General features: G+C 43.2%; 2 protein-coding genes, 2 long non-coding RNA genes and 1 pseudogene across 5 annotated transcripts in view; 3 read left to right on the forward strand and 2 right to left on the reverse strand.

Annotated features, from left to right (window-relative positions):
• Fak (protein tyrosine kinase 2 Fak) overlaps positions 1–11,103 on the forward strand; it is an 81,060-nt gene extending 69,957 nt beyond the window's left edge. For both annotated transcript variants that reach the window (XM_070105400.1, XM_070105401.1), the window contains 4 exons: positions 1,470–1,655; positions 2,392–2,616; positions 8,227–8,333; positions 10,207–11,103. In XM_070105400.1, the coding sequence (XP_069961501.1) occupies positions 1,470–1,655; positions 2,392–2,616; positions 8,227–8,333; positions 10,207–10,330 (642 nt within the window). In that variant the 3' untranslated portion in view covers positions 10,331–11,103. The remainder of the gene's footprint in view (positions 1–1,469; positions 1,656–2,391; positions 2,617–8,226; positions 8,334–10,206) is intronic.
• A 2,785-nt stretch (positions 11,104–13,888) lies between these two features.
• Positions 13,889–14,998, reverse strand: LOC138855533 (uncharacterized). The gene is made up of 2 exons (XR_011394773.1): positions 14,917–14,998; positions 13,889–14,842 (listed from the first exon to the last, which is right to left on the reverse strand). It is a non-coding gene; the product is annotated as an uncharacterized lncRNA (long non-coding RNA).
• A 15,638-nt stretch (positions 14,999–30,636) lies between these two features.
• Positions 30,637–47,989, reverse strand: LOC128702556 (uncharacterized). The gene is made up of 3 exons (XM_053796833.2): positions 45,774–47,989; positions 45,357–45,535; positions 30,637–36,069 (listed from the first exon to the last, which is right to left on the reverse strand). Exons 1-3 carry the CDS (start codon positions 45,809–45,811, stop codon positions 31,352–31,354), a joined length of 4,935 nt encoding a protein of 1,644 aa, XP_053652808.2. The 5' UTR covers positions 45,812–47,989; the 3' UTR covers positions 30,637–31,351.
• A 17,906-nt stretch (positions 47,990–65,895) lies between these two features.
• The window catches only part of LOC128703454 (alpha-aminoadipic semialdehyde synthase, mitochondrial-like), a 32,635-nt pseudogene continuing 26,441 nt past the window's right edge, over positions 65,896–72,089 (forward strand).
• LOC138855534 (uncharacterized) overlaps positions 71,632–72,089 on the forward strand; it is a 2,391-nt gene continuing 1,933 nt past the window's right edge. The window contains exon 1 of the long non-coding RNA XR_011394774.1: positions 71,632–72,089. This exon is cut by the window's right edge and continues 764 nt beyond it. This is a non-coding gene — a long non-coding RNA (uncharacterized lncRNA).

The raw sequence follows: 72,089 nt of genomic DNA on the forward strand, positions 1-72,089 counted from the left end.
TGCTGTCTACCGTCCTACTACCACAGGACGGTAGTACCTCCCTGGGTGGTTGCTGTCTACCGTCCTACTACCACAGGACGGTAGTACCTCCCTGGGTGGTTGCTGTCTACCGTCCTACTACCACAGGATGGTAGTACCTCCCTGGGTGGTTGTTGTCTACCAACCTACTACCACAGGATGGTAGTACCTCCCTGGGTGGTTGTTGTCTACCAACCTACTACCACAGGATGGTAGTACCTCCCTGGGTGGTTGCTGTCTACCGTCCTACTACCACAGGACGGTAGTACCTCCCTGGGTGGTTGCTGTCTACCAACCTACTACCACAGGATGGTAGTACCTCCCTGGGTGGTTGTTGTCTACCAACCTACTACCACAGGATGGTAGTACCTCCCTGGGTGGTTGCTGTCTACCAACCTACTACCACAGGATGGTAGTACCTCCCTGGGTGGTTGCTGTCTACCAACCTACTACCACAGGATGGTAGTACCTCCCTGGGTGGTTGTTGTCTACCAACCTACTACCACAGGATGGTAGTACCTCCCTGGGTGGTTGCTGTCTACCAACCTACTACCACAGGATGGTAGTACCTCCCTGGGTGGTTGCTGTCTACCATCCTACTACCACAGGATGGTAGTACCTCCCTGGGTGGTTGCTGTCTACCAACCTACTACCACAGGACGGTAGTACCTCCCTGGGTGGTTGCTGTCTACCAACCTACTACCACAGGATGGTAGTACCTCCCTGGGTGGTTGCTGTCTACCAACCTACTACCACAGGACGGTAGTACCTCCCTGGGTGGTTGCTGTCTACCATCCTACTACCACAGGACGGTAGTACCTCCCTGGGTGGTTGCTGTCTACCATCCTACTACCACAGGACGGTAGTACCTCCCTGGGTGGTTGCTGTCTACCAACCTACTACCACAGGACGGTAGTACCTCCCTGGGTGGTTGCTGTCTACCAACCTACTACCACAGGACGGTAGTACCTCCCTGGGTGGTTGCTGTCTACCAACCTACTACCACAGGACGGTAGTACCTCCCTGGGTGGTTGCTGTCTACCAACCTACTACCACAGGACGGTAGTACCTCCCTGGGTGGTTGCTGTCTACCAACCTACTACCACAGGACGGTAGTACCTCCCTGGGTGGTTGCTGTCTACCATCCTACTACCACAGGACGGTAGTACCTCCCTGGGTGGTTGCTGTCTACCATCCTACTACCACAGGACGGTAGTACCTCCCTGGGTGGTTGCTGTCTACCAACCTACTACCACAGGATGGTAGTACCTCCCTGGGTGGTTGCTGTCTACCAACCTACTACCACAGGACGGTAGTACCTCCCTGGGTGGTTGCTGTCTACCAACCTACTACCACAGGACGGTAGTACCTCCCTGGGTGGTTGCTGTCTACCAACCTACTACCACAGGGTGAAAAAGAATTGTGGTGAATTATTTCTTTCATCTTTACAGAGAAAGCGCATGTCCCTTGCCATGAGCGCCTCTGACAAGTCCGACTCAGACAGTGACTCCCCTGGCACCTACCACCCACCGTCCTCACCTTCACCTGCGCCAACACAGGACCACAGAGAGAGATCGCCCACTCCACTCTCCAATGGTTCCGGCTCGGTGCCAGAAGAACCAAAGATCGTCGTCAAGGTAAAAGTTCACTGTATCAGAGTTGTATAACCATTTTTAATACTGCGACTGCATAAACTGATACTTTGTACCATTATCATGTACAAATTAAAATCAGAAATGGTCCGTATGAAATTAATGAGAAGTCTCTTGTACATTCAAGTACCATGACCTTACCTTCACCTGCAGTTGTTCCATGACCGTACCTTCACCTGCAGTTGTTCCATGACCGTACCTTCACCTGCAGTTGTTCCATGACCGTACCTTCACCTGCAGTTGTTCCATGACCGTACCTTCACCTGCAGTTGTTCCATGACCTTACCTTCACCTGCAGTTGTTCCATGACTGTACCTTCACCTGCAGTTGTTCCATGACCTTACCTTCACCAGCAGTTGTACCATGACCTTACCTTCACCTGCAGTTGTACCATGACCTTACCTTCACTTGCAGTTGTACCATGACCTTACCTTCACTTGCAGTTGTTCCATGACCTTACCTTCACCTGCAGTTGTTCCATGACCTTACCTTCACCTGCAGTTGTTCCATGACCTTACCTTCACCTGCAGTTGTTCCATGACCTTACCTTCACCTGCAGTTGTTCCATGGCCTTACTTTCACTTGCAGTTGTTCCATGACCTTACTTTCACTTGCAGTTGTACCACAGCCTTACTTTCACAGTGTTACCACCATCATTGTACAATATTACCACTATCATTGTACATTATTACCACTATCATTACTCTACTTCTCTGTGCAGCAAGTTGAACCGACTCCAACCGCCGACCTGGACCGCAGCAACGACAAGGTTTATGAGTCGACGATTCACGTGGTGAAAGCCATAACGGCGCTGACACACGACGTGAAGGAAGGTCACACCCAGCACTACCTTGACCATGTCAAGAAGGTCGGATTAGAGTTAAGAGATCTTCTAGGAACAGTCGACACTCTCATCTCTACCATCCCTCCAGCATCACACAGAGAGGTTGGTTCTCACCACCCTAGACCACCTTCAAGGTTGGTTCTCACCACCCTAGACCACCTTCAAGGTTGGTTCTCACCACCCTAGACCACCTTCAAGGTTGGTTCTCACCACCCTAGACCACCTTCAAGGTTGGTTCTCACCACCCTAGACCACCTTCAAGGTTGGTTCTCACCACCCTAGACCACCTTCAAGGTTGGTTCTCACCACCCTAGACCACCTTCAAGGTTGGTTCTCACCACCCTAGACCACCTTCAAGGTTGGTTCTCACCACCCTAGACCACCTTCAAGGTTGGTTCTCACCACCCTAGACCACCTTCAAGGTTGGTTCTCACCACCCTAGACCACCTTCAAGGTTGGTTCTCACCACCCTAGACCACCTTCAAGGTTGGTTCTCACCACCCTAGACCACCTTCAAGGTTGGTTCTCACCACCCTAGACCACCTTCAAGGTTGGTTCTCACCACCCTAGACCACCTTCAAGGTTGGTTCTCACCACCCTAGACCACCTTCAAGGTTGGTTCTCACCACCCTAGACCACCTTCAAGGTTGGTTCTCACCACCCTAGACCACCTTCAAGGTTGGTTCTCACCACCCTAGACCACCTTCAAGGTTGGTTCTCACCACCCTAGACCACCTTCAAGGTTGGTTCTCACCACCCTAGACCACCTTCAAGGTTGGTTCTCACCACCCTAGACCACCTTCAAGGTTGGTTCTCACCACCCTAGACCACCTTCAAGGTTGGTTCTCACCACCCTAGACCACCTTCAAGGTTGGTTCTCACCACCCTAGACCACCTTCAAGGTTGGTTCTCACCACCCTAGACCACCTTCAAGGTTGGTTCTCACCACCCTAGACCACCTTCAAGGTTGGTTCTCACCACCCTAGACCACCTTCAAGGTTGGTTCTCACCACCCTAGACCACCTTCAAGGTTGGTTCTCACCACCCTAGACCACCTTCAAGGTTGGTTCTCACCACCCTAGACCACCTTCAAGGTTGGTTCTCACCACCCTAGACCACCTTCAAGGTTGGTTCTCACCACCCTAGACCACCTTCAAGGTTGGTTCTCACCACCCTAGACCACCTTCAAGGTTGGTTCTCACCACCCTAGACCACCTTCAAGGTTGGTTCTCACCACCCTAGACCACCTTCAAGGTTGGTTCTCACCACCCTAGACCACCTTCAAGGTTGGTTCTCACCACCCTAGACCACCTTCAAGGTTGGTTCTCACCACCCTAGACCACCTTCAAGGTTGGTTCTCACCACCCTAGACCACCTTCAAGGTTGGTTCTCACCACCCTAGACCACCTTCAAGGTTGGTTCTCACCACCCTAGACCACCTTCAAGGTTGGTTCTCACCACCCTAGACCACCTTCAAGGTTGGTTCTCACCACCCTAGACCACCTTCAAGGTTGGTTCTCACCACCCTAGACCACCTTCAAGGTTGGTTCTCACCACCCTAGACCACCTTCAAGGTTGGTTCTCACCACCCTAGACCACCTTCAAGGTTGGTTCTCACCACCCTAGACCACCTTCAAGGTTGGTTCTCACCACCCTAGACCACCTTCAAGGTTGGTTCTCACCACCCTAGACCACCTTCAAGGTTGGTTCTCACCACCCTAGACCACCTTCAAGGTTGGTTCTCACCACCCTAGACCACCTTCAAGGTTGGTTCTCACCACCCTAGACCACCTTCAAGGTTGGTTCTCACCACCCTAGACCACCTTCAAGGTTGGTTCTCACCACCCTAGACCACCTTCAAGGTTGGTTCTCACCACCCTAGACCACCTTCAAGGTTGGTTCTCACCACCCTAGACCACCTTCAAGGTTGGTTCTCACCACCCTAGACCACCTTCAAGGTTGGTTCTCACCACCCTAGACCACCTTCAAGGTTGGTTCTCACCACCCTAGACCACCTTCAAGGTTGGTTCTCACCACCCTAGACCACCTTCAAGGTTGGTTCTCACCACCCTAGACCACCTTCAAGGTTGGTTCTCACCACCCTAGACCACCTTCAAGGTTGGTTCTCACCACCCTAGACCACCTTCAAGGTTGGTTCTCACCACCCTAGACCACCTTCAAGGTTGGTTCTCACCACCCTAGACCACCTTCAAGGTTGGTTCTCACCACCCTAGACCACCTTCAAGGTTGGTTCTCACCACCCTAGACCACCTTCAAGGTTGGTTCTCACCACCCTAGACCACCTTCAAGGTTGGTTCTCACCACCCTAGACCACCTTCAAGGTTGGTTCTCACCACCCTAGACCACCTTCAAGGTTGGTTCTCACCACCCTAGACCACCTTCAAGGTTGGTTCTCACCACCCTAGACCACCTTCAAGGTTGGTTCTCACCACCCTAGACCACCTTCAAGGTTGGTTCTCACCACCCTAGACCACCTTCAAGGTTGGTTCACTAATGTTATGTGTGTTAGTGGTTTTGGGGACACTAACTAATGGTTATAATCATAACCATAATTTTTAAAAGGGGGGGTAAGCCAATGGAAGGTCTCAGATGACCAAAAGCTCCAGCTGGGGGTCATCGTGTGACTAGAACCTGTGTCAGGAAACACTTGTCCTGTTTCCTGACAAACCTGACCTAACCAAACCTGTCATGTTTCCTGATAGACCTTACCTAACCTTCAGATGTTGGTCGTGACCACAGTAGACGGTGTTAGAGATCAGATATTTGAAGTAATGTATGTTTGTAGTTCTGGGGACTGGAAAGGAAATATTAAGTCTTTCATTGTTCCAGCCTCTGATCTGAAAATTGTTCTCACTCTCCAAGAGTTCAACCCCCCCCCCCACCCTAACTAAAAAAAAAATCTTTCAAAATAATAGAGAATCTCTTTCCAAAGGTAATGAAACCAAAAGTACAAAATTTGTTGGAAAATTGATGAAATTATGCTTTTGCAGATTTAGCTGTGTCAGTGATATTTATGCATCAGTGATTTTGCCCACTTTGAGTCGTATTTTAGGCCACTTACACTGTTCCAGTCAACCAAATTCTTAGCTATTTAGCTTATATATCTTTCCAGTTTCAAAATAGAGTCCAGAATAAACAGTGCAGACATTCCTGGCACTAAAATAACACTTCCTCTGGTCATTACTTACCTTCTCGAGCTTTACACATGAATTCCATTTTGAACTTTTATTCACACAAAAAATAGAAGATTTACTGTTATTCAATATTGTAATAATTATATAAATAATATCAGCACATTCATAAATGCATATTAGACCCACCAGTTGACGTGTATTGGATGGGTAATGTGATTTGTTTACTCTCGAACATTGGCAAAAATCGAACATTTCCGCAACTTTGAGTTCATTCAAGCCACGTCAGTCCTGAAACCAGTCGAAATCATCTCTATTTCTGTAATATATCTTCCATTCTATCAGATGAGACCAAGAAACCAAGACTACAATCATAAAAACCATACAAAAATACACCCTCAAGTCGCTGTTGCAAACCAAAAACACGGTTGCGTTTTTTTCTCATTATGCACTGTGTGCTGCAGGATTTTTTTTATATAGTGCACACTTCCCACATAGACCTATCCTCTCATATCTAGGCCCAAATTTACCACTCACTGCTTATCTTAACTGAGCTCATGGCATAGTAGCACAGCATGGACAGTGACCTCAAACCTGTAGTAGTACAGCATGGACAGTAACCTCAAACCTGTAGTAGTACAGCATGGACAGTAACCTCAAACCTGTAGTAGTACAGCATGGACAGTGACCTCAAACCTGTAGTAGTACAGCATGGACAGTGACCTCAAACCTGTAGTAGTACAGCATGGACAGTGACCTCAAACCTGTAGTAGTACAGCATGGACAGTAACCTCAAACCTGTAGTAGTACAGCATGGACAGTAACCTCAAACCTGTAGTAGTACAGCATGGACAGTAACCTCAAACCTGTAGTAGTACAGCATGGACAGTAACCTCAAACCTGTAGTAGTACAGCATGGACAGTGACCTCAAACCTGTAGTAGTACAGCATGGACAGTGACCTCAAACCTGTAGTAGTACAGCATGGACAGTGACCTCAAACCTGTAGTAGTACAGCATGGACAGTGACCTCAAACCTGTAGTAGTACAGCATGGACAGTGACCTCAAACCTGTAGTAGTACAGCATGGACAGTAACCTCAAACCTGTAGTAGTACAGCATGGACAGTAACCTCAAACCTGTAGTAGTACAGCATGGACAGTAACCTCAAACCTGTAGTAGTACAGCATGGACAGTAACCTCAAACCTGTAGTAGTACAGCATGGACAGTGACCTCAAACCTGTAGTAGTACAGCATGGACAGTGACCTCAAACCTGTAGTAGTACAGCATGGACAGTGACCTCAAACCTGTAGTAGTACAGCATGGACAGTAACCTCAAACCTGTACATAGTACTACAGCACAGACAGTGACCTCATACTCTCCTTCAGAGTGCAGGCACTTGTAACAACATTCCCACCCTCGTTCAGAGTGCAGGCACTTGTAACAACATTCCCACCCTCGTTCAGAGTGCAGGCACTTGTAACAACATTCCCACCCTCGTTCAGAGTGCAGGCACTTGTAACAACATTCCCACCCTCGTTCAGAGTGCAGGCACTTGTAACAACATTCCCACCCTCGTTCAGAGTGCAGGCACTTGTAACAACATTCCCACCCTCGTTCAGAGTGCAGGCACTTGTAACAACATTCCCACCCTCGTTCAGAGTGCAGGCACTTGTAACAACATTCCCACCCTCGTTCAGAGTGCAAGCACTGCCCTTTTAACCTCCAGGACTCAGATTTGGCTAACCAGTTACCCAGAATCTTTTCATAAGAGTTATTTTGTTCATACTTCAACAGTATGTTCATTAATATGTCATCCTATATAACAAAACTACCTACAGTGTAATAAGCATATATGATGTGAATGTGGCATCACCTTACCTTGGTGGCACATGACAGGTGAGGTACAACAAAGCAAAAAAATATGAAGTGTTTGTAGCCAGGTATATCAATGTGTACAGCCTCTCCTCACTTAGCGACGTACTTGTTTACAGACGACTCGGACTTATGACGGGCTCTCTGACCAGTATTCATACCTAAATAATGTATATTAGAGCTGATTGCCTCTATTCTGTTATACAGTACACTACTGCATAAACATTAAAAAATATACCAGAAATGTTGTAATTGGTACAAAGGTGACGTTAAAACGATATCAAAGATGGTTAACACAAACCCACTACCATTATAGTATGATCCTCACTTAGCCACGAATTCGTTTAACAACGTGGTCTTAGGAACGCAACTTCATCGTTAAGCGAGGAGAGGCTGTTCTATTTTATTGTATGTGTGTGCACTCTGAACGATGGATGGGGGGGTTGCAGTGGAGGGTCAGTTGAGCTGTGACGTCAGCACATTTGTGGAGAGGGTCAGGTGAGCTGTGACATCAACACACTTCTGGCAAACACGGTGATTGAAGAAATGATGGTGAAAATATTTCCTCTTTTTCTGGTTAGCTCACCTCTTTGGAAGACAGTCATTATTAAAAATTTTTCTCATCATTGTACACAAAAGATGCTTCAAAATTGTGGCTGGTAATATGTTTCTTGGGTTGACAGGTGGAGTTGGCACACAAGGTTCTCTCCAAGGACATGACCGACCTGGTTCAAGCATACAAACTGGCGCAGAAGTACAGCAACACCACCCTGGATGAGGAGTACCGCAAGTAAGATGACCAGGTTCACTCCCAGCCCTCCAGGAGGGTCCCAGTTATGACATCAGGCCCTCCAGGAGGGCTCCAGTCATGACCTCAGGCCTTCCAGGAGGGCTGCAGTCATGACCTCAGGCCTTCCAGGAGGGCTCCAGTCATGACCTCAGGCCCTCCAGGAGGGCTCCAGGCATAACCTCAGGCCCTCCAGGAGGGCTCCAGGCATAACCTCAGGCCCTCCAGGAGGGCTCCAGGCATAACCTCAGGCCCTCCAGGAGGGCTCCAGGCATAACCTCAGGCCCTCCAGGGCTCCAGGCATAACCTCAGGCCCTCCAGGAGGGCTCCAGTCATGACCTCAGGCCCTCCAGGAGGGCTCCAGGCATAACCTCAAGTATTCTTCATTCACAGAAAAGTGTAACTTTTCTCCCTTTTATGGACTGAATTTGCCTCTTATTTGCTATGTGCTGTATAACCCCTACAGGTTTAGTTCTTCGTCAGGATTATTATCTACAGATATCTACCACTTGTTCCACGGAGCACAGTGACCTTTCTTACACGTTGACACAAATGTATTCATGTATTTCCTTTCTTAATTATATCTCCTCTTTACCTCATTATATCTCCTCTCCCTCATTACATCTCTTCTTTACCTCCTCATTATATACATCTCTTTATATCCTCCTACCTCATATCCATCTCTCCTCTTCATTATTCCCTCCTCCCTCATTATATCCCTCTGTCCTTCCTCTCTTCCTTATATCTTGGTCTCCCTCGCACTCGTACCATAGTTCAGCAACAGTTACAGCCTCTCAGGCTGCTTCATCTCCAGCAGTTGATGAGATACTTCTTACCAACAAAACTGAAAACATTCTATATAACAATCATTGAATGTTAGCCTATTTTCTCCCAAAATTTGCACTTGACACAGCTCTCCTCTTTTTTTTATATAGTCCAGACTCAGTATATTCCTTGGGATAACCAGACTGTTAGTGGTGTTTCAGAGTCAGAGACTTGAGCCTCCACAACCTGATGATGTGCTGGTATTTATATAGTGTTTTGTCACTATATATATATAAATGTAATAGGTAGAAGGTTGGTAGACAGCAACCACCCAGGGAGGTACTACCGTCCTGTGGTAGAAGGTTGGTAGACAGCAACCACCCAGGGAGGTACTACCGTCCTGCCAAGTGAGTGTAAAACGAAAGCCTGTAATTGTTTTACATGATGGTAGGATTGCTGGTGTCTTTTTTCTGTCTCATAAACATGCAAGGTTTCAGGTACGTCTTGCTACTTCTACTTACACTTAGGTCACACTACACATACATGTACAAGCATATATATATACACACACCCCTCTGGGTTTTCTTCTATTTTCTTTCTAGTTCTTATTCTTGTTTATTTCCTCTTATCTCCATGGAGAAGTGGAACAGAATTCTTCCTCCGTAAGCCATGCGTGTTGTAAGAGGCGACTAAAATGCTGGGAGCAAGGGGCTAGTAACCCCTTCTCCTGTATATATTACTAAATGTAAAAGGAGAAACTTTCGTTTTTCCTTTTGGGCCGCCCCGCCTCGGTGGGATACAGCTGGTGTGTTGAAAGAAAGAAATATATAAATGTAAGGACAATCCTCTCTTCCTTGATCAAAGCTAATTGCCTCCCATTTCCCAAGTGCTGTATGACTCCTGAGGGTTTAGCACTTTCCCAGTATTATTAATATTGGCTAATGCATCTGTCTGGAGTTTTACAACTCTAACCACAGGTTCAAGCCCTACCTGTGGTATGGTTTGATTGGTACCATTATTGATAAAACAAGCAGTAGCCTGTATGGGTCATACAGCAATATAATAATTCTCCCTACTTCCTCATATCTAGGTATAATTCACGTTATTTCAGGCAGTTGCTTGCAGCGGCACACGTGTTGGCGATGGACTCCAAGAACCTCCTTGATGTGATAGATGGGGTCAGAGTGAGGCACAACATGGCAGCATTTTTGCCAAATAAACATTCCGCTGTGTGATTCATTAGAAGTAGTCGCCGCTCGGGTACTTCCCGACCGTGTCTTAAACACAGTGCGAGGAAAACTGGTCGTTGGCACAGAGGAGCTCCTCAGGCACATGACAGACACTGTGTACCAAAGACTTGTCGCTACCGGCCAGGCTCCCATCAACCATTCATTGGATACAGCGTCACTGAGGACTGGTCGTTGGCGCCCCCACTTTCCGTGGATGTGCGTTGGAGAAAGTGCACCCAGGATTGGTCGCTGGCACCTCGACACACTCCAGACGTGCACTGGATAAAGTGCACCCAAGACTGGTCATTGGCACCCCAACACTTTCGTGATGTGCACTGGATAAAGCGCACGAAGGACTGACTGTAAACCAATGCTCATTACAATTTGATTTTTACATTTGCAAATAATGTACTTGAAGTGACCTTTGTGCATTCTGATGCAAGTGACATCAGTTGCACTAATTATTGGTTCTTAGTATATAATTGTGAAGCAGTTATGTACTATACAAGATACTTTAGTGTCTAAAATATTTCCACTTTTGGTCAGTGACGGAGTGGTGGCGAATACAGTGAGTTTGGGGCACTACTGCCATTGTAGTGGAGTGTAGGTGGCAGCATAGCTGGTCTGACAACACTGCTATAGTGAAGGATGGGCAACACTATAGTGAAGGATGGGCAACACTATAGTGAAGGATGGGCAACACTATAGTGAAGGATGGGCAACACTATAGTGAAGGATGGGCAACACTATAGTGAAGGATGGGCAACACTATAGTGAAGGATGGGCAACACTATAGTGAAGGATGGGCAACACTATAGTGAAGGATGGGCAACACTATAGTGAAGGATGGGCAACACTATAGTGAAGGATGGGCAACACTATAGTGAAGGATGGGCAACACTATAGTGAAGGATGGGCAACACTATAGTGAAGGATGGGCAACACTATAGTGAAGGATGGGCAACACTATAGTGAAGGATGGGCAACACTATAGTGAAGGATGGGCAACACTATAGTGAAGGATGGGCAACACTATAGTGAAGGATGGGCAACACTATAGTGAAGGATGGGCAACACTATAGTGAAGGATGGGCAACACTATAGTGAAGGATGGGCAACACTATAGTGAAGGATGGGCAACACTATAGTGAAGGATGGGCAACACTATAGTGAAGGATGGGCAACACTATAGTGAAGGATGGGCAACACTATAGTGAAGGATGGGCAACACTATAGTGAAGGATGGGCAACACTATAGTGAAGGATGGGCAACACTATAGTGAAGGATGGGCAACACTATAGTGAAGGATGGGCAACACTATAGTGAAGGATGGGCAACACTATAGTGAAGGATGGGCAACACTATAGTGAAGGATGGGCAACACTATAGTGAAGGATGGGCAACACTATAGTGAAGGATGGGCAACACTATAGTGAAGGATGGGCAACACTATAGTGAAGGATGGGCAACACTATAGTGAAGGATGGGCAACACTATAGTGAAGGATGGGCAACACTATAGTGAAGGATGGGCAACACTATAGTGAAGGATGGGCAACACTATAGTGAAGGATGGGCAACACTATAGTGAAGGATGGGCAACACTATAGTGAAGGATGGGCAACACTATAGTGAAGGATGGGCAACACTATAGTGAAGGATGGGCAACACTATAGTGAAGGATGGGCAACACTATAGTGAAGGATGGGCAACACTATAGTGAAGGATGGGCAACACTATAGTGAAGGATGGGCAACACTATAGTGAAGGATGGGCAACACTATAGTGAAGGATGGGCAACACTATAGTGAAGGATGGGCAACACTATAGTGAAGGATGGGCAACACTATAGTGAAGGATGGGCAACACTATAGTGAAGGATGGGCAACACTATAGTGAAGGATGGGCAACACTATAGTGAAGGATGGGCAACACTATAGTGAAGGATGGGCAACACTATAGTGAAGGATGGGCAACACTATAGTGAAGGATGGGCAACACTATAGTGAAGGATGGGCAACACTATAGTGAAGGATGGGCAACACTATAGTGAAGGATGGGCAACACTATAGTGAAGGATGGGCAACACTATAGTGAAGGATGGGCAACACTATAGTGAAGGATGGGCAACACTATAGTGAAGGATGGGCAACACTATAGTGAAGGATGGGCAACACTATAGTGAAGGATGGGCAACACTATAGTGAAGGATGGGCAACACTATAGTGAAGGATGGGCAACACTATAGTGAAGGATGGGCAACACTATAGTGAAGGATGGGCAACACTATAGTGAAGGATGGGCAACACTATAGTGAAGGATGGGCAACACTATAGTGAAGGATGGGCAACACTATAGTGAAGGATGGGCAACACTATAGTGAAGGATGGGCAACACTATAGTGAAGGATGGGCAACACTATAGTGAAGGATGGGCAACACTATAGTGAAGGATGGGCAACACTATAGTGAAGGATGGGCAACACTATAGTGAAGGATGGGCAACACTATAGTGAAGGATGGGCAACACTATAGTGAAGGATGGGCAACACTATAGTGAAGGATGGGCAACACTATAGTGAAGGATGGGCAACACTATAGTGAAGGATGGGCAACACTATAGTGAAGGATGGGCAACACTATAGTGAAGGATGGGCAACACTATAGTGAAGGATGGGCAACACTATAGTGAAGGATGGGCAACACTATAGTGAAGGATGGGCAACACTATAGTGAAGGATGGGCAACACTATAGTGAAGGATGGGCAACACTATAGTGAAGGATGGGCAACACTATAGTGAAGGATGGGCAACACTATAGTGAAGGATGGGCAACACTATAGTGAAGGATGGGCAACACTATAGTGAAGGATGGGCAACACTATAGTGAAGGATGGGCAACACTATAGTGAAGGATGGGCAACACTATAGTGAAGGATGGGCAACACTATAGTGAAGGATGGGCAACACTATAGTGAAGGATGGGCAACACTATAGTGAAGGATGGGCAACACTATAGTGAAGGATGGGCAACACTATAGTGAAGGATGGGCAACACTATAGTGAAGGATGGGCAACACTATAGTGAAGGATGGGCAACACTATAGTGAAGGATGGGCAACACTATAGTGAAGGATGGGCAACACTATAGTGAAGGATGGGCAACACTATAGTGAAGGATGGGCAACACTATGGGTGATGTATATCTTAACTGTTGCTCTATGGATGAGTGAGTAAATTTAGTCAGTGCAACTCGACCTCAGTTATTTCTTAACATTGCCGAGCGGTGACTACGAGTTCAGGTTGTTTTCCACTAGGGCTATTAACCATAGGAACATTATATGTTCCTTCATGCACAAGACATTCAGAAAAATGTTTACATGTCTTGTGGATGTTTTGTGTATAACACCAACTTTAAACTCTCACAATATAACAAGACTGATAGTTATCTTGACTTCTCTGTCTGAGCCAAGTGCATAAATGATATATTTTTTTTTGTATACAATGTTGTAGGACCTTGACTTAATTACAAAAGTCAATGTGTGTATTTTAAAATGAATACATGGCGTGTACATAAAGGACGTCACTGACTTATAAACGTTACAGTATAATGTTCACAAGAAACTTCTAAGCCCAAATGATATCCTAAATTACATGCAAACTTTACAACTACTGAGCCACAGTACCAGTGTGTGATTATTATTATAATGAAAACTAAGTGCTAAACCCGCCAGGGTCATACAGCGCTGCCAACGTATGTGAAATATAACCATCATTTGTACTATTTGTGGATAACTGGTAAGTAAGTTAAAATACCAGGAATACTGTTTGTACATTCAAACAAATGGAGTTATTCCCGGTAAATTGAAACACCAAGAATATTTGAAAATTCGAACACTAGGAATACAACTCGATTATATGTTGAGAGGCAGGGAATGTAACATGTAAGTTTGGGATCGGCTCTTTATCATTTATGAACTTGGCCTCATAAACTCCATGTGAAAGCTTGCTGCTCCATAGTCATAAGTGGCCAACACTTGCCAGTCTTTCTTTGATCACCAATTAGGCATTGATGATGTGCCCTTGTTCACTGCGAGGGCCGCAAGTGCTCAACACTGGCAACATTTCCAAACATTTTAAAAGGAGTGACATGGTTTAAACTCTGAGTCTGCAGGTTTTAGAAATGACAACCTGGTACTCATGTGTCACAGACAAGAATTCTTTGACCAGATCTGTCACAGCATTAATGACATACAATACTGACAAATATACAAGACGTGCAACAGTTTGGTATCTTTACTGACAAGATGTTTCACCTGCTGAGCTGCTGCCTTAGTTGAAATACAAATGTGTCAGCAGAAATAGTGATGTAGATGTGAGGTAGTCAGTCCTTCAGCCTTGCTATGTTCACCTATAGATCTGCAATGCTGAAGGACTCTTTACCTGATATCAATATCTCCAGTACTTGTGTGTGTTACAAGTGAAGCAGCTCAGACTATGTCATCAGTGAAGCATCAGCCTCACCACATCTACCAGTACTTGTGTGTGTTACAAGTGAAGCAGCTCAGACTATGTCATCAGTGAAGCATCAGCCTCACCACATCTACCGTGTCACTCCCTTTGAATTGTGACATTTATTACAAAGTTTCAGCAGTTTTTTTAATTTTTTTTTTTGATTGCCAAAAGGAAAATGCACCTCAGATGTATGTTGATGTCGGTGAGTTGTACTGCAACTTATCTTCTTAATATATATATATGAATATGTACTATATGATCTTTGTGGTGTAAATATTGATTTAGTTGATAATTATTTAATTTAACTGACAGCCTCAATAAATAATATTGATCCAAAAGCTATTTTGGTTTCCTTTAACCTTGAACTAGAAGGTTCGGGTTTAGTGCTTCACCATGGACAAATATGTGATGTACTGAGGAAGCACTGAACCCACAGGGGGTCATATGGGAAATGGAAAACAATCAGGGCCAATATTTTGGATCAAGGAACCTCCCTCGAAGGCTGTATAAAGAAATTGTTTAACGGATGAGACACGTAGCACTGGTAACATAATGACACTTGTAACAGATAAACATATGCAACACCTGGTATCTTTACTCTGAGGACAGTTTCATAAACAATGACTTTTTCACTTGAATGGAGTTCAATATAGATGGTGAAAAATGAGGTAATCTGTCCCTCAGCATTGATCAATCTAAAGTGAGGATGTCTATAAGCTGAAGCCAGATTCCCCTCATCGGAGGTTCCTTGATGCTGGTGATGGGCTCTTGATCTAGGGAATTAGATCTGTGCTCCAGTTCCCTGAAACGTGAATACCTTCCATATCCCCTACAGGTGCTGTATAATCCTATGGGTTTAGCGCTTCCCCATGATTATAATAATAATGAAGCCAGATTACATTCATGGAGGAGCTGCTACAACTGTATTTTAAAATGGTATAAAATACCGACAGGTTGTTAGGTAAGACACACATGCAACAGTTAGGTATCTTTATTTCGAAACGTTTCGCCTACACGGTAGGCTTCTTCAGTCGAGTACAGAAAAGTTGATAGAAGCAGAAGATACTGTCGGTATTTTATACCATTTTAATGTTCACTCTGTCAGACACTGCAACACAAGGGTATCTTGGTACAGACCTGAAATCAACTTTGTCAACTTCTACTAGTGAGAATGGCTGGATTTGAGAGGGATCTGACCTTCCAACGACAACATTCTTACCTCTACTAGTGGCCTACATCTCACCTCCTGGCGCTATATAAGGCTCCATCCTGTCACTTCAACTCCATATTGTTTCAGACTTTGGAACAATACTCTTCTCCAGACTGAGGTACTGACCACCTCAAAACTTCAAGGGTGATGGACTGATTACATCGTCTTCAAGTCTCTTCTGCTTCTATCAACTTTTCTGTACTCGACTGAAGAAGCCTACTGTGTAGGCGAAACGTTTTGAAATAAAGATACCTAACTGTTGCATATGTGTCTTTCCTAACAACTGTATTTTACTTCAGATATATCAAGGCTGAGGAACTACTTACATTCTCCAGGTGTTGCACAATGGATATATGGTCATACAACAGGCAGTATAACAACATATGCCATGCAAAACAGGCTGTACACTACAGATAAGTCATGCAAAACAGGTATGTTGTACATAACGGTCATACAAAATATGTATTGGTCATAAAATTAAAAAATAATTAGATAACTGGTCATATAATTTAGGTGATGCAACAAGAGCAGTTCTCATGCAAAATCCAGAAGATTATCCTGTACAAATCAACAAAAATATTTTCAAAGACAAAAAAACAGAGCTTCATCCACAGGTCCAGTCAACCAGCCAACTCCATCTGGTTAGCCGGACTTGAGTCCTGGAGGTTGGAAGTACTGTGCCTACACTTTAAAGGAAAGGTTTGGGATATTTGCTGTTTAGAGTGACATCTGAACTGTCGTATCTGGGCGCCTCTGCAAAGACAGTGATTATATGTGAATGATGGTGAAAGTGTTTCTTTTTTGGGTCACCTGCCTGGGTGGGGGACAGCCAGCATGTTGAAAGAAAAAGATATGTCAGTATTTTAAGGTAAGTATTGTATGTGCTGTGTATTTATCCCATTCATACAGCTCTAATCCTTCCTTTACGCAAATGTATGAAAAATGGCATTTAAAATCACTCAATTTGCACCCCTCTGGTTGCTCAGCAAACATCGATGCAATAGTCCAGTTTGATCCAGATGCTCTGCAGCATATCTGGTGTTATCATGCGAACTGCTTCAGTGATCGAAATTTTCAACTCCTCCAGGGTTGCAAGTAGTGATGGTACATAAACTGTGCTGTTCATGTACCCCCAAAGAAAGCAGTCACAAACAGTTAGGTCCTGTGACCTCTGCAAGTGGCCTGCGAGGTCACTGGACCTGTTTGTGACTTCTTTCTTTGGGGGGGTATGTGAAGAGCACAGTTTACGTACCATTACTACTTGCAACCCTGGAGGAGTTGAAAATTTCAATCACTGAAGCAATTTGCATGATAACACCAGATATGCTGCAGAGCATCTGGATCAAACTGGACTATTGCATCAATGTTTGCTGAGCAACCAGAGGGGCGCACATTGAGTGTCTTAAATGCTACCCTATACCACATGAAACTGAATGAAATCCTGTATCTGAAGCTACTAACCATGAAAGATTATTACAAAGTTACATGTTATACCTGTTTGAAATCAGGGAGTGTTTCTGTGGACACCGTGTATATATCATGGTTACCCTGATAGAACTGAACCCCACCCAACGTGACAACAATGGACAGCGAGTGCCTTGCATTATAAGAGGTGGAAACACAGGGACACCTGCTATTAATGTTCACCTAGCAGTAAGTAGGTACCTGGGTGTTAGTCACCTTACACCTGCTGTCAGTGTTCTCCTAGCAGTACGTAGGCACCTGGGTATTAGTGGACTAGTGTGGGTGGCATCCTGGGGGACAAAATTAACCCAAGTTGTAGGAAATGCTCTACATTACTCTTATTAATAATAATAATCTTTATTTACTACAAGTACATGTACATGGTATACAGTCCTAGCTGACAACAATGACATACTACTACATAGAAAGCCACTTGTTATGCTGAGCATCTCGGGCAAATTAGGTCAGTGTCCCAGGATGCGACCCACACCAGTCGACTAACACCCAGGTACCCATTTTACTGATGGGGAACATAGACAACAGGTGGAAAGAAACACGCCCAATGTTTCTACTCTGGCTGGGAATCGAACCCAGGCCCTCGCCGTGTGAAGCGAGAGCGTTAACCACCAGGCCACCATTCATCATTCATCCTAATATACTGTACTCCATCTTACAGAAACACTGTTTAGATGGACTAGAAATGGGGAATAGGGGGGGGGTTACAAATCAGTTTGAGTAATGAGAGAATTAAAGATACAATTCCATTGATAAAGAACTCCTTAACCATGGCCAAGAAACTCCCTTAAAGGTGTTAAGGTTAAAATGTTGCAAGAATACTGAGTTTTCTTAAGCATGTGATAACATGGACGGTATTTAACAAGTGTAGCAGTGAATACTACACACTGTGCTAAGTAGAGGCATTATACACTGCATCTAGGTACAGTAGAACCCCTATATCAGTGGGTTTGGTTTCTGTGGTTTCAGTTATCCATGGTTTACCAGAGCCCAAAAATAAACCTTAATTCTGCTTAACAATGACCCCAAAGTGCAAAAGCAGTGATGGTGTCAGATCTTCAAAGCCTAAGATAAGCTGTGAAATGCTTTCCATCAGTGAAAAAGTGATAATTCTTTACTTATTATGTGTAAATTATTAAACTTTATCACAGGTATGCATATAAACATAAAATGACTTATACATATGGTTCGCTACTATCCGTGGTTTCAGGCATCCATGGAAGGTCTTGGAAGGCATCCGCTATAGATACCAGGGCACGACTGTACCATGTTAGTCTTTCATATGCATCATAATATTAATTTACAGCATTTTAGGTTAATTAAACCACCTGGTACTATTCAAAGGTAATCTGGATTTTTTCCCACTTAAAAACTAATTGTAAGGTACTTCTACAGTTACAGGAAAGAGCTTAACCAGCAAGGGTTGTGAAGTACCTGGGAAATGGATGTCAATCCTAGGATTCCCACCCATTACCCAGTTGCCCTCTGACTCATAAGGGTTTAGCACATCCCGTGAATAAAACAATACTGAGTATGATCAGGTTTGATCTGAGGAAGGGGAAGACAGCTCCACTTCCTTGGATCAAAGAGCCCTTCACAAGCATCAAGGCTGTTTCAAGGTTATTCTTTGTATAATCTCCTTGAAGAGACTCAGAACTAAATTATACAAATACCAGTGTACAGTAGAAGTACTGTACAAGTGCTGTACGGGACAGTATACAAGTGCTGTACAGGACAGTATACAAGTGCTGTACAGGACAGTATACAAGTGCTGTACAGGACAGTATACAAGTGCTGTACAGGACAGTATACAAGTGCTGTACAGGACAGTATACAAATACTGTACAGGACAGTATACAAATACTGTACAGGACAGTATACAAATACTGTACAGGACAGTATACAAGTGCTGTACAGGACAGTATACAAGTACTGTACAGGACAGTATACAAGTGCTGTTACAACCTGGCCAGTACAACTGGCCAGGTTTTAATACAAGTGCTGTACAGGACAGTATACAAGTGCTGTACAGGACAGCATTCAAGTGCTGTACAGGACAGCATAGAAGTACTGTACAGGACAGTATACAAGTGCTGTACAGGACAGTATACAAGTGCTGTACAGGACAGTATACAAGTGCTGTACAGGACAGCATAGAAGTACTGTACAGGACAGCATTCAAGTGCTGTACAGGACAGTATACAAGTACTGTACAGGACAGTATACAAGTGCTGTACAGGACAGTATACAAATACTGTACAGGACAGTATACAAGTGCTGTACAGGACAGTATACAAGTGTTGTACAGGACAGCATAGAAGTACTGTACAGGACAGCATACAAGTGCTGTACAGGACAGCATACAAGTACTGTACAGGACAGTATACAAGTACTGTACAGGACAGCATACAAGTACTGTACAGGACAGTATACAAGTACTGTACAAGACAGTATACAAGTACTGTACAGGACAGCATACAAGTGCTGTACAGGACAGCATACAAGTGCTGTACAGGACAGTATACAAGTACTGTACAGGACAGTATACAAGTACTGTACAAGACAGTATACAAGTGCTGTACAGGACAGTATACAAGTACAGTGGACCCCTGATTAACGATATTTTTTCATTCCAGAAGTATGTTCAGGTGCCAGTACTGACCGAATTTGGTCCCATAAGGAATATTGTGAAGTAGATTAGTCTATTTCAGACCCCCAAACATACACGTACAAACGCACTTACATAAATACACTTACATAATTGGTCGCATTGGGAGGTGATCGTTAAGCGGGGGTCCACTGTACTGTACAGGACAGTATACAAGTACTGTACAGGACAGTATACAAGTTCTGTACAGGACAGTATACAAGTTCTGTACAGGACAGTATACAAGTGCTGTACAGGACAGTATACAAGTGCTGTACAGGACAGTATACAAGTACTGTACAGGACAGTATACAAGTACTGTACAGGACAGTATACAAGTACTGTACAGGACAGTGTACAAGTGCTGTACAGGACAGTATACAAGTACTGTACAGGACAGTATACAAGTACTGTACAGGACAGTGTACAAGTGCTGTACAGGACAGTATACAAGTGCTGTACAGGACAGTATACAAGTATTGTACCAGACAGTATACAAGTGCTGTACAGGACAGTATACAAGTGCTGTACAGGACAGTATACAAGTGCTGTACAGGACAGTATACAAGTATTGTACCAGACAGTATACAAGTGCTGTACAGGACAGTATACAAGTACTGTACAGGACAGTATACAACACTGTACAGGACAGTATACAAGTGCTGTACAGGACAGTATACAAGTACTGTACAGAACAGTATACAAGTACTGTACAGGACAGCATACAAGTGCTGTACAGGACAGTATACAAGTGCTGTACAGGACAGTATACAAGTACTGTACAGGACAGTATACAACACTGTACAGGACAGTATACAAGTACTGTACAGGACAGTATACAAGTACTGTACAGGACAGTATACAAGTACTGTACAGGACAGTATACAACACTGTACAGGACAGTATACAGTACTGTATAGGACAGTATACAGTACTGTACAGGACAGTATACAATTCTGTACAGAACAGAATATAAGGACAGTATTCAGTACTGTACAGAACAGTATACAAGTGCTGTACAGGACAGTATACAAATACTGTACAGGACAGTATACAAATACTGTACAGGACAGTATACAAGTGCTGTACAGGACAGTATACAAGTACTGTACAGGACAGTATACAAGCACTGTACAGGACAGTATACAAGTGCTGTACAGGACAGTATACAAGTGCTGTACAGGACAGCATTCAAGTGCTGTACAGGACAGTATACAAGTGCTGTACAGGACAGCATAGAAGTACTGTACAGGACAGTATACAAGTGCTGTACAGGACAGTATACAAGTGCTGTACAGGACAGTATACAAGTGCTGTACAGGACAGTATACAAGTACAGTGGACCCCTGATTAACGTCATTCCAGAAGTATGTTCAGGTGCCAGTACTGACCGAATTTGGTCCCATAAGGAATATTGTGAAGTAGATTAGTCTATTTCAGACCCCCAAACATACACGTACAAACGCACTTACATAAATACACTTACATAATTGGTCGCATTGGGAGGTGATCAAGTCCACTGTACTGTACAGGACAGTATACAAGTACTGTACAGGACAGTGTACAAGTGCTGTACAGGACAGTATACAAGTTCTGTACAGGACAGCATACAAGTGCTGTACAGGACAGTATACAAGTGCTGTACAGGACAGTATACAAGTACTGTACAGGACAGTATACAAGTACTGTACAGGACAGTATACAAGTACTGTACAGGACAGTATACAAGTGCTGTACAGGACAGTATACAAGTACTGTACAGGACAGTATACAAGTGCTGTACAGGACAGTATACAAGTGCTGTACAGACAGTATACAAGTGCTGTACAGGACAGTATACAAGTATTGTACCAGACAGTATACAAGTGCTGTACAGGACAGTATACAAGTGCTGTACAGGACAGTATACAGTATTGTACCTGACAGTATACAAGTGCTGTACAGGACAGTATACAAGTACTGTACAGGACAGTATACAACACTGTACAGGACAGTATACAAGTGCTGTACAGGACAGTATACAAGTACTGTACAGAACAGTATACAAGTACTGTACAGGACAGCATACAAGTGCTGTACAGGACAGTATACAAGTGCTGTACAGGACAGTATACAAGTACTGTACAGGACAGTATACAACACTGTACAGGACAGTATACAAGTACTGTACAGGACAGTATACAAGTACTGTACAGGACAGTATACAAGTACTGTACAGGACAGTATACAACACTGTACAGGACAGTATACAGTACTGTATAGGACAGTATACAGTACTACAGTACTGTACAGGACAGTATACAATTCTGTACAGAACAGAATATAAGGACAGTATTCAGTACTGTACAGAACAGTATACATGTATTGTACAGGACAGTATACAAGTACCATACAGGAGAGAGATATTAACATTGGTTATCCAGTACAGTTCTACACTCCATACCTTCTCCAAATACATTCATTGCAAACCATACCACAGGCGGGGATAGAACCCGCGTACAGAGTCTCAAAACTCCAGACCGTCGCGTTGGTCGCGATGGTCTGGAGTTTTGAGACTCTGATCGCGGGTTCTATCCCCGCCTGTGGTATGGTTGCAATCATGTCATTACAATTTCGTGAGTCACATTCATTGCAGTTTGCAAAATACATCAAAATATTTTTTTGTGTGCAAAATTATTCTTATAAACACAAAATACCGCAAAACTGTTTGAGGAAAAAATAAATCTCTTAATAATACTTAAAAACTAAAAAAAAAAAAAAAAGCTAAAATATTGCAAAATATCGACTTTTTATTGATTATAAAATATTAAGTTGGAAGACTGAGGGAACCTCTAGAGGAAGAGAAGTATAGAGTGATTTAAAGAGGTGAACTCATGATTATTATTATAATGAAAGCACTAAACCAAGTGAACTCAGCTGATAATGAAAGTTAGTTACAGTAAAAGAATGCCACAGTACAGGTTGTCCTCGACTTACGATGGGTTACACTCCGATGAACTGTTATGGGGTTACAGGACGCAAGATGTATTTATGTTACTAATTAACAGTAAAAGATTCATTATCTGAAGTACCTAATTATATTAAACTGGGGAGGGGGCACAAATGCCTTATTTCTGTCATAAGAATTCATCACTTTTATGTTGAGGCCAGATGAGTCAAATGTTGTATTGCAATACCCCTCAACAAAGGTTCCTTGATGCTGGTGAGGGGCGCTTGATCTAGGGAATTGGATCTGTGCTCCGGTTCCCTGAATTGAGCCTGAATACCTTCCATCCCCCCTCATGTGCTGTATAATCCTATGGGTTTAGTGCTCCCCCATGATTATAGTAATATATTGCAATTTAAAATAGATTCTGTTGTAAACACACACAAAATAAGTAGATTATCAAGACAGTATTTTTAAAGTAAGATATAGTAATGGGAGAATAACAAAATTATGGTAGAAGTTGGGAAAGTGTGCATGGTGATGCTCTGTTGTTATGGGTATAAAAGCAGGAGAGTTCTGGCTCACTGGTCATTGTTGTTGTGGTGCTCAAGCTGGAACGACCTCACTCTACTACCGGGCAAGATGTAAGTGCCCATGAGGTAAGAGTTGTACCTACCTAATGTTTGATGTTAATGTTGCAGTTTTATAACTGTAGTGTAATTGCACCTCTGGCAAGACAGTGATGGAGTGAATTATGATGAAAGTTTTTCTTTTTCGAGCCGCCTTGCCTTGGTGGGAGACGACTGATGTGTTAATGAAAAAAATAATAATGTTTGATGTTGTAACTATTATACCCAGGGGCTAGTGTCTCAAAATGCTGATTTTGAGACACTGTCAGGGAGGAAGGTGTAATAATTGTTTCAGATAAGATGCTATAGTATGCTGGTCGGGCACAGCCTAGGGTCTGCATCCCTTGCTAGGAATAGGAAAATGCTTAACTTGTATATTGGCACTGTATGACCCTTGTAGGTTTAGTGCTTCTTTTTTATTATAATAATAGTAATCTTGTTTATGCTGTACATACCTGTCTAGATTATAATAATGGGGGAGCGCTAAACCCATAGGATTATACAGTGCATGTGGGGGGGGGATGGAAGGTATTCAGACTTAATTCGGGGAACCAGAGCACATATCCAATTCCCTAGATCAAGAGCCCCCTCACCAGCATCAAGGAACCTGTCTAGAATATATGCCTATTTTTGTAATGTGTAGTTTAAATAAACTGTTGTCCGAGAGGACTGGTGAACAAATTTCAGTGACTGAGGACGACTAATCATGAATGTATTTCCCTAGATTTTATCAGGTATTATTTGAGCTACCCCACACCAGGGCATGTAGTGACAACTGTACCATTGAGGTAAAAAGGGATGCCATTTTAAGTAGAAAATATACCAAGTCAAAAATATTTTGTTGAAAATATCGTGTCAAATATGAATGATACGAATAAGTAAATAAATACTGTCACTGAATAAATAAATACTAGTATAAAAAAAATAAATAAATGATTACAGTTTAGGGACTTGTTGCCTTCATGTTGGGTAATTATATCAAGTTTCATCTCCAAAGTAATTGCTGCCGCACCATCGTAAAATTGAAATATTCCGAGTTGAACCATCATAAGTCGAGGAGGACCTGTATGTGTCAGGATTAAAGGTGAAACTTACCAAGAAGAAAGCAGGAAGAGTGAAGAATCCCAGAAGCTATAAAAGACCTGATATCAATTGTGTGTTAGTGTCTGATTAGTGGTCAAAGTCGGACCAAAATGTTGTCATCAGTTTCTATGTGTAAGTTGTTTGCGTATTGTTCCAGTCACAGTATTGTGACTTTGTATTCTCTAAGGGAGTGGAAACTAGTGGATTTTTTTTTTTTTTGACAAACTGGCCATACCCCACCAAGGCAGGGTTCCCTAAAAAGAGAAACAATAGTGGAAAAATTATCCACACATACTAAGAGGAACTAATTCCCTGAGGTAGTACTGTAGCAAGACCCTTAATTGATAATAGAAACATTATTATTGTTGTGTTCACAGAAACGGTAAACTTGTAGGGGAACGGGAGGCAATCAGCTTCAAAGGGAAGGGGGAGTCAGGTACAATTTCTTGGATCAAGAGCCCCTCACCAGCATCAAGGAACCTCCCCTGAGTGACTCGCAGAAACAAGGTTGGGTTAAGAGCACTCTTGTGGTACACTGTCTACTTGAAAAAGTGTCAAGTGGAAAGTTGTTACTGACCAGGACAAAAAGTGTTGGTCTCCGGTGAAAGCCTTGAAAATAGTGGGAACTGACCCCACAGGCCTAAAGAGTTGGCCTTGGATTAGATGTGATATTTGGTCTCTGGTGAAAACCTTGAGAATAGTGGAAACTGACCCCACAGGCCTAAAGAGTAGGCCTTGGATTAGATGTGATATTTGGTCTCTGGTGAAAACCTTGAGAAAAGTGGAAACTGACCCCACAGGCCTAAAGAGTAGGCCTTGGATTAGATGTGATATTTGGTATCTGGTGAAAACCTTGAGAATAGTGGGAACTGACCCCACAGGCCTAAAGAGTAGGCCTTGGATTAGATGTGATATTTGGTCTCTGGTGAAAACCTTGAGAATAGTGGGAACTGACCCCACAGGCCTAAAGAGTAGGCCTTGGATTAGATGTGATATTTGGTCTCTGGTGAAAACCTTGAGAATAGTGGGAACTGACCCCACAGGCCTAAAGAGTAGGCCTTGGATTAGATGTGATATTTGGTCTCTGGTGAAAACCTTGAGAATAGTGGGAACTGACCTCACAGACCTATAGTGTAGCATGAGAACATATGCATCATCAGGCCAGCTGACATTTTGACAATAATTAATGCAAGTTCAAGAGTGGTAAACAGAACATATATGGAAGAGGTAAGTCTCAATCAGTAGACTCCTGTAGGGATTTAGGCTGAAGAAGAAAGTCAGAGGACAACAGCGACTCACAGGAGACCCAGGCAAGGTGATATCCTACTGTGTTTGCAACTTCAACTGGATCTGTTAATTTTGCTCCAGTAATGCCAAGAATCGAAGCTGAATCAGGTGAATATTTACCTGATTCAGCCAGTATTTCCCATACTGCACTTGTACTAGTGACTTTTAACCCTTTAACTGTCTAAACATTGACCCGTGCATGTCAGGAGAATTGATAGGGAACAGTGTAGTAAAGAAAGCGAATGCCAGACTGAAGTTCCTGTATAGACAAGCACAGTGTCTACCTACTGAGGCTCGCAGGACCCTATGTCTAGCCCTTATACAATGCCATATGGATTATGCTTGCTTTTCATGGTACTCTGCCTTGACAAAAAAACTGAAAGATAGACTGCAAATCACCCAGAACAAAATTGTAAGATTCATCCTGGACCTGGGTCCAAGAGAACATGTAGGCCAGGATGAATTACAGCAGTTGGATATGCTGAATGTTGAAGACAGAGTAAAACAACTGAAGCTAAATCATGTTTATAAAATTGCTCACAGTGTCCAGAATATCTTGCTGTCAATTTTGTCAAGGTTGGGAACCAAAGCAATCATAGTACTAGGGGGAGAGAGCACAACTTTGTAGTACCCACAGTCAGTGGCCAGGCGTCAAACACCTTTTATTGTACAGCAATAAAGGAATGGAACAGACTGCCCGCACATGTCAAAGCCAGTCATAGCATGAACCAGTTCAAGAAGACTGCCAAAAGGTGTCTGATGAATGTAGCTACAGAAAGGGAGGGGAATGATTTTCTATTTTTTAGCTAACATACGTGTAAATTTTACCTTATTCCTAGTAATGACCCTCGTATTGTAGATAGTCTTAATGACCCTCGTGTAGTAGATAGTCTTTTTAGTATGATAATAAGTTTTTCTTTTTCGGGCCACCCTGCCTTGGTGGGAATCGGCCAGTGTGATAATAAAAAAAAAAAATAAGATGTTATCTTCATTATAGCATAATAAGAAAATATTATAACATTTATATTATAATAATAAGGTAAAAGGACCCCAATGGAAATAAGTCGCTCTGTCTGACTTTTTCGGGTTATCCCAGGTTCTCTACACATATGCTGCTATGTATGATAATTCTATGTAACTGTATCTGTGTATACCTGAATAAACTTACTTACTGGTAGTGCACCTAATGTGGGCTGACATTTTATTTTTCCTGCCTCCAAATTTGGCATGATAGGCCTGAAATGCCTAGTCAGTATAGAATCAGTCTTAGCAACATTTCTGCAAGTGGCAGGACTTCATGTTGCCATCAGGTGAGCATCCAGTCCCAAATTTGCCACCTTATAACTCAATAAGTATCGGCGCTAAAAATTTATTTTGGTCTTATTACATATGGAAAATTGCTCTATTTGTTTTAAAAAGATAAAATAATTTCTTTTTTCAAAATTTTCGGAGCACTAGCAGTGAAAACGAAGATCAACGTTTAGACAGTTAAAGGGTTAAAACTGAAATTCAAACAAGCCAACAAGCATATTTGGCTGTTCATCTGACATGTCGTGTACGTGTTCTTGCTTGTTTCAAGTCTAACCAGCAAGCAGCATTATAATTGCATTATACTACTTAGCTGGATAACCCAAGCATAATCTGGTGTCCACCAGAGTTTACATTTATCCTAGGTTATCCTAGATTCTTTACACATATGCTGCTATGTATGATAATCTATGTAACTGTATTTGTGTATACCTGAACAACTCAAGCAGCTACAACAAATAAATACTAAAACTAATCCATTTAAAAGACATCTGTGCTGGAGGGAGATGTGTAATGTGTAAAAAGAGTCAATATTTTCCTTCAAACTGCCACCAGGAATGACAATAAGGATGTGTGTAAGACTGGGAATTAAGAACAATATGGAAGTGGGATAATTTACCACTGCCCAATTAAAGTCCAGCGCTACAAAAGTTGCGCCAACTGAGAGATTAATGTGTGAGGAAGTACGAGTTTGAGGTTATACATGAGTTAAAATCCCAGTATGTAGGATACATAAAGGTAAACAAATAAGAAAATACTCCAACAGGTTACTGTAAGCGTCACAATGGGACCACCCCAGAGAAAATGATGGCAATATAAATGTAAAGAAAGTTTGAAATTATAGGTTGAGGAGACAAGTACAAAGAGAAGACTGAATTCTACTTACCTAAATAAATACTAACTGTGATACAATGGAATGAAGTTTGGAATATGGAATATCAATCCACATTACAAGTACACTTTCACTCTACAAAACATCAGGGTGAGGACAGACTGTAAAATAAAATGCAGCCTAAGATACGAAATCCAATAACCCAGAGAAGTTCACATCATCGGAGGTAAATACTCTGTGCAGGAGAAAACTGAGAGATCGGCTCCTGAAGCTCTGAAGCTCTTCCCAGATTTTTCCTGTATCATTTAATATGCTTTTGTAAAATAGACACACCTTACATGTGAAAAAATCTCAAAAGTTGGATGAATAATGAGTAACAAAAGAGGTTAAAGTGGTAGAAGGTAAACGGTGACATGTAACAGGGATAACAAGAGGCCTCAGTTATATATAAAATTAAAAGTGGAGCCAAAGAGAATGCTAAAAAAAATTCTTTTGTAAAAATCAACAGAACAATAAAATGATATGAAATATGAGCTAGTAAGTGCTACATCCATTGGAAATTTAAAAAATAGGTGAACATATTATTCACAGCAAGACACCATGAGGAAAGCTCTGTTCCCATGGTTATAAAAACAATTACAAATAGGTAATGACGACTGACACGAACCCGGAATATATTACTGTACAAAACCAGGAACAGCTGTAACCCAGTACTGCTATCATGTACAAAGCCAGGAACAGCTGTAACCCAGTACTGCTATCATGTACAAAGCTAGGAACAGCTGTAACCCAGTACTGCTATCATGTACAAAGCCAGGAACAGCTGTAACCCAGTACTGCTATCATGTACAAAGCCAGGAACAGCTGTAACCCAGTACTGCTGTCATGTACAAAGCCAGGAACAGCTGTAACCCAGTACTGCTATCATGTACAAAGCCAGGAACAGCTGTAACCCAGTACTGCTATCATGTACAAAGCCAGGAACAGCTGTAACCCAGTACTGCTATCATGTACAAAGCCAGGAACAGCTGTAACCCAGTACTGCTATCATGTACAAAGCTAGGAACAGCTGTAACCCAGTACTGCTATCATGTACAAAGCCAGGAACAGCTGTAACCCAGTACTGCTATCATGTACAAAGCCAGGAACAGCTGTAACCCAGTACTGCTGTCATGTACAAAGCCAGGAACAGCTGTAACCCAGTACTGCTATCATGTACAAAGCCAGGAACAGCTGTAACCCAGTACTGCTGTCATGTACAAAGCCAGGAACAGCTGTAACCCAGTACTGCTGTCATGTACAAAGCCAGGAACAGCTGTAACCCAGTACTGCTATCATGTACAAAGCTAGGAACAGCTGTAACCCAGTACTGCTATCATGTACAAAACCAGGAACAGCTGCAACCCAGTACTGCTATCATGTACAAAGCCAGGAACAGCTGTAACCCAGTACTGCTATCATGTACAAAGCTAGGAACAGCTGTAACCCAGTACTGCTATCATGTACAAAGCCAGGAACAGCTGTAACCCAGTACTGCTATCATGTACAAAGCCAGGAACAGCTGTAACCCAGTACTGCTGTCATGTACAAAGCCAGGAACAGCTGTAACCCAGTACTGCTATCATGTACAAAGCTAGGAACAGCTGTAACCCAGTACTGCTATCATGTACAAAGCCAGGAACAGCTGTAACCCAGTACTGCTGTCATGTACAAAGCCAGGAACAGCTGTAACCCAGTACTGCTATCATGTACAAAGCCAGGAACAGCTGTAACCCAGTACTGCTGTCAGGTACAAAGCCAGACACCTGTAACCTGTAGTCTGAGGAGGATAACTGCAATTCCTTGGATCAAGAACCCTTCACCAGCATCAAGGTGCATCCCTTGAAGAGCCAATATGTACTATGTCAGCCACAGGTTGTTTAAAAATGTAACCTATAATCAAGATAAACTTTATCTTGACTATAGGTAGTACAGAGTATCTAACTTTGTACATGTACTAGAATCAAGTATCTAACTTTGTACATGTACTAGGATCAAGTATCTAACTTTGTACATGTACTAGGATCAAGTATCTAACTTTGTAAATGTATCAGGATCAAGTATCTCACTTTGTACTAGGATGAAGTATCTAACTTTGTACATGAACATTAAAATGGTATAAAATACCGACAGGTTGTTAGGTAAGACACATATGCAACAGTTAGGTATCTTTATTATGAAACGTTTCGCCTACACAGTAGGCTTCTTCAGTCAAGTACAGAAAAGTTGATAGAAGCAGAAGATACTTGAAGACGATGTAATCAGTCCATCACCCTTAAAGTGGTCAGTCCCTCAGTCTGGAGAAGAGCATTGTTCCATACTATGGAACAATGCTCTTCTCCAGACTGAGGGACTGACCACCTCAAACTTTAAGGGTGATGGACTGATTACATCGTCTTCAAGTATCTTCTGCTTCTATCAACTTTTCTGTACTTGACTGAAGAAGCCTACTGTGTAGGCGAAACGTTTCATAATAAAGATACCTAACTGTTGCATATGTGTCTTACCTAACAACTTTGTACATGTACTAGGAAAAAGTATCTAGCTCTGTAAATGTATCAGGATCAAGTATCTCACTTTGTACATGTACTAGGATAAAATATCTAGCTCTGTACATGTACTAGGATAAAATATCTAGCTCTGTACATGTACTAGGATCAAGAATCTAACTTTGTACATGTACTAGGAAAAAGTATCTAGCTCTGTACATGTACTAGGCTAATCACAATACTAGAAAAAATATTCATTAAAAATGCCAATTTAGACCCTGGGAACACGATACAATCCTCTGCACTACACAATTATTCGTTATTGTTGTGGTCACAGGAGAAGCCTCACCTCTGAACACCTCAATCACCATTAGTCTCATCTCTGATTACCACAATCACCATCTGAGTCTCATCTTTGATTACCACAATCACCATTATCCACTACCCAATCTTGGTTGAGCAAACTGAGCTTAACTCTTCACAATCAACTTGTAACTTGCCCCTTATGGAATACTACAACCTGATAATTACAAATAATACTACCAAAAAAGAGACGATTCTGTTGTCTGACTTGTTAGCACTGGTCATGTGGCCAGACTGGACAAGGGGTGCTCCACTATGGTAGAAGTGTTTAGTTGGTGTTTTTTTATGTGAGAGGCAAGCGAGCGTCTACGAGCAAACGTTTTAGGGCAGAGCTGGCACCTAAATGGTTTTTCCTTAACATGGGACTTCCTGTGTTCAATCATTTCCATCTTGAACATGAAGACACCATCACACTCTTGGCAATTATACGGTCGTTGGCCAGCATGTGACCGCATGTGATTACCAAGGCTTCTATGCGATACAAACCACTTGCCACATATTGTGCACTCTATGTTTTGTGTCTGAACCTTAACCAGATTGGTATCCTTCATACTGTCATCTGTGCCACACAACTCTATGCCGTGACTCGAGAGATGCATTTCATAATTCACTCTAACTTTAAACTGTTTATTGCACAAACAGCACTCGAAATATGTTCTCTCACAGTGAATTTCCACATGAGCCTGCAGATGATAAATTTGATTAAAGGCCTGACCACATATATTACAGGCATACAATTTTTCCTCCTCATGCACTGGCAATATTTTGGTATCGTAATTCCCTTCATCAATCTCTTCCTCCTCTACTTTGACTTCCTGAAATAAATTATCCTCAACAACTGCACTGTTGCTGTTGGATTGATTCAGGTAGGATTTCTTTCTGCGTTGCAGGTGGAGGCGCCTGTGTTTCACCATGTTGTCTTTGCGAGTGAATGCTTTGCCACAGGAATCACACACATATGGTTTTTCTCCAGTATGAATCCTCCTATGAATACTGAGTTTGTAAGAACGCTTGAATAGCTTCGAGCAATATTCACACGCATACATTCCATTCACTCTGATGAGCTTCCGCCGAGGCTTTGATTGTTTGGCTGCCACATTACTCTTTACTGACAGCTGCTTCATATTCTCCACTGCTATGCTGTCGACTGACATTATCTTGATTTTGTTTCCCATGCTGCTGATAGATGGCTGTGTCATGTTCTCTGTCACCATACTGTTGACTGACAGCTGCTGCATGTTCTCTGCTACCATGCCATTGATGACTGGCTGCTTCAACTTTCTCTTGACAGCCACCTGCTTGATGCTGTCTACCCTGACTGTGCTGTCAAGTGCCAACTGCTGCTCTATGTTCTCCAGAACTACCATGCACTTGACCATTGGTCGACTCACTTCAGTCTTGACTGTCGGTCGAGTCACTTCAGTCTTGACTGTTGGTTGAATCACTGCAGTCTTGACTGTCGGTCGAGTCACTGCAGTCTTGACTGCTGGTCGAGTCACTGCAGTCTTGACCATCGGCCGAGTCACTGCAATCTTGACTGCCGGTCGAGTCACTGCAGTCTTGACTGCCGGTCGAGTCACTGCAGTCTTGACTGCCGGTCGAGTCACTGCAGTCTTGACTGTCGGTCTTGTCACTGCAGTCTTGACTGTTGGTCGAGTCACTGTAGCCTTGACTGTCGGTCGAGTCACTGTGGTCTTGACTGTCGGTCGAGTCACTTTGGTCTTGACTGTTGGTTGAGATACTTTGGTTCTGACAGTTGGTTGATTCCCCTTGGTCTTGATGGCTACCTGAATGATTTTGGTTTCAATGGCTGGCTGATTCACTTGGGTCTCAACTTCCAGTCGATTCACAGTGGTCTCAAGGAATGGTTGACTCACACTGGTCTTGACAGCCGGCAGATTTCCACTAGCCTTAACGGTCTGCCAATTCATTTTCGTTTTGATGGCCAGTTGATTTACAGTGGCCTCGACAGCTGGCTGATTTTGTTCAGTCTTGACAACTGGTCGATTCACTATAGACTCGATGGCCTCCTGATTCACTTTGGTCTGGACAGCTGGTTGATTCACTTTGGTCTTGACAGCCAGATGATTCACTTTGGTCTTGAGAGTCAGTCGATTCACTTTGGTTTTGACAGCTGGCTGATTCACTTTGGTCTTGACAGCCAGATGATTCACTTTGGTCTTGACAGCTGGTCGATTCACTTTGGTTTTGACAGTTGGCTGATTAACTTTGGTCTTGATAGTCAACTGATTAACTTTGGTTTTGGCAGCTGGCTGATTCACTTTGGTCTTGACAGCTGGCCGATTCACTATAGACCTGATCGTTGATAAATTCAGGTTCTCTAAAACTACTCTACAGTCCATTGTTAACTGAGTTAGATTGACCTTGACAGCTGGCTGTTTAATGTGTTCTGTCACCACTGTTGTCTTAACAGCCGGCCGTTTCAATTTTCCCTTTGCTGATGGCTGTTTAGTGCTTCCTATCACCACTGTGTTGATGGCTGATTCCTGCGTGCTGTCTACTACTGTGTTGATGGCTGGTTCCTGCATGATGTCTACCATTGTGTTGATGGCTAGTTTTTGCATTCTGTCTATTACTGTGTCGATGGCCAGTTCCTGCATGCTGTCTACCACTGTGGTGATGGCTGGTTCCTGTATGCTCTCTACCAATGTGGTGATGGCAGGTTCCTGCATGGTGTCTACCACTGTGTTGATGCCTGGTTCCTGCATGTTGTCTGCCACTGTGCTGATGGCTGGTTTCTGCATACTGTCTACCAGTGTGTTGATGGCTGGTTCCTGCATGCTGTCTTCCACTGTGTTGATGTTGACTTGTTCCTGCATGCTGTCTGCCACTGTGTTGTTGGCTGGTTCCTGCATGCTGTCTGCCACTGTGTTGATGGCTGGTTCCTGCATGTTGTCTGCCACTGTGCTGATGGCTGGTTTCTGCATACTGTCTACCACTGTGTAGATGGCTGGTTCCTGCATGCTGTCTGCCACTGTGTTGATGGCTGGTTTCTGCATACTGTCTACCAGTGTGTTGATGGCTGGTTCCTGCATGCTGTCTGCCATTGTGTTGATGGCTGGTTCCTGCATGTCCTCCACTGTCAATTGTTTGGCATTTCTCTTCACTGTCAAATGCTTCAACCTCCTCTTGACTGATATTTGCTTCTTGTTTGCCATCACTACTGAGTTCTTGACACCCAGTTGACTCGTGCTCTCTACTTTAGCATCAATGGCAGCCAGCTGCTGTTGATGCTGCATGTCTTCCTGTGCTGTCGTATGCTTGACAGACAGCAGCTGCATTATTTTTCCCATTAATGTGTTCTCAAATATTGGCAGTTTCTGCTCTCTACTGAGTGGCGGCTGTTTTACGTTTGCCAAGACCACCATTCTGTCGGCAAACAATTGTTTTATGGTGTTATCCATTACATCAAAACTATTGATAGCTGGTTGTGTCACATTCCCTGCCACCACCGAACTCTCGACTGCCGGTTGTTTTAGTTTTCTCTTGGCTGATGGCTGTTTCAGCTTTCTCTTGGCTGATGGCTGTTTTAACTTTCTCTTGGCTGATGGCTGTTTTATACCTCCCATCACTGTCATGTTCATGAGGTCTGGCTGCTTTACACTCTTCCCTTCCATTATGGTACTGGTGGTTGGCTGTGAAATGTTCTCCAACACCACCATGCTCTTGACTGCAGGCTCTACTGGCTTTTTCTTGACCGCCGGCTGCTGTTTGCCATCCATCACGACTGTGTTCATGACTTCTGCCTGCTTTACCGTTTCCTTGACTGTCGGCTGTGTTGACTTCCTCTTGACTGCCGGCTGCTTGATGTCATCCATCATGTCTGTGCTCAAGATTCCCAGTGGCTTCATCTTTTTCTTGACTCTCGGCTGTGTTGACTTCCTCTTGACTGCCGGCTGCTTGACATTATTTATCATGACTGTGGTCATGGCTGCCGGCTGCTTGATGTCATCCATCATGTCTGTGCTCAAGATTCCCAGTGGCTTCATCTTTTTCTTGACTCTCGGCTGTGTTGACTTCCTCTTGACTGCCAGCTGTGTTGACTTCCTCTTGACTGCCGGCTGCTTGATGTCAGCCATCATGTCTGCGCTCAAGATTCCCAGTGGCTTCATCTTTTTCTTGACTCTCGGCTGTGTTGACTTCCTCTTGACTGCCGGCTGCTTAACATCATCCATCACAGCTGTGCTTGTGACCACTGGCTGTGCCACAGTCTCCTCCACCACGGCATCTTTCACCACCTCAGTGGTAACCTGCCTGGAGTCTGGTTCTGATATCTTTTTTCTAATACACTTTCTTCCAAGCAGAGACTTTCCCAATGGATCTGTGACCCCTTTTAACACAGATTCTGGAATGGCAGTATAAATAGCATGACTAGATTCAAGGAAAGCTGAGGCATTTTCCTGAAAACCATGTTTTTCTATCTGGTGTAAGCGCAGTCTCCCCGACTGGGTGTACTGGGCACCACAAAAACATCTGTATGATGTTTTGCTACTGTGGAGTTTCAGATGACGCTGATACTTCAGATTCTGGGTAAATTGTTGGTTACAAAGAGTGCATGTATAGACTGTGGGACTTGCTATTGGAATGGGTAAGCCTCTCTGAATATAATCATTCTTCCTACACTCCTTCAGCAGTGCATCTCGCACGTCTGAATCAACATCGTGGGTCGCTGCATGTATTTTCAGGTGGTCACTACGGGTGAACCTCTTGCCGCAGAAACAGACATAAGGCTTCTCCCCAGTGTGGATTCTCCGGTGATAACAGAGCTTATCCGAGCGGGTAAATCCCTTCTGGCATATGTCGCAAACATATGGCTTTTCGCCCGTGTGGATTCGAAGGTGGATCCTCATTTTAGTCTTTGACACAGTCTTCAAACAATGAGGACATTGAGCACATCGAGATATCACTCCATAGTTACCTGGAAAACAATGTGTCTATTAGATAGAACTACAATACATGTATAACACATCTATCAGATAAAATGTTACCTGGAAAACAACGTGTCTATTAGATAGAACTACAATACATGTATAATACATCTATCAGACAAAAGTACTACAATACAACACATCTATTTGATATGACTGGACTGCCAAATTTATGTACAATCTAAAAAGTCTCATTCTTTCATTTCTATTATTTTTTTTTTACACCCCAGCCATTGCCCACCAAGGTAGGTTGAACTTATCCCCCCCCCTCCCCCAGAAAAATAATCATTTACCATCATTCATTTAATATCTGTCTTGGGAGAAGTATCCCACATTATGTGTATACACGAGTACACACACAAGTGCATATACATGTGAGTACATGTACACACACACACGAGTACATGTACACACAGTGGTACACTTAGTAATTTGATTTACAAACATAAATAATCAATTATTCCTAGAAATGTTTTCAACAATAGTAATAATAATCATAATAATAATCATAACAGATTATTAAGGTACAGAAGCCTGGAGAGCAGATTCAGTAAGTTTATTTTGGTACAGGTACACATAAGTACAATTTTTTTTTTTGTTTTAACAAGTCGGCCATCTCTCACCGAGGCAGGGTGACCCACCGAGGCAGGGTGACCCAAAAAGAAAGAAAATCCCCAAAAAGAAAATACTTTCATCATCATTCAACACTTTCACCACACTCACACATAATCACTGTTTTTGCAGAGGTGCTCAGAATACAACAGTTTAGAAGTATATACCTGGAGTTTACCTGGAGAGAGTTCCAGGGGTCAACGCCCCCGCGGCCCGGTCTGTGACCAGGGCTCCTGGTGGATCAGAGCCTGATCAACCAGGCTGTTGCTGCTGGCTGCACACAAACCAACGTACGAGCCACAGCCCGGCTGGTCAGGAACCAACTTTAGGTGCTTGTCCAGTGCCAGCTTGAAGACTGCCAGGGGTCTGTTGGTAATCCCCCTTATGTATGCTGGGAGGCAGTTGAACAGTCTCAGGCCCCTGACACTTATTGTATGGTCTCTTAACGTGCTAGTGACACCCCTGCTTTTCATTGGGGGGATGGTGCATCGTCTGCCAAGTCTTTTGCTTTCGTAGCGAGTGATTTTCGTGTGCAAGTTCGGTACTAGTCCCTCTAGGATTTTCCAGGTGTATATAATCATGTATCTCTCCCGCCTGCATTCCAGGGAATACAGGTTTAAGAACCTCAAGCGCTCCCAGTAATTGAGGTGTTTTATCTCCGTTATGTGCGCCGTGAAGGTTCTCTGTACATTTTCTAGGTCAGCAATTTTACCTGCCTTGAAAGGTGCTGTTAGTGTGCAGCAATATTCCAGCCTAGATAGAACAAGTGACCTGAAGAGTGTCATCATGGGCTTGGCCTCCCTAGTTTTGAAGGTTCTCATTATCCATCCTGTCATTTTTCTAGCAGATGTGATTGATACAATGTTATGGTCCTTGAAGGTGAGATCCTCCGACATGATCACTCCCAGGTCTTTGATCACTCCCACTTTGATTGGTGTTTCGCTCTATTTTGTGGCCAGAATTTGTTTTGTACTCTGATGAAGATTTAATTTCCTCGTGTTTACCATATCTGAGTAATTGAAATTTCTCATCGTTGAACTTCATATTGTTTTCTGCAACCCACTGAAAGATTTGGTTGATGTCCGCCTGGAGCCTTGCAGTGTCTGCAATGTCTGCCTGGAGCCTTGCAGTGTCTGCAATGTCTGCCTGGAGCCTTGCAGTGTCTGCAATGTCTGCCTGGAGCCTTGCAGTATAAAGATACACAACATTATCATACATAATTTAACAAGTGTAAATTACCCTCCTGGATAACCCAGAAAATGTCAAAGTGACTTGATAGATAAGAAGAAAACAGAACAGATGATAGATGGGGAAGATGGAGAAGATAACTTGACGAGCTGTTAAATGCTAGTGGTGAAGGGAAGGTTGTGACTTAATGCAGGAGGCAGGGAGGCCTAACTGTATACAGAAATAAAGAGAATTTTGAGGTAAATATGGAAGAGAGTGCACGAGGTACAGGGCAGAATGAAAAAGTTGGGATAGATGTGGTGCTAGAGACGCTGTTCAATATATGCGTGAAAACCAAAGATTTATTTCCACATGATACAATGTTTGTACAGAGATGGTGACACTTGGTTGTGCTTGCACAAAGCCCATAGTTGTGCACAGCATTTTGGGTAAGCTTAAGCCCATGTACAGTGGTACCCTGAGTTTCGAACTTTCTTCGTTCCAGAAGGCTGTTCAAGTACTGATACTAAACGAATTTGTTCCCATAAGAAATAATGTAAATTAGATTAATCTGTTTCAGACCCCCAAAAATACACTTAGAAAAGCACTTACAATAATACACTTACATAACTGGTCGAGTTGGGAGCAGTTCGAAACTCGGGGTACCATTGTAACTGTATTTGTGTTAAACTGAATAAACTTACAATGGAATATCATTGTACATGATTATAAGATATAATTAGTTGGATTATAGTCTAGTATATTTAAATATACAGGAGGGCCCTACTTATACAGGAGGGCCCTACTTATACAGGAGGGCCCTACTTATACAGGAGGGCCCTACTTATACAGGAGGGCCCTACTTATACAGGAGGGCCCTACTTATTCAGGAGAGTCCTACTTATACAGGAGGGCCCTACTTATACAGGAGGGCCCTACTTATTCAGGAGAGTCCTACTTATACAGGAGGGCCCTACTTATTCAGGAGAGTCCTACTTATACAGGAGGGCCCTACTTATTCAGGAGAGTCCTACTTATACAGGAGGGCCCTACTTATTCAGGAGAGTCCTACTTATACAGGAGGGCCCTACTTATTCAGGAGAGTCCTACTTATACAGGAGGGCCCTACTTATACAGGAGGGCCCTATTTATACAGGAGGGCCTTACTTATACAGGGCTCTACTTATACAGGAGGGCCCTACTTATACATGAGGGCCTTACTTATACAAGAGGGCCCTACTTATACAGGACCCTACTTATACAGAGATGAAGGATGGATGTACATGTACAGTGGTACCCTGAGTTTCGTACAGCTCCTAACTCGAACAGTTTGTAAGTGTATTATTGTAAGTGCTTTTGTAACTATTTTTGAGGGTCTGAAATGGACTAATCTAATTTACATTATTCTTTATGGGAACAAATTCGTTCAGTAACGGCATTCGAATAGCCTTCTGGAACGAATTATGGCCGAAACTCGGGGTACCACAGTAACTGAAAACTGCTGCATTAGCAACACACCATAAAGCAGGGGCCTCTTGTGCTATCTTTTACATTAGATTATATTATAGGTACTACGTTGTCTGAAGGCAATGTACGGTGTGAATAAAATGTAGAGAATCTGTAGTTTGGACATTAGGAGGAGGTGCTGGGTTACTAAAATTATCATCCAGAGGGCTGAGGAGAGGGCTGTTGAGGTGGTTAGGATATTTAGAGAGGATGGAACAAAACAGAATGATTTGCAGACTGTATAAATCTGTAGAGGGGTCAACCTAGGTAAGATTGGAGGGAAGGGGGTAAAGGAGATTTTTGTTTGTGAGGGGCTTGGACTTCCAGCAAGAGTGTGTGAGAGTGTTAGATAGGAGTGATTGGAGACAAATGGTTTTTATGACTTGATGTGCTGTTGGAGTGTGAGCAAAGTAACATTTATGAAGGAATTCAGGAAAATTGGGAAGCTGGACTTGAGTCCAGGAGGTGGGAAGTACGGTACCTGTACTCTGAAGAAGGGGTGTTGATGTTGCAGTTGCTTAACTGTAGTGTAGACGAACCTCTGGCAAGACAGTGATGGAGTGAGTGATGATGAAGGTGTTTCTTCTTTTTTTGGGTCATCTGCCTTGGTGGGAAATGGCCGATGCATTAATAAAAAAAATATAAATAATAAATTTTGTACATTAGATGACATTATGGGTACTAATTAGTACATCAGATGACATTATGGTTACTATTTTGTACATTAGATGACATTATGGTTACTATTTTGTACATTAGATGACATTATGGGTACTAATTAGTACATCAGATGACATTATGGGTACTAATTAGTACATCAGATGACATTATGGGTACTATTTTGTACATTAGATGACATTATGGGTACTAATTAGTACATCAGATGACATTATGGGTACTAATTAGTACATTAGATGACATTATGGGTACTATTTTGTACATTAGATGACATTATGGGTACTAATTAGTACATCAGATGACATTATGGGTACTAATTAGTACATCAGATGACATTATGGGTACTAATTAGTACATCAGATGACATTATGGGTACTATTTTGTACATTAGGTGACATTATGGGTACTAATTAGTACATCAGATGACATTATGGGTACTAATTAGTACATCAGATGACATTATGGGTACTAATTAGTACATTAGATGACATTATGGTTACTATTTTGTACATTAGATGACATTCAATTTTTCGAGTTTAATTCAGTACAAGAACTAGAAAAATTAATTTGGGTTACAGTCTAGTAATGTTATAGGTTATAGGCAGTTTATTATTAGTGACTGGGGCAGCAAAACAACAAGTGTATGACAGTCTCTTCAGGGAGTATCTAATAATAATAATAATCTTTATTTCTACAAGTACAGTGGACCCCCGACTTACGATATTAATTCGTTCCAGAAGTCTGTTCGGGTGCCGTTACCGAACGAATTTGTTCCCATAAGGAATATTGTAAATTAGATTAGTCTGTTTCAGACCCCCAAAAATACACTTACAAAAGCACTTACAAAAATACACTTACATAATTGCTCGAGTTGGGAGCTGTTTGTAGTCGGGGGTCCAATGTACGGGGGTCCACTGTACATATGCAAGGTATACAGACCATAGCTGACATCAATGGTACTGCACTAACAATGTTAACATCTAGTGAACAATGACTGAGTTGAAACCCAACAGAAATGTGGAACACTGGAAAGAGGAAGACTACATGGGGACCTCCTGTATTCAAGAAACACAAATACCTTAGAATTCAAGAGAGACGGAGACAACACAGCCAAACAAGTAAACCTGGACTAGATATATGAAATTGCAGTAACTTCTATTATAAAACTATCCTGCAATATTTTGCAAATACAGTGGACCCTCGCCTAACGAACGCATCACATAATGTTAAATTCGCCTAATGATACATTTTAACGCTAACATTTTGCCTCAGCTAACGCTAAAAAACTCGCCTAACGATATTCATTCTCAGGTACCAATTAATATCGTTAGGTGAGGGTCCACTGTACAATTAAAAAAAAGTACACCTACCATCCAACTTACGACCGAGTTCGGTTCCGAGAAACCGGTCGTAAGTCGAAATGGTCGTAAGTCGAACTTTACTACTGAATATCAACAAAACATTTTTGTAATGACTTTATTTTGTTTTATTTTGGTATTTCATGTTTTACTTTACTTTTTATGTTGTTAGTACTGTGTTTTATACTGTAAGGTTTAGGATAAACACTGTGTACAACACAAATACTTGTTTATTTCCCAGAAATTTGGCATAAAAAACACGGTCGTAAGTCCAGTGTTCGTAAGTCGAGCAGGTCGTAAGTCGGATGGTAGGTGTTTACCTGGAGTTTACCTGGAGAGAGTTCTGGGGGTCAACGCCCCTGCGGCCCGGTCTGTGACCAGGCCTCCTGGTGGATCAGAGCCTGATCAACCAGGCTGTTGCTGCTGGCTGCACGCAAACCAACGTACGAGCCACAGCCCGGCTGATCAGGAACTGACTTTAGGTGCTTGTCCAGTGCCAGCTTGAAGACTGCCAGGGGTCTGTTGGTAATCCCCCATATGTATGCTGGGAGGCAGTTGAACAGTCTCGGGCCCCTGACACTTATTGTATGGTCTCTTAACATGCTAGTGACACCCCTGTTTTTCATTGGGGGGATGGTGCATCGTCTGCCAAGTCTTTTGCTTTCGTAGTGAGTGATTTTCGTGTGCAAGTTCGGTACTAGTCCCTCTAGGATTTTCCAGGTGTATATAATCATGTATCTCTCCCTCCTGCGTTCCAGGGAATACAGGTTTAGGAACCTCAAGCGCTCCCAGTAATTGAGGTGTTTTATCTCCGTTATGCGCGCCGTGAAAGTTCTCTGTACATTTTCTAGGTCGGCAATTTCACCTGCCTTGAAAGGTGCTGTTAGTGTGCAGTAATATTCCAGCCTAGATAGAACAAGTGACCTGAAGAGTGTCATCATGGGCTTGGTCTCCCTAGTTTTGAAGGTTCTCATTATCCATCCTGTCATTTTTCTAGCAGATGCGATTGATACAATGTTATGGTCCTTGAAGGTGAGATCCTCCGACATGATCACTCCCAGGTCTTTGACGTTGGTGTTTCGCTCTATTTTGTGGCCAGAATTTGTTTTGTACTCTGATGAAGATTTAATTTCCTCATGTTTACCATATCTGAGTAATTGAAATTTCTCATCGTTGAACTTCATATTGTTTTCTGCAGCCCACTGAAAGATTTGGTTGATGTCCGCCTGGAGCCTTGCAGTGTCTGCAATGGAAGACACTGTCATGCAGATTCGGGTGTCATCTGCAAAGGAAGACACGGTGCTGTGGCTGACATCCTTGTCTATGTCGGATATGAGGATGAGGAACAAGATGGGAGCGATTACTGTGCCTTGTGGAACAGAGCTTTTCACCGTAGCTGCCTCGGACTTTACTCTGTTGACGACTACTCTCTGTGTTCTGTTAGTGAGGAAATTATAGATCCATCGACCGACTTTTCCTGTTATTCCTTTAGCACGCATTTTGTGTGCTATTACGCCATGGTCACACTTGTCGAAGGCTTTTGCAAAGTCTGTATATATTACATCTGCATTCTTTTTGTCTTCTAGTGCATTTAGGACCTTGTCGTAATGATCCAATAGTTGAGACAGACAGGAGCGACCTGTTCTAAACCCATGTTGCCCTGGGTGTACATTCAAAATTGAACAGAGCATGAAAATACCTTCATAGTAAGTACTACAGTGGACCCCCGGTTAACGATTTTAATCCGTGCAAGAGGGGTAATTGTTATGAGAAATAATCGTTATGCGAATGAATTTTCCCCATAAGAAATAATGGAAATAAAATTAATCCGTGCAAGACACCCAAAAGTATGAAAAAAAAAATTTTACCACATGAAATATACATTTTCCCACACACAAAGAGAAGGATACATGCACAATAGTAGAGTAGTACATGCACAGTATATATTGTGCATGTACTAGTCTACTAAATGAAGAATAAATGACACTTACCTTTATTGAAGATGCAGCAATGACTGATGAGACACTGTGTCCTGGGAGTGCCTTTTCCTCCTGAGTACTGTAGGTCCTGTTTGGCATTTTCTTCCAGAACAGGCCTTATCACACTGTGTATGCCACTACGATTCTTAAATCTCTCAAACCAACCTTTGCTGGCTTTAAATTCACCAATATGAGCACTAGTTCCAGGCATTTTTCCCTGTTCACCTGGGTGTTAGTCGACTTGTGTGGGTTGCATCATGGGAGACAAGATTAAGGACCCCAATGGAAATAAGTTAGACAGTCTTCGATGACACTGACTTTTTTGGGTTATCCTGGGTGGCAAATCCTCTGGGGTTAATTGTTTCTTGGTATTCTCAATAAGCCACACCAACAACGGTGCTACAGCAGCAGCAGCAGCTGACAGTGCAACAGCAGCAGCAGCTGACAGTGCAGCAGCAGCAGCAGCTGTACCACCAATAGTAGCGATGGTTGATTGGGGTTTATTATACAACCTGGCCAGCTCGGAGACATGCACTCCACTTTCATACTTATCAATGATCTTTTTCTTCATCTCTATTGTAATTCTCACCCTTATTGCTGTAGGGTTGGCACTAGAAGCTTTCTTGGGGCCCATGGTCACTTATTTTCCAGAAAAAGCACCGAAAACACTGTAATAATACGAAATATTCCGATTGTATGCTTGGATGTTACCGCGGAGGCTGGCTGGTAAACAATGCCACCGGCGGAACATGTGAGCGTGGCTCAGGCCGCACATTGGACGCGTCTCGGACGAAAATCGGTAAGCGGGTTTTTAAGCGGTATGTGAGGCAAAATTTTTGCAATTAAAGTAAGCGGTATGCGAAATAATCGCTATGTGATGCCATCGTTATGCGGGGGTCCACTGTACTTCTATTTCAAGCAATTTTTCAATAGCATTTGCAATAGCAATAGCAAGTGCAAATTGCCACTATTATGAACACTCAATACACCTTGGAAAAAAAACTTAGATCAATGTGAAATTCAGTTCTGAATGCAATTGTTCAACACCATTTGCAAAATTTACACTATATATGTACCATCCGACTTACGACCTGCTCGACTTACGACCACTCGATTTGCATACCTTGACGAGCCCGTGTTTTTTATGCCAAATATCTGGGTTTCTAAACAAGTATTTGTGTTGTACACAGTGTATCCTAAACCTCTACAGTAAACAACATAAAAGGTAAAGTAAAAAAAATTTTACCTTATTATAAAACAATAAAATAAAGTCAGTACAAAAATATGTTTTTTGATATTTGAGTAGCAAAAAAAGTTAGACTTACGACCTTTTCGTTTTACTACATTTCTTGTAAAAAAACTTCGATCATAGTCTTTTTTTAGGTGTATATTTGTAAAATTTTCCACTATACACTACTTTTTAGCATACCATGTGAAGAGCCCAAAATGTTCTTCATAACTCTGGGTTTCTGCACACACACACACACCAAGTGTCACCAATCTCTCTACAAACATTCTATCAGGCTGAAATAAAATATTTTTTTCCTTATTATTAATTATAGATCTAGGTGAATTTCAAGAGGCGCTCAAAAAAGTACAAATATAGTAGTGCCCGGGTATCCTCAGGGGATACATTCCAAGACCTACTGTGGATGCCCAAAACTGTGGATAGTAGCCAACCCTATATACCTTTGAAGAGTTTCGAGTTTCACATACCCATGATAAAGTTTAATTGATAACTTACACAATAAGTAAAGAACCGACACTTTTTCACTGATGGGAAGCACTTGACGGCTTCTCTTAGACTTTGAGGAACTACCACCATCACTACTTTTGTGCTTTGGTGTCATAATTAAGTGAAATTAAGGGTAAACCTTGGATACCTGAATCCGTGGAAAGTGAATCCACAGATACAAGGGTTCTACTGTATAGTTTCTCTATACAAAAGAGGCAGTAGAGTATGTTATTAGCAAGTACCTGTTGGTCTATCCATGGCCACAACGATGTCATCAGTGACATCGAGTGGATCGTCCAACTTGGAACCCTCAGCTGCATCAGTCTTGGGACCTTCATCCTCTGACATATAGATACTCAGGAACTGCCATATATCAGGCAGGGCCATGCTTGCTATCTTCCTTCCTCCATCCATCCGCTGTCTGAAGGAACCAAAGACAACGTTAATTATGCACAATGAGTGAACATTTTTTCAATATTTAATTCACACACTATTACCCAACCTCGACTCATTAACCAAAACTTTATAATGATATACCATGAACCAAAACATTAAATAATGTGTACTGTCCAAATATTGAGCTCCATCACTGCCAAGTAAGTTTATTGAGGTACAGGTAAACATAATTACAATTATCATACATAATGTAAATTACCCACCTCGATAACACAATAAAGTCAATGTAACTTATTTCCATTGGAGTCTTTACTTATTACTATTGTGGTCCTTGACATATTACCATTGTGGTCCCTGACCTGACTAGGTTCGGTCAGTGGCTTAAGCCAGGAGGTGGACCTGCCTCACATGGGCCAGTAGGCCTGCTGCAGTGTTCCTTCTTTCTTATGTTCTCATTACCACTGGGGTAGTTGCCTTATTATCACTTGAGTTTGTACTTATTACCATTAGGGTCCTTAATATCCAGTGGGGTCCAAGACAGCGGTAAGAAGTTATTACCGATTTATGACATAATTGTTATATTTATGAGGGAAGCATTAAGACAATGGGTCAAACAGCACGTGGGGAACGAGATGCAATCAGGTTTGACCCTACAGAGGTAAACCCACACGGGCTCACCTTTACACCACACTACAGCACAATGGCACAATTTTATGTAAACTCCGGCTTAAATATTATTTGTACTAACCTGATATATTATTACCTATAACATATTATTATATATTATATATCAAGATACAGTAAACCTTGATGTAACAAACCTCAGCATAACAAACCTTGATAAAACAACCTCGCTATAACATCAGTATAGCAAACCTCAATATAGCAACATAAATATAGTAAACTTCGATATAACAACCTTGATATATATATAGTAAACCTTGATATAACATCAATATAGCAAACTTCGATATAACATAAATATAACACTTTATTAACACATCAATCGTCTCCCACCAAGGCCGGGCGGCTCGAAAAAGAAAAACTTTCATCATCATTCACTCCATCACTGTCTTCCCAGGTGGGGCCAGGAGCTGAGTCTCGACCCCTGCAACCACAATTAGGTAAGTACAGCACTAACAGCTCTCCTGACCACCAGTGACATGACTAACAGCTCTCCTGACCACCAGTGACATGACTAACAGCTCTCCTGACCACCAGTGACATGACTAACAGCTCTAATGACCAGTGACATGACTAACAGCTCTCCTGACAACCAGTGACATGACTAACAGCTCTAATGACCAGTGACATGACTAACAGCTCTCCTGACAACCAGTGACATGACTAACAGCACTAACAGCTCTTCTGACCACCAGTGACATGACTAACAGCTCTCCTGACCACCAGTGACATGCCTAACAGCACTAACAGCTCTCCTGACCACCAGTGACATGACTAACAGCTCTCCCGACAACCAGTGACATGACTAACAGCACTAACAGCTCTTCTGACCACCAGTGACATGCCTAACAGCACTAACAGCTCTCCTGACCACCAGTGACATGACTAACAGCTCTCCTGACAACCAGTGACATGACTAACAGCACTAACAGCTCTTCTGACCACCAGTGACATGCCTAACAGCACTAACAGCTCTCCTGACCACCAGTGACATGACTAACAGCTCTCCTGACCACCAGTGACATGACTAACAGCTCTCCTGACCACCAGTGACATGATTAACAGCTCTCCTGACAACCAGTGACATGACTAACAGCACTAACAGCTCTCCTGACCACCAGTGACATGCAGACAGTACTAACAGCTCTCCTGACCTCCAGTGACATGACTAACAGCTCTCCCGACCACCAGTGACATGACTAACAGCTCTCCTGACCACCAGTAACATGACTGACAGCTTTCCTGACCACCAGTGACATGACTAACAGCACTAACAGCTCTCCTGACCACCAGTGACATGACTAACAGCTCTCCTGACCACCAGTGACATGACTAACAGCTCTCCTGACCACCAGTGACATGCCTAACAGCACTAACAGCTCTCCTGACCACCAGTGACATGACTAACAGCTCTCCCGACAACCAGTGACATGACTAACAGCACTAACAGCTCTTCTGACCACCAGTGACATGCCTAACAGCACTAACAGCTCTCCTGACAACCAGTGACATGACTAACAGCACTAACAGCTCTTCTGACCACCAGTGACATGCCTAACAGCACTAACAGCTCTCCTGACCACCAGTGACATGACTAACAGCTCTCCTGACAACCAGTGACATGACTAACAGCACTAACAGCTCTTCTGACCACCAGTGACATGCCTAACAGCACTAACAGCTCTCCTGACCACCAGTGACATGACTAACAGCTCTCCTGACCACCAGTGACATGACTAACAGCTCTCCTGACCACCAGTGACATGACTAACAGCTCTCCTGACCACCAGTGACATGACTAACAGCTCTCCTGACCACCAGTGACATGACTAACAGCTCTCCTGACCACCAGTGACATGACTAACAGCTCTCCTGACCACCAGTGACATGACTAACAGCTCTCCTGACCACCAGTGACATGACTAACAGCTCTCCTGACCACCAGTGACATGACTAACAGCTCTCCTGACCACCAGTGACATGACTAACAGCACTAACAGCTCTCCTGACCACCAGTGACATGACTAACAGCTCTCCTGACCACCAGTGACATGACTAACAGCTCTCCTGACCACCAGTGACATGACTAACAGCTCTCCTGACCACCAGTGACATGACTAACAGCTCTCCTGACCACCAGTGACATGACTAACAGCTCTCCTGACCACCAGTGACATGACTAACAGCTCTCCTGACCACCAGTGACATGACTAACAGCACTAACAGCTCTCCTGACCACCAGTGACATGACTAACAGCTCTCCTGACCACCAGTGACATGACTAACAGCACTAACAGCTCTCCTGACCACCAGTGACATGCCTAACAGCACTAACAGCTCTCCTGACCACCAGTGACATGACTAACAGCTCTCCTGACAACCAGTGACATGACTAACAGCTCTCCTGACCACCAGTGACATGACTAACAGCTCTCCTGACCACCAGTGACATGACTAACAGCTCTCCTGACCACCAGTGACATGACTAACAGCTCTCCTGACCACCAGTGACATGACTAACAGCTCTCCTGACCACCAGTGACATGACTAACAGCTCTCCTGACCACCAGTGACATGACTAACAGCTCTCCTGACCACCAGTGACATGACTAACAGCTCTCCTGACCACCAGTGACATGACTAACAGCTCTCCTGACCACCAGTGACATGACTAACAGCTCTCCTGACCACCAGTGACATGACTAACAGCTCTCCTGACCACCAGTGACATGACTAACAGCTCTCCTGACCACCAGTGACATGACTAACAGCTCTCCTGACCACCAGTGACATGACTAACAGCTCTCCTGACCACCAGTGACATGACTAACAGCTCTCCTGACCACCAGTGACATGACTAACAGCTCTCCTGACCACCAGTGACATGACTAACAGCTCTCCTGACCACCAGTGACATGACTAACAGCTCTCCTGACCACCAGTGACATGACTAACAGCTCTCCTGACCACCAGTGACATGACTAACAGCTCTCCTGACCACCAGTGACATGACTAACAGCTCTCCTGACCACCAGTGACATGACTAACAGCAACAGCGCAAACAGCAGTTATAACTGCTGCTGACAGCGGTTCAACAACTGTTGACTGTCAGGTGAAGCAGCAGACAGCTGCACAACAGTGTGCAACAGTAGTTAAGGTCATAACCTCAACAGTAACAGCAACAGTAACAGCAACAGTAAGTCTCCTGCTGCTTCTTGTAAACAGTAACAAGTGACTCTCTCAGGGACCTTTAATATAAACTGGAGCGCTGGTGAGCCTTTGGTGAGACGCTGGGTGGGCCTTGCTGGTGGGAGCACTGGTGGGCCTTTGGTGAGCGCTGGTGGGACGCGGTGAGGACATGGTGAGCGCTTTCGGGTGAGGCGCTGAGTGAGCACTGGTGGGCGCTGGTGGAGCGCTGGTGAGACGCTGGTGAGCGCTGAAAGTGAGCGCACGGTGAAGACACTGGTGGGCGTTGGTGAGACGCTGAGCGCTGGTGAGACCTTTGGTGAGCACTGGTGAGGCAGCGTAGGAGCACTGGTAGGCACTAATGAGGCCTTGGTGGGCAACGGTGGAAACACTGGTAAGGCACTAATTAAAGACGCTGGTAAGACACTGGTGGGCACTGGTAAAGACGCTACAATTAAGGCGCTGGTGAACGCTGGTGAGACGCTGGTGGGCAGCGGTGGTGCTGGTCAAGGCGCTGGTGATACTGCTGGTAGGCCACTGGTGCGAACGCTGGTCAAGGCAGCACGGGTGAAGACACTAGTGAGACCTTTGGTGGGCACTGGTGAGACGCTGGTGAGCGCTGAGTGAGCGCTGGTGCGAATGCTGGTGAGGCGCTGTGGTGGAGCGCAGTGAGACACTGGTGAAGACACTCCGTAAGACGCTGGTGAGCACTGGTGAAAGACGCTTTGGTGAACGCTGGTAAGGCGCTGGTGGGCACGGTGAGCGCTGGTGGAGCGCGCGGTGGGAGCGCGCAATTAAAGGTGCTGGTGAGACGCTGGTGAAGACGCTGGTGAGGCGCTGGTGGGCGCTGGTGGCGCTGGTGGAGCGCGCAGGTGACGCTGGTGGGACGCTGGTAAGGCGCTGGTGGAGCGCTGGTCAGGCGCTGGTGGAGCGCTGGGTGGTGCTGGTGGAGCGCGCGGTGGGCGCTGGTGCGGGCCGCTGGTGGGAACGCTGGTGGGAGCGCTGGTGGGAGCGCTGGTGGAGCGCTGGTGGGACGTTGGTGAGGCACTGGTGAGACGCTGGTAAGACGGTCAGAACGTTGGTGAAGACGGTAGGAAACGATTGTGGTGAGCACTGGTAAAACAGCATGGAGCACTGGTGAGAACGCGCTGGTGAACGCTGCGGTAAGGCACTGGTAAGACGCTGGTGTTAAAACGCTGGTAAGACGCTGGTGAACGCTGGTAAGGCGCTACAATGGAGCAGTGCAGAGCATTGGTGAGGCAGTGAGACGTTGGTGGAGCAACAGTAAAGACGCTGGTGAAGGCACGCTGTTAAGACACTGGTGAAACACTGGTAAAATACTAGTGAGCCGCTGGTGAAACGCACAATTAAGGCACTACAAATAAAACGCACAATTGTTGAAAACCTGGTGAAACACTGGTAAAACGCTTTAATTGAAACGCTGATGAGCGCTGGTGAGCACAATTGCAAGACGCTGAGTGGGCGCTGGTGAAGACGCTGGGTTGGAGCGCTGGTGAACGCGGTGGAGCGCTGGTGGGCGCTGGTGGGCGCTGGTGGAGCGCTGGTCAAGGCGCTGTAAAACACTGGTAAAACACTGGTAAAACACTAGTAAAACACTAGTAAAACACTAGTAAAACACTGGTAAAACACTAGTAAAACACTGGTAAAACACTAGTAAAGATTAGATTTTGCCACCGAAGTGGCTAGTTTATTGTGCCGCCCATATCCATCCTGTGGACGGTAGCGCGAGAGCATATCCATCCTGTGGACGGTAGCGCGAGAGCATATCCATCCTGTGGACGGTAGCGCGAGAGCATATCCATCCTGTGGACGGTAGTGCGAGAGCATATCCATCCTGTGGACGGTAGCGCGAGAGCATATCCATCCTGTGGACGGTAGTGCGAGAGCATATCCATCCTGTGGACGGTAGCGCGAGAGCATATCCATCCTGTGGACGGTAGTGCGAGAGCATATCCATCCTGTGGACGGTAGCGCGAGAGCATATCCATCCTGTGGACGGTAGTGCGAGAGCATATCCATCCTGTGGACGGTAGCGCGAGAGCATATCCATCCTGTGGACGGTAGCGCGAGAGCATATCCATCCTGTGGACGGTAGCGCGAGAGCATATCCATCCTGTGGACGGTAGCGCAAGAGCATATCCATCCTGTGGACGGTAGTGCGAGAGCATATGGATACACAAAAGGCCTAGGAAATAGGCCCCAAAGGGTTAACAGGAATACATATGGATTTATATCTACATATCTATAGTTCACTTATCTGTTACAAGCAAATTTAAGAAATTTGCTTAGTATATCTGGTATCTTATTTTCATTAATAAGATATCTTGACGTCACATAGGTTATTATACTGTCTGTCTCTGTATTCTTCAATAAGTGGACAATTAAGCACATAGTGTTCAAGACAGTGACCATATGCCTGATCACATAATTTACATTTAGTTTGATCATCATCTGTGTGTCTCCCAAACTGCCAGAAGTACTTGTAACCAAGACTAAGCCTGGCCACTACAACATCAGTCAGTACTTGTAACCAAGACTAAGTCTGGCCACTACAACATCAGTCAGTACTTGTAACCAAGACTAAGCCTGGCCACTACAACATCAGTCAGTACTTGTAACCAAGACTAAGTCTGGTCACTACAACATCAGTCAGTACTTGTAACCAAGACTAAGTCTGGCCACTACAACATCAGTCAGTACTTGTAACCAAGACTAAGCCTGGCCACTACAACATCAGTCAGTACTTGTAACCAAGACTAAGCCTGGCCACTACAACATCAGTCAGTACTTGTAACCAAGACTAAGTCTGGCCACTACAACATCAGTCAGTACTTGTAACCAAGACTAAGTCTGGCCACTACAACATCAGTCAGTACTTGTAACCAAGACTAAGTCTGGTCACTACAACATCAGTCAGTACTTGTAACCAAGACTAAGTCTGGCCACTACAACATCAGTCAGTACTTGTAACCAAGACTAAGTCTGGCCACTACAACATCAGTCAGTACTTGTAACCAAGACTAAGTCTGGTCACTACAACATCAGTCAGTACTTGTAACCAAGACTAAGTCTGGCCACTACAACATCAGTCAGTACTTGTAACCAAGACCAAGTCTGGCCACTACAACATCAGTCAGTACTTGTAACCAAGACTAAGTCTGGCCACTACAACATCAGTCAGTACTTGTAAGCAAGCCTAAGTCTGGCCACTACAACATCAGTCAGTCTCTTCACATTGCAAGTTGCTCCATAAACATACTTATCTACGTTCATGTTATCATAGTGGGTTATAGATCTACTCAGGCTTCTAACTGCATTCCTATAACAATCATTTTCATTACTTACTTCTCCTAATATTATTCCTAATGCTAGACACAGTTATACCGAAGTTATATTCTACATTCTCCTTCTGGGTACTCTTAGATTTTTAGATTTTGCCACCGAAGTGGCTAGTTTATTGTGCCGCCCATATCCATCCTGTGGACGGTAGCGCGAGAGCATATGGATACACAAAAGGCCTAGGAAATAGGCTCCAAAGGGTTAACAGGAATACATATGGATTTATATCTACATATCTATAGTTCACTTATCTGTTAGAAGCAAATTTAGGAAATTTGCTTAGTATATCTGGTATCTTATTTTCATTAATAAGATATCTTGACGTCACATAGGTTATTATACTGTCTGTCTCTGTATTCTTCAATAAGTGGACAATTAAGCACATAGTGTTCAAGACAGTGACCATATGCCTGATCACATAATTTACATTTAGTTTGATCATCATCTGTGTGTCTCCCAAACTGCCAGAAGTACTTGTAACCAAGACTAAGTCTGGCCACTACAACATCAGTCAGTACTTGTAACCAAGACTAAGTCTGGCCACTACAACATCAGTCAGTACTTGTAACCAAGACTAAGCCTGGCCACTATATCAGTCAGTACTTGTAACCAAGCCTAAGCCTGGCCACTACAACATCAGTCAGTCTGTTCACATTGCAAGTTGCTCCATAAACATACTTATCTACGTTCATGTTATCATAGTGGGTTATAGATCTACTCAGGCTTCTAACTGCATTCCTATAACAATCATTTTCATTATTTACTTCTCTCCTAATATTATTCCTAATGCTAGACACAGTTATACCAAAGTTATATTCTACATTCTCCTTCTGGGTACTCTTCTTGGCTAACATATCAACTTTATCATGGAGTAATCCAATGTGTGATGGGATCCATAGCAATTGTACATTAATTCCTTTGTCCCTAATTTTGAGTATCTATACCTGGCTTCCCCAATGAGCATGTTGTTGGAGTCATTATATGAGCCAAGAGCCTTCAATGATGACATAGAATCAGTAATGATGATAGAGTCAAGCTCAGTGTCATAGGTTAGCTTTAGCGCCATTAGGATTGCAAACAATTCAGTTTGCAGTGTAGACGCCCAGTTGTTAATTCTTATGCCTAACTCAACAAATTTATTATCGTTCTTAACTAGGGAGGTGGCAACAAGAGCAGATGCAGCCCTGCCAAAAGACTCCTGTTTAGATCCATCAGTGTATATAACTTGTGATAACTTGTTACTACCAGCTAGGTGAGAAATTTCTTCTTGAGCAGTTGCTCTAACAAGAGATTTAAGGAAGGGATTACTAGCAATGAGCTTCTTGGGAGGGACTTGTAGGTATGTGATATTAAATGAACACATCTTCCATGGAGGGGTGAAATGCTCTTGTTGCCTACAGTGATACAGTTCATGCAGGTTATAAAACTTAATGCAATTGCACGTTTTCACAATCCATTTAGATCTGTGTGTATTTACCTCTAGACACTTGGTAAGATTCACTGTGACAGTGTCTGGTTCGTTTCTCAACATTCTAATACCGAGTACAGTGTTAATTTCAACAATCCTATCACTGATACTAGAAATACCAAGCTCCTTCCTCATGTTAAGAACTTTTGTAGATCTGGGACAGCCAAGAATAATCCTGAGAGCTTCATTTTGCATTAACTCCAAGGGTCGGAGAGAACTTTCTCTAGCTAATATCAACATGGGAGCAGCATAATCAATTAAGGACCTAACATAGGCTATGTACATCATTCTCACGATTCTCACATTAGCACCATAGTTGGGGTTGTAGCCAGCAACATTAGCACCATAGTTGGGATTGTAGCCAGCAACATTAGCACCATAGTTGGGACTGTAGCCAGCAACAGCTTTGAGAGCATTTAGCCTAGCTTTACATTTCTTGTTTAGTTGTGGTATAGTGGATTTGTTAAAGGGTACATCTACACCAAGATATCTGTAAGTTTTAACGTAGCTAATGATTTCACCCTGCAAATAGATGGATGGGGGATGTCGTTTGGTTGTTAATATCTTAGTTTTAGAGGAAGATATTATGAGGCCTAGTCGATTACGAATTTCTTGAACTTCATTAAGAATGGTATTCATCTTCTTATGCCCTGTTGTATGGATCATGATATCATCAGCATAGCTTATAGCTATATGTTTAGGTGAGGCAGGTAGAGCATTTAGGAGAGCATTAATCAGAATATTAAATAGCATGGGACTAAGAACTCCTCCCTGCGGTGTACCTAAAGACATTTCTTTAGAATCACTTCTGAAGCCTTGGTAAAGGACAGAGGATACTCTATTTGACAGGTATCCTATTATCCAGCAGAGTAAGCTACCACCAATACTCTTCTTGGCTAACTTATCAACTTTATCATGAAGGAGTAATCCAATGTGTGATGGGATCCATAGCAATTGTACATTAATTCCTTTGCTTGACATATGCAAGACATCACCATCCCTGTAGAAGCAGTTATTAGATGTACTAGTCATTATATTTTGTTGTTGCAGAAGTACTATGAAGATTCTATGTTCAATAAAGCCTAGAGATAAGGCCTGTGTTTCTATCACAACAATTTATTGAACATAGAATCCTGGGCTACCTGGTGGTGATCCTGCGCTAGACTACATCACAACATGGAGCGTTTACTGAAACCTGAGAGGCTAGACTGTGACCCCAGCTTATCAACGGCTGCTCAGGAATGGAAGCACTGGTTTAAGACTTTCGAAAACTTCTTGGGAGCCCTTCCTAAAGAAGATCTAGATAAACTAAGTCTGCTCATCAATTTTGTGTCACCTAAGATATATGAGGCTATTTCTGAGTGTAATACCTATGAAGATGCTATCAAAACCCTCAAGTCTCAGTATATTAAACCTACAAATGAAATCTTTGCACCCCATCGCCTTGCAACTCGCCGCCAGCAGATTGATGAGTCCTTAGAGGAATACCTTCAAGCACTGAAAATTTTAGGTAAGGACTGTCACTTCCAAGCAGTGACAGCTGCTCAGTATTGTGAAGAGTCCATCAGGGATGCTTTTATCAGTGGCCTGCAATCACCAATAATAAGGCAGCTTTTATTGGAGAATAAAACTCTCGACTTAGCCGCTGCCTTTGACCAGGCAAGAGCTCTAAATTCAGCCCAGAATAATTCTGAAGTATACAGTACCGCTCAGCCTTCTCGAGTGTAAAGTGCTGCAATTCCAGACCAAGACTCTTGCAATGAAGTTACTGTGGAACCTGCCTCAGTGACAGCAGCAGCAGGTACGGTGTGTTTCTTTTGTGGTTTTTCAAGACATCCACGTCCAAAGTGTCCTGCTCGTGAAGCAATGTGCCATAAATGCCACAAGAAAGGTCACTTTGCTAAAGTATGTCGTGCTAATGCATCAACAAGAGCTAGTGCCTCCACACATTCCAGTGACCATGCGACACTAGCAACAGTGACTTCTGCGGCTACTCCAAATTCACTGTCGAAGGCAGTTGTGAAAGTATTCATCAAAGGAACAGAAGTAGATGGTCTTATTGATAGTGGCAGCTCAGAGAGTTTCATCAACCTTGACTTAGTTAAACGCCACTCCTTGACTGTACATCACTCATCAGGTACCGTTTCCATGGCATCAACATCTCTCTCTATTCAGACCTTAGGGTTTTGTAAGGTAAATCTCAGAGTTAATGGAAAGGATTATCAAGATGTACATTTAGCTATTCTGCCACAACTGTGCTCTGATGTTATCCTTGGTCAGGACTTTCAGAAGCTGCATGGTAGTGTCACCTTAACATATGGAGGTGAACTGCCTCCTCTTGTTGTCAGTGGACTTAGCACTTTAAGGGTAGACCCATCAAAGCTGTTTGCAAATCTTACGGCGGATTGCCATCCTATATCAGCTAAGTCACGCCGCTATTCTTATGAGGATCGGATGTTCATTGAGAAAGAAACTCAGAGGCTGCTGAAGGAGGGTACTATATAACCGAGTAATTCCCCTTGGCGTGCACAGGTTGTTGTTGTTAAAGATGATTATAGGAAACGGAGACTGGCTATCGATTATTCTGAGACAATCAACAAATTTACACTTCTTGATGGGTACCCTCTACCTCGAATTGATGATACAGTGAACAAAATTGCTCAGTACTATGTGTTTAGCACAATTGATATACAGAGTGCCTATCAGGAATGAAGATAAACCATACACAGCGTTTCAGGCTAGTGATGGCCTGTATCAGTTTACCAGAGTCCCTTTTGGAGTCACCAATGGGGTAGCTGCTTCCAATGAATTATGGATTCGCTCATTCAGGAAGAGCAGCTCATGGGAACTTATGCGTATTTAGATAATGTTACCATTTGTGGCAAGACCCAGGAGGAACATGATGCAAACCTTGATAAGTTTTTGGAAGCCGCCAAGAAGAAAAATATCAGTTACAATGAGGAAAAGTGCACTTTTTCAACTAAAAGGCTTAGCATCCTTGGTTATGTAGTGGAAGGAGGTTCAATATTCCCAGACCCTGAACGACTACGACCTCTACGGGAACTTCCAATGCCTCAAGACAAAAAGTCACTCCGAAGAACTCTTGGTCTCTTTGCTTATTACTCACGATTGATCTACAACTATTCAAGTAAAGTCCGCCCAGTGAGTGCTACCACATTTCCTGTGACAAAGGAAGCAGAAGCCGCTTTCCATACTCTCAAACAGGACATTGAAAACTCAGTAGTTCAAGCCATTGATGAGTCCCTACCATTCGAAGTGGAAACGGATGCATCTGACATTGCCATTGCTGCAGTCTTATCTTATGCAGGACGACCAGTAGCCTTCTTTTCGAGAACTTTTCAAGGATCAGAGAAATGTTACGCTGCTGTAGAAAAGGAAGCCCAGGCCATCATAGAAGCAGTTCGCCACTGGAGGCATTATTTAACTGGTAGATATTTCACCATAAGGACTGACCAACGGTCCGTGATGTATATGTTCGACAAGAAGCACAAAAGTAGGATAAAGAATGACAAGATATTACGCTGGAGGATGGAACTATCGTGTTATGACTTTGATATTCTGTACCGACCGGGTCAAGAGAACATCTCACCTGATGCATTCTCTAGGTCCCACTGTGGAGCAGCCTGTCATGATTTGCAATCACTCTCAGCGCTCCACAAGGCTTTGTGTCACCCAGGAGTTACACGCCTGTACCATTTTGTCAAATCAAAGAACATGCCCTACTCAGTGGAAGATGTGCGACAAGTGATCAGAGCATGCAGAGTATGTGCAGAGTGCAAGCCAAACTTTCATCAGCCAGAGAAGATTCATCTCATAAAATCCACCCAGCCTTTCGAGAGACTGAATATAGATTTCAAAGGACCTCTACCAAGCACAAATCAGAATAGGTATTTCCTTAACATAGTAGATGAATATTCAAGGTTTCCCTTTGTGTTCCCCTGTGCAAATATGACTGCTTCAACTGTTATTAGTTGTCTTTCACAGTTGTTCTCTATTTTTGGCATGCCAGCTTATATCCATTCAGACAGGGGATCCTCGTTCATGACTAACGAACTTCAGGAGTTTTTGGCTAGCAAAGGTATTGCCTGCAGCAGAACAACAAGCTACAACCCTCAAGGCAATGGTCAAGTGGAGCGGTTCAATGGTACTATATGGAAGGCAGTTACAATGACATTGAAGTCGCACAATCTACCTGTTCAACACTGGCAAACTGTCCTACCTGATGCTCTTCACTCTATTAGATCACTGCTGTGCACAGCTACTAATGCAACCCCTCATGAAAGTTATTATTATTATAATCAAAAAGAAGCGCCAAGCCATCCCCTCATGAAAGACTCCTCAACTATTCACGTCGTTCCTCTACGGGAGCCTCCGTGCCCACTTGGTTATGTCATCCTGGACCCGTTCTCCTGAAGAGTCACCGCAGGATGAACAAGACGGATCCTTTAGTGGAAGAGGTAGAGCTCCTGCAAGCTATTCCACATTACGCCCACATTAGCTACCAAAATGGTGAAGAGACTACAGTATCTACAAGACATTTAGCCCCAGTTGAAATCCAGATTAGTGTGGAATCTCAAGATACACCAATAGATGTGAAAGATGCTTCGTTTTCTCCTGGAAAGCCCGTTGAGACTACCCCTACGGAAATAGAGGATTCTGCTCCAGCAGTTAGTCAAACCCTGCTGGAAAATATTGAACCTGGTGAAGAGGCTCAAGGTCTACGAAGGTCGGGACGTGTACGTCGCCCACCTAACAGTTTGGGAGATTACTGTCTCTGATATTTTAGAAGTGGGAGATTGTAGTGATACTGCTCCTGTGGGAAGCATCAGCAGCAGGATAATACTGCACCACCTCTCGGGGCCCTTAACAACAACAACAGTTGGGTGTGTGTCATGGCCGCCAACACACGGTGTTCACCTAGCAGTAAGTAGGTACCTGGGTGTTAGTTACACCTGGTGTCAGTGTTCACCTAGCAGTAAGTAGGTACCTGGGTGTTAGTTACACTTGGTGTCAGTGTTCACCTAGCAGTAAGTAGGTACCTGGGTGTTAGTTACACCTGGTGTCAGTGTTCACCTAGCAGTAAGTAGGTACCTGGGTGTTAGTGTTCACCTAGCAGTAAGTAGGTACCTGGGTGTTAGTTACACTTGGTGTCAGTGTTCACCTAGCAGTAAGTAGGTACCTGGGTGTTAGTTACACCTGGTGTCAGTGTTCACCTAGCAGTAAGTAGGTACCTGGGTGTTAGTTACACTTGGTGTCAGTGTTCACCTAGCAGTAAGTAGGTACCTGGGTGTTAGTTACACCTGGTGTCAGTGTTCACCTAGCAGTAAGTAGGTACCTGGGTGTTAGTTACACTTGGTGTCAGTGTTCACCTAGCAGTAAGTAGGTACCTGGGTGTTAGTTACACTTGGTGTCAGTGTTCACCTAGCAGTAAGTAGGTACCTGGGTGTTAGTTACACCTGGTGTCAGTGTTCACCTAGCAGTAAGTAGGTACCTGGGTGTTAATTACACCTGGTGTCAGTGTTCACCTAGCAGTAAGTAGGTACCTTAGTGTTAGTTACACCTGGTGTCAGTGTTCACCTAACAGTAAGTAGGTACCTGGGTGTTACACCTGGTGTCAGTGTTCACCTAGCAGTAAGTAGGTACCTTAGTGTTAGTTACACCTTCTGTCAGTGTTCACCTAGCAGTAAGTAGGTACCTTAGTGTTAGTTACACCTTCTGTCAGTGTTCACCTAGCAGTAAGTAGGTACCTGGGTATTAGGTAACTGGTGTGGGTGGCATCCTGGGGGACAAAAGTGACATAATTTGCCAGAAATGCTGTACATAAGTAGGAACTCCACAGTATGTTCTGGTGTCAGTTATGGTCTGTATAAGTTGTATCATGTGATGCTCCAAGTAAACAACATTAATTAAGATACTGCTAGACTGTAATAAGATAAAATAAGATAAAATAATAAGATAAAATAAGATAAATAATAAGATAAAATAAGATAAAATAAGATAAAATAATAAGATAAAATAAGGACTACATTAGAAATAAGTTACTTTGACATTTTTTAGTTATCTTGGTGGGTAATTTATATTATATATCATAACTCTACTTGTGTCTATATAAACTTATTTATTTAAATAAACTTATTAATACACTTATTTAACTTATTTACTTAAACTTATTAATATGCTTATTTAACTTATTTACTTATTAATACACTTATTTAACTTATTTACTTATTAATATACTTATTTAACTTATTTACTTATTAATACACTTATTTAACTTATTTACTTAAACTTATTAATATACTTATTTAACTTATTTACTTATTAATACACTTATTTAACTTATTTACTTATTAATACACTTATTTAAGTTGTCAAGGGAAAGAGGGCAAGAGTTGCCATGTATTAATTGTGACTTAAGTGCTCTTGATCCAGGGAACTTGCAGCTACCTTTTATACCCACATATCACACCTCATTAACGCCCCTCACCCCTCTGGGGGTGCACCGCCCCTACAGGTTTACCGTCTGGCCATAAATCACTAAAATAATTGAAGAAGTTGGCACCCCTGTAGAGGTGCGCGCGTGCGCGTGCGCACTCAGAAAAAACATCAGTGGTGGGGAAACTTTGTGTCAGGAATCACGTACAAAGTACAGTGAATAACGTACAAAGTACAGTGAATAACGTACAAAGTACAGTGAATAACGTACAAAGTACAGTGAATAACGTACAAAGTACAGTGAATCACGTACAAAGTACAGTGAATCACGTACAAAGTACAGTGGACCCCCGGTTAACGATATTTTTTCACTCCAGAAGTATGTTCAGGTGCCAGTACTGACCAAATTTGTTCCCATAAGGAATATTGTGAAGTAGATTAGTCCATTTAAGACCCCCAAACATACACGTACAAACGCACTTACATAAATACACTTACATAATTGGTCGCATTCGGAGGTAATCGTTATGCGGGGGTCCACTGTACAGTGAATCATGTACAAAGTACAGTGAATCACGTACAAAGTACAGTGAATAATGTACAAAGTACAGTGAATAATGTACAAAGTACAGTGAATAATGTACATAAGACTTGTTAATAGTGTAGGAATACTTGTGAGTGGCGGGTTTATTAATGGTTTATTGTTATAACAGGTTGTGAGTGGCGGGTTTATTAATGGTTTATTGTTATAACAGGTTGTGAGTGGCGGGTTTATTAATGGTTTATTGTTATAACAGGTTGTGAGTGGCGGGTTTATTAATGGTTTATTGTTATAACAGGTTGTGAGTGGTGGGTTTATTAATGGTTTATTGTTATAACAGGTTGTGAGTGGCGGGTTTATTAATGGTTTATTGTTATAACAGGTTGTGAGTGGCGGGTTTATTAATGGTTTATTGTTATAACAGGTTTATTAATGGTGTCTGGTTTATTGTTATAACAGGTTTATTAATGGTGTCTGGTTTATTATAACGTTTATTGTTATAACGGGTTTATTGTTATAACTGGTTTATTATAACTGGTTTATTGTTATAACTGGTTTATTATAACTGGTTTATTGTTATAACTGGTTTATTATAACTGGTTTATTGTTATAACTGGTTTATTATAACTGGCTTATTGTTATAACTGGTGTATTACAGCTGGTTTATTGTTATAACTGGTTTATTATAACTGGTTTATTGTTATAACTGGTTTATTATAACTGGTTTATTGTTATAACTGGTTTATTATAACTGGTTTATTGTTATAACTGGTGTATTACAGCTGGTTTATTGTTATAACTGGTTTATTGTTATAACTGGTGTATTACAGCTGGTTTGTTATAACTGATTTATTATAACTGGTTTGTATATTATAACTGGTTTATTATAGCTGGTTTATTTCTTATAACTGGTTTATTTATTGTTATAACTGGTTTATTTATTGTTATAGCTGGTTTGTTAGAACTGGTTTATTGTTATAGCTGGAGTTTACCTGGAGAGAGTTCCGGGGGTCAACGCCCCCGCGGCCCGGTCTGTGACCAGGCCTCCTGGTGGATCAGAGCCTGATCAACCAGGCTGTTGCTGCTGGCTGCACGCAAACCAACGTACGAGCCACAGCCCGGCTGATCAGGAACTGACTTTAGGTGCTTGTCCAGTGCCAGCTTGAAGACTGCCAGGGGTTTGTTGGTAATCCCCCTTATGTATGCTGGGAGGCAGTTGAACAGTCTCGGGCCCCTGACACTTATTGTATGGTCTCTTAACGTGCTAGTGACACCCCTGCTTTTCATTGGGGGGATGTTGCATCGTCTGCCAAGTCTTTTGCTTTCGTTGTGAGTGATTTTCGTGTGCAAGTTCGGTACTAGTCCCTCTAGGATTTTCCAGGTGTATATAATCATGTATCTCTCCCTCCTGCGTTCCAGGGAATACAGGTTTAGGAACCTCAAGCGCTCCCAGTAATTGAGGTGTTTTATCTCCGTTATGCGTGCCGGGAAGGTTCTCTGTACATTTTCTAGGTCAGCAATTTCACCTGTCTTGAAAGGTGCTGTTAGTGTGCAGCAATATTCCAGCCTAGATAGAACAAGTGACCTGAAGAGTGTCATCATGGCTTGGCCTCCCTAGTTTTGAAGGTTCTCGTTATCCATCCTGCGATTGATATAATGTTATGGTCCTTGAAGGTGAGATCCTCCGACATGATCACTCCCAGGTCTTTGACGTTGGTGTTTCGCTCTATTTTGTGGCCAGAATTTGTTTTGTACTCTGATGAAGATTTAATTTCCTCGTGTTTACCATATCTGAGTAATTGAAATTTCTCATCGTTGAACTTCATATTGTTTTCTGCAGCCCACTGAAAGATTTGGTTGATGTCTGCCTGGAGCCTTGCAGTGTCTGCGATGGAAGACACTGTCATGCAGATTCGGGTGTCATCTGCAAAGGAAGACACGGTGCTGTGGCTGACATCCTTGTCTATGTCAGATATAAGGATGAGGAACAAGATGGGAGCGAGTACTGTGCCTTGTGGAACAGAGCTTTTCACCGTAGCTGCCTCGGACTTTACTCTGTTGACTACTACTCTCTGTGTTTTGTTAGTGAGGAAATTATAGATCCATCGACCGACTTTTCCTGTTATTCCTTTAGCATGCATTTTGTGCGCCATTACGCCATGGTCACATTTGCCGAAGGCTTTTGCAAAGTCTGTATATATTACATCTGTGAGAGTAAGACACATATGCAACATCTGGGTATCTTTATTGTAGACGTTTCGCCATCCAGTGGCTTTATCAATACAAATTCTAGGACATAACTTGAAGACAGTAGAACTATGTACAGAAGATGAGGTAATCAGTCCCTCAACCTAGGAGTAGGTGCGAACAGCACCATAGTCGTGGAGATTCTCCACGACTATGGTGCTGTTCGCACCTACTCCTAGGTTGAGGGACTGATTACCTCATCTTCTGTACATAGTTCTACTGTCTTCAAGTTATGTCCTAGAATTTGTATTGATAAAGCCACTGGATGGCGAAACGTCTACAATAAAGATACCCAGATGTTGCACATGTGTCTTACTCTCATCTTGTCGGTATTATATACCATTCGTACACATATATTACATCTGCATTCTTTTTGTCTTCTAGTGCATTTAGGACCTTGTCGTAGTGATCCAATAGTTGAGACAGACAGGGGCGACCTGTTCTAAATCCATGTTGCCCTGGGTTGTGTAACTGATGGGTTTCTAGATGGGTGTGTGTGAATTCTCGTAAGAGCTGCCTCCTGGAGTTACCACTGCAACAATATTATTTTCTATATTCCTCCATTTTAGGTGCCTTAAGTTGAAATCCCCCAGGAGCAAGATGTTGGGTGCAGGAGCTGGCAGATTTTCCAGACAGTGGTCAAGTTTTAACAGCTGTTCCTGGAATTGCTGGGATGTTGCATCCGGAGGCTTGTAGACTACCACAATGACTAGGTTTTGGTTCTCGATCTTTACTGCTAAAACTTCCACTACATCATTTGAGGCATTAAGCAGTTCTGTGCAAATGAGTGACTCTGCAACGTACAGGCCAACCCCCCCCCTTTTGCCTGTTCACTCTGTCACATCTGTATAGGTTGTAACCTGGGATCCATATTTCATTGTCCAAGTGATCCTTTATGTGGGTCTCAGTGAAAGCCGCGAACACTGCCTTTGCCTCTGCAAGCAGTCCACGGATGAAAGGTATTTTGTTGTTCGTTGCTGGTTTTAGACCCTGTATATTTGCAAAAAAGAATGTCATCAGATTGGTGGTATTGGTGGTACTAGGGGGGACTTTTTTTTCTGGCATTAGTATCTGTATCTGTTGGTTTGGAGTGGAGGCCATCGACTGTGGTTCCACTCCAGGAATGACTGGATTTTTAGTCATTGACTTGTGTGGGTGGCATCCTGTGTGTTAGTCAATGACTGGTGTGGGTAAGATAAGATAAGATAAGATAAGATTCAGGACGCCACCCACACCACTCGACTAACACATAGGATGCCACCCACGCCAGTCATTGACTAACACCCAGGATGCCACTCACACCAGTCATTGACTAACACACAGGATGCCACCCACACCAGTCGACTAACACATAGGATGCCACCCACGCCAGTCATTGACTAACACACAGGATGCCACCCACACCAGTCATCGACTAACACCCAGGATGCCACCCACACCAGTCATCGACTAACACCCAGGATGCCACCCACACCAGTCATTGACTAACACAGGATGCCACCCACACCAGTCATCGACTAACACACAGGATGCCACCCACGCCAGTCATCGACTAACACACAGGATGCCACCCACACCAGTCCACTAAAGCACAGGTACCCATTTAACTGATGGGTGAACATAGACAACCGGTGTAAAGAAACACGTTTAATGTTTCAACCTTGGCTGGGAATCAAACCTGGACCCTCACTGTGTGAAACCACCTGTTACCACCATGACACGGGGCACTGTGCCTAAGTTGTCCTAGTTAATCTCCACACTACTGTAAGTTTATTTACTTACAAGTACACATAAATACAGTTACACAAATTAGCATACAATGTTTGAAGCTAGCATTATAGGTGACCTTAAAAATAGGCTGAAAATTGTCTAGATTTAAGTAGTTATTATGTACTAGGATTAGTCTGCCCGATATGCCCCAGCATGATAGTGACTTTCTTTGTACTTAGCAAACCAAAATTGTAATTACACGTTGTAAGTAAGTAATTATTCAGGTATACACAAATACGGTTACATAGATTATCATACAAGACTGTTCAACTGCCTCCCAGCATACATAAGGGGGATTACCAATAGACCCCTGACTGTCTTCAAGACCCCTGGTTGTCTTCAAGACCCCTGGCTGTCTTCAAGACCCCTGGTTGTCTTCAAGACCCCTGGCTGTCTTCAAGACCCCTGGTTGTCTTCAAGACCCCTGGCTGTCTTCAAGACCCCTGGTTGTCTTCAAGACCCCTGGTTGTCTTCAAGACCCCTGGTTGTCTTCAAGACCCCTGGTTGTCTTCAAGACCCCTGGTTGTCTTCAAGACCCCTGGTTGTCTTCAAGACCCCTGGTTGTCTTCAAGACCCCTGGCTGTCTTCAAGACTCCTGGTTGTCTTCCCCTGGTTGTCTTCAAGACCCCTGGTTGTCTTCAAGACCCCTGGTTGTCTTCAAGACCCCTGGTTGTCTTCAAGACCCCTGGTTGTCTTCAAGACCCCTGGTTGTCTTCAAGACCCCTGGTTGTCTTCAAGACCCCTGGTTGTCTTCAAGACCCCTGGCTGTCTTCAAGACCCCTGGTTGTCTTCAAGCAGGCACTGGACAGGCACCTAAAGTCAGTACCTGACCAGCCGGGCTGTGGTTGGTACATTGGACTGTGTGCGGCTAGTAATAACAGCCTGGTTGATCAGGCCCTGGTCCACCATGAGGCCTGGTCACAGAACGGGCCACGAGGGCGTTGACCCCCGGAACTATCTCCAGGTATACTCCAGGTATACACAGCAGCATATGTGTAGAGAACCTGGGATAACCTAAAAAAGTCAGTGACTTATTTCCATTGGCCAGTAGGCCTGCTGCAGTGCTCCTCCAATCTTATATTCATACGTTTCTGTACAGTAGAACCCGCATATGCAGAGATTCGGTTTCTACAGTTTCGGTTATCCACGGTTTACCGTGGCCTGAACATATCCTTAATTTAGCTTAATAATGTTGGTAAGACATGACAGTAGTGATGGTGGCAGTTGTTCAGAGTCTAAGACAAGCCATCAAGTGCTTCTCATTAGTAAAAAAGTGATAATTCTCCACTTACTGTGTGTAATTTATCAATTAAACTTCATCATAGGTATGTATGTAAGTGAGAAACAACTTAGTCGTATCCTGAGTTTCAAACTTTCTTCGTTCCAGAAGGCTGTTCAAGTGCCGTTACTGAATGAATTTGTTCCCATAAGGAATAATGTAAATTAGATTAGTCAGTTTCAGACCCCAAAAATACACTTACAGAGGCACGGACAATAATACACTTACATAATTGGTCGAGTTGGGAGCTGTTCAAAACTCGGGGTACCACTGTATGTGCATATGGTTGGGTACTATCTGTGGTTTTGGGCATCCATGGTAGGTCTTGGAAGATATCCCTCATGGGTATAGGGAGACTACTGTAGTCTTATCATTACAGGCCTATCAGAATGTGGGAGCCAAGATACAAGAGGACCTATCAGAAGCACCGGTGATCATAGGGGTGAAGCAGGTGCCCATTGATCAGCTTATACCAAACAGAACGTACTGTTTCTTCTCTCACACTATTAAAGCCCAGGAAGCCAACATGCCGCTCCTTGATGCTATTTTAGAGAAGGTAAGATCACATAATATTTGTTAGCATTTTTTACCTGGGGAGGGTTATCTCTACACATATGCTGCTATGTATGATAATTCTATGTAACTGTATTGTGTATACCTGAATAAATTTACTTACTTACTTACCCAGGATAACCTGGGGTGGGGAGGGTTAGCCACCCAGGATAACCTGGGGTGGGGAGGGTTAGCTACCCAGGATAACCCAGAATAGGGAGAGTTAGCCACCCAGGATAACCCAGGGTAGGGAGTGTTAGCCAGCCAGGATAATCCAGGGTAAGGAGAGTTAGCTACCCAGGATAACCCAGGGTAGGGAGTGTTAGCTACCCAGGATAACCCAGGATAGGGAGAGTTAGCCACCCAGGATAACCCAGGGTAGGGAGTGTTAGCCAGCCAGGACAATCCAGGGTAAGGAGAGTTAGCTACCCAGGATAACCCAGGGTAGGGAGTGTTAGCCACCCAGGATAACCCAGGGTAGGGAGAGTTATCCACCCAGGATAAGGAGTGTTAGCCAGCCAGGATAATCCAGGGTAAGGAGAGTTAGCTACCCAGGATAACCCAGGGTAGGGAGAGTTAGCCACCCAGGATAACCCAGGGTAGGGAGAGTTAGCCACCCAGGATAACCCAGGGTAGGGAGAGTTAGCCACCCAGGATAACCCAGGGTAGGGAGAGTTAGCCACCCAGGATAACCCAAGAAAGTCAGTGGGTCATCGAGGACTGTTTGTCTTACATATTTCCATTGTGGTTCTTCAATCTTGTCCCCCAGGATGCCACCCACAATGGTCACTGCTAGGTGAACAGTGACAGCAGGTTTAAGGTGACTAACACCCAGGTACCTACTTACTGCTAGGTGAACAGTGACAGCAGGTGTCTTAAGGAAACACGACCTACTGTTTCCACCCGTACCGCGAATCAACCCCCGGACCTCAGTGTGTGAGCTGAGAAATTCACAGTATTTTGTGTTTTCAGAACATCCGGTTGCTGGACTACGAGCATATGTGTGACAGGCAAGGCCAGCGTGTGGTGTGGTGGCGATTTGCTGGGCAAGTATGAACCCGCTGGAGTTGCTGGCATGATCAACATTCTTAATGGACTTGGTCTTTGTCTCCTAATACTTGGGCATCACACACCCTTCATGGTATGCTACTACTTGGGCATCACACACCCTTTGTGGTATGTTCCTAGCACTTGGGCATCACACACCCTTCATGGTATGTTCCTAGCACTTGGGCATCACACACACTTCATGGTATGCCATTACAAATACCCCTGCACGATGGGCAATACTCTACTGGCAGTAGTGTACTGACAATAAGTTCTGTCAGTCTTATTATCAGTAACTGCTATAATAATACAAATAATTAGTATAATCAGTAAATATTGAATCAGTTGATTCCTACAGCACATTGGACCCGCCCATAATTACCGCAACACAGAGATGGCAAGACAGTCAATTCGTGACACCGGCTATGAAATTTCGCTGGGCATGATGCCGAAATCCATTGGTTCTCTGATGTTCATCTTCACCGGCACCGGGAACGTGTCACAGGGGGCCCAGGAGATAGTTCAGGAGCTGCCCCGTGAGTATGTCTCTGTGAAGGCGTTGAAGAAAGTCACTGAACATGGAGGTAAGTCATTAGATGAATCTGAAACTCCTGAACGAAAGGACCGGATAGGGATTCAAACTGCTGTACATGGGGTGAGTAATGATGAGTGACCTAACTGGTCACACCTCCACCACTAACTGGTCACACCACCACCACTAACTGGTCACACCTCCACCACTAACTGGTCACACCTCCACCACTAACTGGTCACAGACTGTACCATGATTACTGGATGAAGGTTCAAACCTACACCACTAACCGGGCACAGACAAAGTTAAATGTTTATTTCAGCTTAATACAATGTTCGTACAGTGATGGTTGACATGATACAAATTTGTACAGTGATGGTTGACATGATACAATGTTTGTACAGTGATGGGTGACATGATACAATGTACAGTGATGGGTGACATGATAGTGCTTGTACAGTGATGATTGACATGATAGTGCTTGTACAGTGATGGGTGACATGATATAATGTAGTGATGGGTGATATGATACAATGTTTGTACAGTGATGGGTGACATGATACAGTGCTTGTACAATGATGGGTGACATGATACAATGTTTGTACAGTGATGGGTGACATGATACAATGTACAGTGATGGTTGACATGATACAATGTGTGTACAGTGATGGTTGACATGATGCAATGTGTGTACAGTGATGGTTGACATGATACAGTGCTTGTACAATGATGATTGGCATGATAGTGATTGTACAGTGATGGGTGACATGATACAGTGCTTGTACAGTGATGGTTGACATGATAGTGCTTGTACAATGATGGGTGACATGATACAGTGCTTGTACAGTGATGGGTGACATGATACAGTGCTTGTACAATGATGGGTGACATGATAAGTAAGTAAGTAAGTAAGTTTATTCAGGTATACACAAATACAGTTACATAGAATTATCATACATAGCAGCATATGTGTAGAGAACCTGGGATAACCCAAAAAAGTCAGAGTGACTTATTTCCATTGGGGTCCTTTGATACAGTGCTTGTACAGTGATGGTTAACATGTTACAGTGCTTGTACAGTGATGGGTGACATTTAGGTGTGCAAGCAGGAAGCTCATAGTCATGCAGAGCATTTTGGGTTCAATTTACAATATTTTGACTTTACAACAGTTCGACTTACGAGAGTTCAACTTTACGATGGTGTAGCAGCAATTACTTTGGAGATGAAACTTAAGATAATTACACGACATGAAGGTAACTTGTATTCATTCATTTACTTTTTAATACTGGTACAGCCTCTCCTCACTTAACGATGGAGTTCCATTCATGAGACCACATCATTAAACAAATTCGTCGCTAAGTGAGGAGCATATTATAATGGTAGTGGGTTTGTGTCAACCAATACAGCAGTGTACTGTATATTGTAATAAACAGAAGAGAGGAAATCAGCTCTAATATACATTATTTAGGTATGAATACTGGTCAGAGAGCCCATTGTAAGTCCGAGGCATCGGTAAAGGAGTACGTCGCTAAGTGAGGAGAGGCTGTATTTAGTTAGTTACAGTAATTATTTGTTTATTTACTGATTGAATGACAGTAGTTATTAATTTGTTATTTATTTAGCATATCATATTTATATTCTCCTATGACATTTTCAACTTACGATGGGTTCGTTAGAACATAATCCCATCGTAAGTCAAGGAGCACCTTCCTGTGCCTTTAACAGTGATGTTTCTACTGTTGGTGCAATTCTAAACTTTTGATCATGTTGGTGCTTGAAAATAAAGAATGAGCTAGTGTTTTGGTTGTAAGAATTGTTTAGCATGATAAATAATTATAATAATAATAATAATAATAATAATAATAATAATAATCTTTATTTCTGCAAGTTCATGTACAGTAAATCCTTGACTTAAAAACACCTCGAGAATCTCGTGTATTGTCTATAATATTCATTATAGAGGAAGTCTTCAACTTAGAACACATTGGGGACTTTCTGTATTGTGTATAATAATGATATTATACACAATACAGCTAGCCCTCCACTTTCACGAGCTTCAAATATTCACAAATGCCCAGCCGCCCAATCATAACATGTATATACAATATTTTATGAAGTTTTCATGTGTTTTATGATTGTTCATGGTTCGGTAGGTTAAGGAAGCAATGTTGTTAGGCTAAGTAAATGCTATTATTGTATTTCGCTGCAATATATTTGCGCATCAAAACATTAGCGAGCACTACAGTATTATTATATTTCCCTACATCATATTTATGCACCAAGCATTTGCGAATTTTCAAGATTCGCGAGGTTCTTGATCCCCAACCCTTGTGAATATGGAGGGCCTCCTGTAATGATATGATACACAAGATTCTCAATATGTTTGTAAGTCAAGGACTAACTGTACAAGGTATACAGACCATAACTGACATCAGTGACATACTACTATGTGTATAGAAAATCCCTTGTTATGTAGAGCATTTCCTGCAACTTGGGTTTCTGCATTTTGCGGCTTATTAGACGCATTTTTTTCCATAAAATGTCTCCAGAAACCACCCTGCATCCTATAAACTGATGGTCAGTGACTGGGGCGGGTTATTTGTGTATCGTTCCAGTCACGGTATTGTGCCTTTTTTTATTTTGGGGTGTGGGGTGGGCTGTAGCTCTCCCAGTTATATCCGATGCTGAACCATTGAAATAAAACAAATCATAAGTTGTGAAATACAGTAATTTTGTCCCCAGGATGCGACCCACACCAGTTGGATTACTGGGTGAAGGCTCAAACCTCCATCACTAACTGGTTACAAAGCATGCCATGTTTATTTCTCCTGGGTGACTTAGTTATTTTCTTTCTGTGAGCAGCGACCAACATGTTTATTCTTGTGAGGTGAGCCGTCGTGACCACTTGGTTCGTAAAGACAGTGGACAGTAGGATGCTGTCGAATATGAAGAACATACTGAGAGATGCATCTCTGTCTTTGCTCACAAGGTCAGTATTTTTTGCTCACAAGGTCATTGTCCTGCTCACAAGGTCCTTGTCATGCTCGCATGGTCATTGTCCTGCTTACAAGGTTATTGTCCTGCTCACATGACACTCTTCAGGTCACTAGTTCTATCTAGGCTGGAATATTGCTGCACACTAACAGCACCTTTCAAGGCAGGTGAAATTGCTGACCTAGAAAATGTACAGAGAACCTTCACGGCGCGCATAACGGAGATAAAACACCTCAATTACTGGGAGCGCTTGAAGTTCCTGAACCTGTACTCCCTAGAACACAGGCGAGAGAGATACATAATTATATACACTCGGAAAATTCTAGAGGGATTAGTACCAAACTTGCACACGAAAATCACTCCCTACGAAAGCAAAAGACTCGGCAGATGATGCAACATCCCCCCAATGAAAAGCAGGGGTGTCACTAGCACGTTAAGAGACAACACAATAAGTGTCAGGGGC

Source organism: Cherax quadricarinatus, chromosome 98 (genome assembly GCF_038502225.1).
Source record: "Cherax quadricarinatus isolate ZL_2023a chromosome 98, ASM3850222v1, whole genome shotgun sequence".
Classification (NCBI taxonomy): domain Eukaryota; kingdom Metazoa; phylum Arthropoda; class Malacostraca; order Decapoda; family Parastacidae; genus Cherax; species Cherax quadricarinatus.

What these genes read in the sequence shown, in the direction of transcription:
- LOC128702556 (XM_053796833.2), bottom strand. Translation starts at nt 45,811, where the DNA reads ATGGAAATAAGTTACATTGACTTTATTGTGTTATCGAG. An exon ending in GACTTTATTGTGTTATCGAG is followed by an intron (nt 45,536 to 45,773) that starts GTGGGTAATTTA and finishes TGGTTCCTTCAG; the next exon opens with ACAGCGGATGGATGGAGGAA. An exon ending in GGCCATGGATAGACCAACAG is followed by an intron (nt 36,070 to 45,356) that starts GTACTTGCTAAT and finishes ATTGTTTTCCAG; the next exon opens with GTAACTATGGAGTGATATCT.